The sequence below is a fragment of the Hyposmocoma kahamanoa genome, unplaced genomic scaffold (genome assembly GCF_003589595.1).
Source record: "Hyposmocoma kahamanoa isolate Upper Pololo Valley unplaced genomic scaffold, ASM358959v1 100021, whole genome shotgun sequence".
NCBI lineage: Eukaryota > Metazoa > Arthropoda > Insecta > Lepidoptera > Cosmopterigidae > Hyposmocoma > Hyposmocoma kahamanoa.
The window spans coordinates 1,548,802-1,620,890 of NW_020653200.1; the positions used below are offsets into that span (position 1 = coordinate 1,548,802).

At 35.0% G+C, this 72,089-nt stretch overlaps 4 protein-coding genes across 8 annotated transcripts in view; 3 read left to right on the forward strand and 1 right to left on the reverse strand.

Annotated features, from left to right (window-relative positions):
• Window positions 1-2,422: 2,422 nt before the first annotated feature.
• On the forward strand, window positions 2,423-14,857 carry LOC113240186 (protein ABHD16A). The gene is made up of 10 exons (XM_026477432.1): window positions 2,423-2,437; window positions 3,271-3,357; window positions 4,108-4,161; window positions 8,117-8,424; window positions 8,848-9,008; window positions 9,128-9,381; window positions 9,522-9,683; window positions 10,641-10,825; window positions 12,846-13,038; window positions 14,072-14,857. Exons 1-10 carry the CDS (start codon window positions 2,423-2,425, stop codon window positions 14,171-14,173), a joined length of 1,521 nt encoding a protein of 506 aa, XP_026333217.1. The 3' UTR covers window positions 14,174-14,857.
• Window positions 14,858-20,053: 5,196 nt separating this feature from the next.
• LOC113240033 (peptidyl-prolyl cis-trans isomerase-like 1) lies at window positions 20,054-21,382 on the reverse strand. The gene is made up of 2 exons (XM_026477238.1): window positions 21,018-21,382; window positions 20,054-20,934 (listed from the first exon to the last, which is right to left on the reverse strand). The coding sequence occupies exons 1-2, from the start codon at window positions 21,086-21,088 to the stop codon at window positions 20,490-20,492; spliced, it is 516 nt and encodes a 171-aa protein (XP_026333023.1). The 5' UTR covers window positions 21,089-21,382; the 3' UTR covers window positions 20,054-20,489.
• Window positions 21,383-25,925: 4,543 nt separating this feature from the next.
• Window positions 25,926-43,100, forward strand: LOC113240006 (rho GTPase-activating protein 1). Of its 4 annotated transcripts, none has more exons than XM_026477220.1 (11): window positions 25,926-26,175; window positions 28,456-28,557; window positions 30,112-30,228; window positions 32,857-32,978; window positions 33,698-33,852; window positions 34,917-35,234; window positions 35,951-36,189; window positions 36,699-36,899; window positions 38,374-38,480; window positions 39,382-39,530; window positions 41,878-43,100. In XM_026477220.1, the coding sequence occupies exons 1-11, from the start codon at window positions 26,082-26,084 to the stop codon at window positions 41,897-41,899; spliced, it is 1,626 nt and encodes a 541-aa protein (XP_026333005.1). In that variant the 5' UTR covers window positions 25,926-26,081; the 3' UTR covers window positions 41,900-43,100. The 4 variants fall into 4 exon arrangements, with proteins under 4 accessions (XP_026333005.1, XP_026332996.1, XP_026332988.1 ...); XM_026477211.1 differs by lacking the exon at window positions 41,878-43,100 and adding an exon at window positions 39,855-40,724 and having other exon boundaries at window positions 39,382-39,592; XM_026477203.1 differs by lacking the exon at window positions 41,878-43,100 and adding an exon at window positions 39,862-40,724 and having other exon boundaries at window positions 25,927-26,175; window positions 39,382-39,568.
• Window positions 43,101-52,980: 9,880 nt separating this feature from the next.
• LOC113240495 (PHD finger protein rhinoceros) overlaps window positions 52,981-72,089 on the forward strand; it is a 53,790-nt gene continuing 34,681 nt past the window's right edge. The window contains exons 1-4 of one of the 2 annotated variants that reach the window (XM_026477823.1): window positions 52,981-53,006; window positions 53,837-54,160; window positions 60,123-60,317; window positions 61,926-62,142. In XM_026477823.1, the coding sequence (XP_026333608.1) occupies window positions 53,985-54,160; window positions 60,123-60,317; window positions 61,926-62,142 (588 nt within the window). In that variant the 5' untranslated portion in view covers window positions 52,981-53,006; window positions 53,837-53,984. Of the gene's footprint in view, window positions 53,007-53,372; window positions 53,479-53,836; window positions 54,161-60,122; window positions 60,318-61,925; window positions 62,143-72,089 lie in introns of those variants that run through there. The other variant, XM_026477832.1, reaches the window with a different exon arrangement.

Here is a 72,089-nt window from a genome sequence, read left to right on the forward strand (position 1 = left end):
TCAACGACTGGGCAACAGTAGGTATTCATAAGAGTAGGTCTCGTTTGTATGAGCTATATGCTATGAAAACTTATAATACTAATTCCAATTTCATAGAATATGTTAGAATTTATTCGAAAATATTTAAAAAAGTTTGTGTAGCTGCTAAGGTTAAGTTTCACAGCGACAAAATTAGACAATCGATAAATAAATCTAAAACTACTTGGAGCATAATAAATAAAGAGTCAGGCAGGGTTAAACTACACGATAGAGATATAGTTTTAGAATTAGACAGCAAACTTATAAAATCTAAAGATAAAGTAGCCCAAGCTTTTGAATCGTTCTTTTCGGAAATTGCTGTGAACACTACAAAATCATTAAATTCCTCCCCTTCACTTGCTATTGATCTCCTAAAGGAAAATGTTAACGTTTGTGGCAGTTTATTTAATTTTCGTCATGTTAATCCACAAGACATCATAAAAGCTTTTAAGTCAATACATGTTAAAAAAACTGAAGATCTCTGGGGCATATCAACTAAAGTTATAGACTCAGTTATTAATCTCATTTCCCCACAGTTAGCTGTAGCTTTCAATAGGTGCGTTGACGAAGGTGTTTTTCCCGATTTAATGAAATACAGCAAGGTTATTCCCTTATTCAAAAGCGGTAGGAAAGTTGATCCTAGCAACTATAGGCCCATTTCAATTTTACCAGCTTTAAGTAAAATATTCGAAAAGGTTATGCTAACTCAATTACTGTCCTATTTCGGTAGGAATCATATTTTTCATAGTGAACAATACGGGTTTACTAGTGGTAGATCGACTAGCGATGCGGGGGTAGCGTTACTAAAACACATCTTTGATGCTTGGGAAAGGTCCCAGAACGCTATTGGTGTTTTCTGTGACCTCTCAAAGGCATTTGATTGCGTTGATCATAATACTCTTATTAGTAAGCTGGAACATTACAGTGTAAATGGCAAGGCGTCGAAACTTGTCTCGTCATATCTCAACGGTAGAATTCAGAAAGTAGGCATAAATGGAGCGACTTCTTTGGGTTCTCCAGTAAAAATGGGTGTTCCGCAGGGCTCAATACTTGGACCTTTCTTATTTCTGATTTATATTAATGATCTGCCATTCTTTGTTAAGGACCATTGCGAAATAGTGTTGTTTGCTGATGACACATCCTTGATTTTTAAAACAGACAGACATGACATTAACTATGACCGTATTAATGATACCCTCTCTAAAGTAGTTTATTGGTTTAATGCTAACAATTTATTGCTTAATGCCAAGAAGACAAAATGTGTTAAATTTGAATTACCTAACGTAAAATCGACTAGTCCAAGCATAGAAATAAACGGAGAAAAGTTAGACCTTGTTAATAAAGCAGTCTTCTTGGGAGTGACCTTAGATAGTAAACTTCAGTGGTTTCCACATATATCCCTGGCCAGCAGATTAAGCTCCGCTGCATACGCAGTCCGCAGAATACGTGAGCTTACCGATGTTAGTACTGCTAGACTAGTTTACTTTAGTTACTTCCATAGTATAATGTCCTACGGGATTCTCATGTGGGGTAAAGCGGCAGATATTCAAACCATATTTGTATTGCAAAAACGAGCGATTCGTTCTGTGTACCGTCTAGGCTCTCGGGTATCTCTCAGAGAAAAGTTTAAGGAGACTGGTATCATGACTGTGGCATCACAGTACATTTACTCAAATATTTTATATGCCCGTAAAAATATACATAATTTCAATAAGAAAGAAGATATCCATAATATTAACCTTAGAGCTAAGTCCAAACTCATGGTACCACGATTTCGTTTAACCAAGGTAAACAACTCTTTTATGGGGAACTGTATACGTTTTTACAATAAGATTCCGGAGCATATATTAAGTTTATCATTTCCTAAGTTTAAAAACTACATTAAAAATATTTTGATCGAAAAATCATATTACAAAATTGAAGACTACGTGTTAGATAAAGATGTATGGAAAGACGACATGGCTCCTGAATCCACACAAATTTGATTCAAAATGTATTCCATAGCATTTAAGTTTATTTGAAAAGAGCATTCCCTAGAGTTTCTTGCTCGTTCTTCTCAGGGAGGTCAGCGTAGTGAACGAGCAGTACCTTAAATGTGACGTTTTCAAGTGTAAATTTATTTTACCTATGGAATAAATCATCTTTGACTTTTGACTTTTGACTATTGTAGATATTTGCGTATTGTTAATTGCTGTTTCGCAATTAACAATTAATCAATTGTCAATCTTTAATTGCCAGAACAATTAAATTTTGCCCAACACTGGTCGTCTCATGTACCTTTCAATTTATTATGCGAATGTCTGCGCATCCGTACCAGGGTGCGCGACTTGCTCGTCCCGTCACTTGATATTATAAAACTTATAAATATATATAAACTGCGCTACTACGTTTGTACTGAGTTACCATGGCAAGGACTCGAGTATGATTTCTAGTGCTTTAAATCATACTCAAGTCCTGTGTTGAGTATGATTTCAAGCACTGGAAATACGACTCTAATGGCAAGGACTTAAGTATGATTTCTAGAGCTTTTAATCGTACTCAAGTCCTGACTTGAGCATTGAGTAGAGTTCTGGAATACAACCCTTAGCGGTTATAGCTTACATTGGGCGGGCACGCGAGGTATGTAGGTATAGTTGTGGCGTCCATTTAGATATAATGTCTGTGAAATTACACATTCTCTTTGAATTTTTGCTATTCTATTCTAGGAAATAATAATAAATCTGCTATTCTAGGAGATAATGCCTGCGTAAAATAATTTACTTCATAAACATCAGGCTAACATGATGTATTTTATCTTTTGTAAAGTAAAAGATTATGTGTCGTTTTCCAGAACTCTACTCAATGCTCAAGTCAGGACTTGAGTAGGATTTCAAGCACTGGAAATACGACCCTAATGGCAAGGACTTGAGTATGATTGAGTTGAGCCATAGTGTAAAGAGTTGTTGCAACTCACTGTTAGAGAGAGACAGGTACATAAAGAACGGTGACAGGACAACAGCAGAAAGTCATAACTTGTGATAAAATTGATTTTTATCCATTGTTTTGCCGAATGAATTCTGAAATTATCGAATCTATTAACACAACCATGTTTCTATGAGCTTATTTTCTAGTAACAAAGTTGGCTATTTGAAAATTTCCATAGGCGTTAATTGCTGAAATTTGGGTGGGTGATAAACACGGTCGTTGTATGATCCACTCTTAAGCAGACTTAAATAGATTTTGTTGCTCTTATGTGATTATATTTCGTTATAGTGGTTGAAGCTAAGTACGATGAAGTTAACTTGGCAGTGTTTGTTCTCGCCGCGTTTATACAAGATTTACAAGGATGGCCCTAGTGAGGTTAGTAGTTTGGTTTAAAAATCAATCCATATCCACCATTTAGACGAGAACGTAGACTTTTATCAAACCACACGTAATGGTGACTGTAGGTATAATAATGAACACAACACAAATATTGTGGATTCTTAGATTTTCACAATTGCTATTCATTAGAAAAGAAACTACTTTATCCAATCCATATCTGGTTTTCGACGACAAACCAACGTTTCGGGCCCTTTACAGGTCTCAAGGCCATGGCTGACGAACATTTCGGGTCCTTTACAGGTCCCATGGCCATCGCTGAACTCGAATGACTGTCCATGAGCCCTGTAAAATGCTATAGATTCTCCAGATTTTCACATCTTACAGGTCCCATGGCCATCGCTGAACTCGAATGACTGTCCATGAGCCCTGTAAAATGCTATAGATTCTCCAGATTTTCACATCTTACAAAATATTTTCTTTTCCTATTGTTTTATGGATAATGAGTATGGGAGCCTGGTAGATATCGTGTAAGTGTGTTGTGCACGTGAATCTCTCTATCTCACACACACAGCAAAAAGTGGAGCGTGAACACAGTCTACAAAGTTTCTAAATATTTCCTGTCACAACTTCAAAATCTGCTACACAATCTTATGTTGATAAATTAATGTTAAGGGCAGCTGTTGCTTGGCTCTACACTCTTATAGCTAACTTCCACAATGACAACAGCGTTGGAAGCTTGTAATTAATATCTTTAGGAATAAGGTAAATATTTCTTTGTAATTTCAGAGTATGTACCAGGCGAAGGGCTTCGAGAAATGGGGAGATAGAGTCATCTCTTCAGTAAGTAACAAAGCAAATTATTATTATTGTGTATTATGAATTAAGTAGGTAGTAGAACTTTTAAGGTGGTGCCATCATTAATGCCATCTTAACAGTTCTTTCAGCATGCAGGCAACAGCGGGCAATATCAGCCACACAGAGCAGGCATGTTCTTGTCAACTAATGATGTTTAAGGGTTATATCATATTGTATTATAATCAAAAGACATTAAAAAAACAGTCAACAAAATTTTGTACTGTACATTAAAACTATTTTGGACAGTGAGGGCTTCAACATTATAGATAGTACATCCCAACTAGCAAATTAACCTTATAATGTTAGGGCTTTATGGCTAGAAATTTTGTACTTGTTTTATAAAAGCATTCATTATCACAATGTACCTTATAATAGTTATTTATAAGAGGTTTTAGCTTACACAGCTTTTATTCTTGTAATTTGGCTGTATAAACGTTATTAAACCCAAATAATATGACTACAATACAGCCTCAGAATGTGTTCTTCTTATAAAGGTTAATGTTATTGCTTAATTGCCATATAATATTTGAAGCTATATATTAGGGGTTAAAGTATGAAATTGCCGTTTTATTGCAATAGGTTCTTTGAATTTTCATAGAATCTTCATGGTTTGAGGTTTTCGAATGAAACTTTTTTCAAATGGTTTCTGTGATTTTTTTTTTTTTTAATTTGAAACATTTGAATATCGACTTTCAATTGTTTTTGTTATTCAATTTAGACAAGAAAGATGGATACTGCGAAAATTCGAGTGATTTTTGAATACGAGTTCCGACGCGGAACTAACGCGGCAGAAACAGCCCGCAATATCAATGCTGCGTTTGGAGAGGGGTCTACTAATGAACGCACCGTGCGATTTTGGTTTAAACGCTTTCGTGATGGAAATTTCGACTTAAAGAACGAGCCACGAGGAAGACCGCCCACACAGGTGAATAACGATGAATTAAGAGAGATAGTGGAAGCCGATCCTAGTCAAACTACCCAGGAATTAGCGACATGGCTTAACGTTACCTTACCCACAATATTGACTCACTTGCGTCAAATCAATAAAATAAAAAAATACGAAAAATGGGTGCCTCATGATTTGACTGATCTGCAGAAAGAAACGCGTGTTGAAACTTGTGTTGCCTTGTTGAACCGGTACAGAAATGAAGGAATATTGGATCGAATTGTAACATGTGATGAAAAGTGGATTCTTTATGATAACCGGAAAAGAAAAATGCAATGGCTGACCCCAGGTCAAATGCCACAACAGTGTCCTAAAGCAAAACTTACCAATAAAAAGGTAATGGTAACTGTTTGGTGGTCTCAGCATGGTGGTCTCAGCATGGTGTTATTCACTATAGTTTTCTCCGATCTGGTCAAGCAATAACGGCAGATGTTTATTGTGCCGAACTCCGAACCATGTTGACAAAACTAGCAGTAAAACAGCCCCGACTCATGAATCGATCTTCACCATTATTGCTCCACGACAACGCGAGACCTCACACAGCACGAGAAACCATTTTGACCCTTCAGGAACTGCAGTTAGAAACCATTCGTCATCCTCCGTATTCACCAGACCTTGCTCCAACGGACTACCATTTTTTTCGTGATTTGGACAATTATCTACGTGACAAGAAGTTTTCTTCCCAGGAGGCAGTACAAAATGCTTTCACACAGTTTGTGCAGTCTAGATCGTCGGAGTTCTATCGCAAAGGCATTAATAACCTTCCCATTAGATGGCAGCAATGTATAGATAATAATGGCAACTATTTTGATTAAATAAATTTGTTAAAAATTTAAAAAATAAACAATTTAGATTTTCAGTACAAATCGGCAATTTCATACTTTAACCCCTATTAAAGGTCTTCGTGAAGAGTAATTATTCTTATAATAGAGATGGACAAGGTAAAAATAAGATTATAAATCTTTTAAGAAACATTTACATAGTAAATAAATACTTGTTAGCTATACATATATATATGTTTTATAAGAATTTAAGCGATTCATTATCCCTAATGCAGTAATAAGAAGAGTATAATTCTTAAGAGTGTTATATAACTGTAATTTACATATCTAAGTCAGCCCATTGCAGTGCAATGCGTGGTTGGGATATCTACGCCTTTTCCTGTAAAAAAAACGGATTTGCAAGAATGGAAGAGATTTAAGAGAAGTGGCAGTTTTTGGAGAAAGGTTTCCACTTCGCCATACGCCACTTCTTCTGTGACGTTATCCACTAACCATTACCAACCATCACTAGCGAAGGAGTTGGTGGTTCTATACAAAATTATTTAAGCACGGTGTGTGGGGAAGAGAAAATTTATAGCGATAGTGATATAGATGAGTGTATTAATGATGAGGTGAGAAAGTATGACTTTAGTGACAATATCAAGAATTGGGCTGTAAAGTTCAATATTCCACATTTAGCATTAAATGAATTACCAAAAGTAATAAACAATGCAATCCCACACACTTCACCATTGGATGCGCGTACATTGTTCAAAACCAACAAAGAAAAAATAAGCATATTGAAATGGGACCATACATTACTGGCAAAATGGATTAATTTTTCTCAATTACAGAAAACTTAATATACATTTGGTTTTACTTGATTATTAATAAGGAACCCAAAGGCCAAAATAATAATCAATATGGCGATAACATAGCAATAACAATAACCACACGCAAAATAGGCGCTTTGTCGTCGAGTTGCGGATACCAACCCGTTGCACCAAGTACCAAGTACCAACATAGCAACAAGTATTACTTTTATAAAGATATCACCCTTATAGACATTGTGTAATTTACTTTTGTTCTTGTAGGAGCAGTATTAAAAACATAAAATAATTAAACACTTTTTAGACACAAAACATGGTAAGGGGAAATTATATACTTAGGAACCAATAGGTCTTTTTGTCCCTAAAACAGTTACCCTATGTCGTTTTTGGTTTTGAATTTCCCCATACTATCCCAGTTACCCAGAAAGAAGTTAAAAAAAAAATCGCACAATTTTTAACGTTCCCAATTTTGTCTCATTCCTAAACAACACAATTTTATTGACTTCTCGTAGAAAAAGGCAGCTGAATTTCGTTTTTTTGGCGATATCATTTCATAGAATAATAATAATCAGTGATCGGAATAAATAAATACATACAAAGAGTGACATACAGTGGTAAAAACCACCAAATATTAATTAATTACTTTTTTTGAATTCCGGATTGCCGGAAATAATTTTACTGCATTGTAGGACAAAACTGTAGACCTAAAATAGGAAGCTGAACTTGGATTTTCAAGTAATTCTAGTGATAACATGTAAAAAATGCAATTGATAACTAACCTTTCACCAAAGTAAACATTTTCTTAATAAGCTACAAGCAATAGCTTGTTTTATCTAATATGGATATTGTAGATACTTTTATATCCATTCAACTGCCACCACAGCAAACAGTTACCATGCTGGACTGCTTTAGCAGAGGTCCGAGGTTCGATTCTCGGATCGGGAGAAGTATTTGTGTGGCTTACATTTATTTCTCTCGAGAGTTTGGGTGTAATTTGTATTTGTCTATGTGTGTGTTCATGGCACCCGCGATACAAAGTTTCCCTAGTATGAGTATAATAAATAGTTTGAAAACAAACATATTCATGTTGTGTCCCTTTGCACCAATATAGAAGAACTATTCAGTTCTTCTATATTGGTGCAAAGGGACAGATGGGACGTGATTAAACTATTTGTGCATTTGCGAAGATGAATACGTTTTGGCACCTGACAACATCCTAACATTAATAATAATAGAAAAATACATGCAACATTGCTTAGATGCCAGTGCAACAATTCATTGTAGTTTAATTGATTGAACTATACAGTAAAGCCCAAGGAATGATTATCTATGTCCTCTTACTCTAAAACTAATTTTGTGTCTTTATGTACTACATGCTATAATATCGTCATCTGTCACTCCAGGCAAGTACAATCCTGAACATCGGACTCTACACATCACCTTTCATATGCATGTACATATACAAACGAGGATTTTTTTCCATCGATGAGTGTAAAGGTTTAGCAAGATTCTTTGGAGGAGTTGGATGCATTTTGGCCATATCGTTTATAATGAGAGGCCTTGGGCGAGCGTCAAATCCTAAATATGTTGCATTTATGAAAGCATTGACAAATACAACAGCAGATCACACCACCTATTTATCTAATATAAGGAATTATGACTTCGAATTTAGAGCTTGGCCTGTCACTTACGCTGTTCCTCCTAAATTAAAGTAAGTTCGAGTATTATATTTAAGATATATTTGTTAACTATTTTAATTGCTTATTATTTAAATCTCCACTTTACTCCTCTTTACCGACTTCAAAAAAGGAGGAGGCTCTCAATTCGCCTTTTTTTTTGTATGTATGTAACGCGCTAACATCTGTGAACTGATTTTGATGATTCTTTTTGTTGGAATGAGGGTGCCTCAGTAATAGTCCCATTTAAATTAAATAAAATTTCACGTCTAAGGGTGGCAAACTAAGGGATGAATGACTTGAGGTCGGTTTCTTTAGTACTCTGTACAGAGATTATCTACAACAGTATTGTGACTATAAGTGTAATTATGCTGTATATTTAAAGTCCAAAATCTACTTGACACTACTGCAAAATTTTAATTTCAAAATTGTAAGTTTGAAGAACCAATGGTTTTCAGATCATCGTGGCTGCAAGGCCACCCTTTCAACAACTGCGCGAATGTCGAACTGCCAATGTACCAACGCACTTTTATTCAAGTGTTGGCATACGTCGCCACACACACCTTCGCTCTGCGACTCATTTACCCTGGATCGTTAGGACTCATCCACACCTTGTTTTGTACGTAACAATGTTTGCAATGTTCAACACTTCAGTAAAGTAGCAAATTTTTGTTTCTGTTAATAGGACGTTCATGTGGAATAATTTAAGCAATTTTATAATAAACCCATTGTGTCTAGGGGATGCATTGTTTCAAGGAAGAGCTCATCTGGTGGAATCATATGACGGGAAGCGTTCAAAACTGAAGACTGCCGAGGGCAACTTTTTAGATACCATGTTCATAGACAATAGAAAATTATCCACCAAGGGAAATACACTGGTGGTTTGTTGTGAGGGGAACTCCGGCTTTTATGAAATAGGAATAATGACTACACCAGTAAAAGCTGGCTATTCAGCTTTGGGTTGGAACCACCCCGGTTTTGCTGGAAGCACTGTAAGTATATCATTAATATATCAACAAAAATATTTGTAGCTGCCTTTTGTTTCATTCTTCCATCGTGTTTAGATTTTGTTTTTAAAGATTTTCTGACTTGTGGCTTTATACAAAGACGTGTCTGTATATGGTCTGTACAGGGTCTTCCATACCCGGAGCAAGAGAAAAACGCAATAGACGCGGTGATGCAGTTTGCTATTAACGAACTGAAGTTCGAGCCTGAGGACATCATCATGTTCGGCTGGAGCATCGGAGGGTACACCGCCGCATGGGCCGCTGTCAACTACCCTGTGAAAGCCCTGGTAAGCATTGTTACTACTTAATACCACGAGTCTAGAATATACAGGTCATGCCACGGCTATCGGACATGGAGAAAAAGTCCTTTAAACATTATAGATTTTTTGTTTGAATGTTATTTTATTTTTTTAAAGTAAGTGATATTGCATTGAAATACTTAAAAATCTGCTTACCTCATCTAGGAATCGGCAAAATGTGAAAAAAAATCCTGTATTTTATGATGCCGATCGAAAGGGTCAATTTTAAAGTTTAATTCCTCCTAAGTAACATAGTATATAGTACCTTAATTTGATGAAGCATTGTAGCCTACAATATTTAAAGTACTCTCCTTCCGTGACCCATATGACATGAGCCTGTAATATGAATTCTTCTGCTCTGACGAAATAGCTTTTCTTTTTCTGGTTATTGTTTTAAAATTTGTTATTTGTTTAAATAGTGTGTGAAGTTTAATGCGAATTATCAAATTTATTAGCAGCGTTTTTATTCTTTTTTATGACATCAAGTGAGAAACGAATAAGTCGTGCGTCTGGTGTTAAGCGTCACGCCTGTCCATAACAGTTGCAGTGCCACTCAGAGCTTTAAATCACAAAGATCTTAGGGGCTCAGCCACTACGCCCTTCACCCTGATACAAGTTGTCAAGTCCCATGTGCCTATAATTTCACCGGCACCATTACCTTTCAAAAGCACGGAACAGAACACATTAATGCTGACGTTTGTGGTTGGCGGCAGAAATAGTTGGCAATACACCTTCGACGAACTCTTTGACAAGGAGTTCTACTGCTACTAAAATATTATAAATATTGAATTTAAAGAAAAACGAAGAGAAAATCAAGTGTTAGATTAAAACAAAATAGGTAATGGCCCTTTTCACCTACTAAACTGCACTTTAGTGTTGAAATTGATGTCAAGTTTCAAAGTAAAATATTCCGCAAATATGAATATACCAATATTTTGACGACAGGTGTTGGACGCGACGTTCGACGATCTGCTACCGCTGGCGGAGAATCAGATGCCGTCTTCTTGGTCGCTGCTGGTTAAGGAGGTGGTGCGTTCGTACGTGGACCTGAACGTGGCGGAGCTTCTGTCGGAATATGAAGGACCCATACAACTCGTGCGTAGGACTGAGGATGAGATAATCTGTATCAGGTGAGAAACTGAAGACCGAATATCTTTTACTTAAAAGTATTTTTTATTACTGAAAACTACTGTAAATGTAAAATATATGCATTTAAAATGTTTTTTAACTTTATTTATTTATGGTAACTGATAGCTAGCTGAGTAACAAAATAGATTTCTCACAGATAGCACTACGACAAAAAAGTCGTTAAGAACCAAAAACAAAGATCTGCACGTCGACAAATTCGCAAGATTCGTTGTTTCTTTCTGTGGATTAGCTGGCATAGCGTCTAGCACGGTTTCCTAGAAGATGCTGGTTCGAATCCAACAAGATCGAAGAATTTTTTTCTAAGTGTTCGGTCTTTGTATACATAATCCTATTTTCGGATAATTTCTGGCAGCGCCGGCGCTAGCTAATTCCTTGAATCGCCGTCACTGCAAACTGGAAAAAGCTGTAGTTGTTTTTGAGTTATGAAATAATTTATATTATTTCAATAGCACCAAGTGCACTATTGTATAATAGAATACATACAACGCTGTGTAGTCGCATTTTCTCTGCTTTCATGCAGCAATAGTCTCGCGCGATTGACCTGTCTCGATGGCTAAACAACAGGAGGTCTACCACGATATAATAGATAAATACTATACTACGTGACTGCGTCCGCAACGAAGCTCATGCGTACTGCACAAATGTCAGTTTTACGATGAAAGTAAAGTCAAAATTTGATACGATAGCTGTTATTTGACGTTTCGGAGTAAGGTGTGGCATGTATTTAAATGATCATTTTAAATTTGCAAAAGCAGCGCAGCGGGCAAAAAAATCTAACGGCCATGTTTTTTAATGATTGATCCTCTTTCTCTGAGACATAAAATAAATTAAATCAGTCGATATTTTAATCTGTTCTGAGCCACGCAAAAAATGTTAGATTTGTATTATATTAACTTTGATAGTTCTATGTTGCGCCTCAAAACTAGGACAAATGAGCATTAAAAATAAAATTCAGGTACCTATTTTTAAAACTAAGTAAATGTTAAGGTATTATCACTAGTATCAGGTTTCTTACCACGGTATGACTTCTTTTTATTTTCCCGATATTTCGGAACGGTTGCAGGCTCCAGGGTCACGGGTTGACTCAACCCGTCGAACCTGATACTAGTGATAATCATTTAGTGAATAACCACGAAAGTGTTAAAACCTATATAAGTAAATGTTGATTACATTTGAATACTAATATTATATTAATTATAATAAAGTATTCGTGTACAACATGTTCGGAAACGCAAGCAAATTGGCTTCTGGCTACTTTTTCACATAATAACTTAACCTACTTAATGGAGGGCGCAACCAATTTCTATTAGGAGATCAATATTAAAAGATAGACTGGTAATAAATGTCAGTTATCATTATAAATGCATCAATCATTAAAAGAAATGGCCAATAATAAAAAAGGGGATCAAAGATTATTTTTGAATACCAAGTATTAATTTAATATGCTTAAATATAATGATAGTGTTACCTTGAATGTAGTACATTTATAATTTATCCGTAGATCGACTAATATAGACGGAACAATTAATAGACATATAATGCACTTTTTTATATAAACGATATTTTTTTATGTTTGATATGTAGACGTGCACGATAGGACCATCTTTTTTGTACTATTTTTATTACATAGTCTATTAAAATATTGAAGTATGATGTTCAACCGTCTTTTTTCTTCTGGAGAAAAAAAAACGGTTGAACAAAGACAATGTAATTTAAAATAATACAAAAAGAATGGTGCTGTCGCCCACATTTTCTATCAAACATAAAAAAAATCTAGTTTATTTTAAAAAGTGCACATTTACAATAGACATCTTTGAAGATCAAATAATATTATCCCGTAACGTATCCACAAATGCTTATGTCAAATCACTATCTTCGATCCTATTGCACGTTATACACACAATAATTTCGAATTTTATATTTACGTATTTACTTTCGTATTTTGAAACTTATGAATTGCTTTTTTATCCGTTATATATAATTATGATTAAAATATTCCAGACCGGGGTTGCTATCATCAAACCGCGGTAACCATTTGCTCCTGCGGCTTCTCGAAGTGCGGCATCCCGAAGCGTTAACCGCGTCCAACGATAGCGTAGTCGCTGTCAACAGATACATCGGGCTGCTGGAGTCGCAACGCGCTGCATTGGCTCGCAGCGATATTTCAAACACCGATCGGACCTCCTTGCTACTGGTAAATTGATCTATCTCCTTTTAGACCATAAGTTCCCAAACTTTTTGGATCACCGCGCACTTAGGTAAGATAAAAAAATTGCAACGTCCACCACCACAAAAAATTATTGAAAACATGTGTTTTTTTTTTTTAAATTAACACGTATGTGGTGTAGTTTATATAGATTTTTTTTTTTTTCAAATGCGGTAGTTTCCCAGGCCTCTACCGCCCCACTAGGGGGCGGTAAGGACGTTGAGAAACTATGTTTTAGACAGACTAAGGACAGGAGAAGATAGAAGGTCTACTACCAGAATTTCGCGACGAAAATCTCATCTAGTTTTATCATTACGATTATACAATACAATTGATATTAGAGCCTATGCATATGGCGCCGCGTGACTACGCGTCGTCTGCGCCAAAAAAACGCCATTTAAAAAAATAGTATCGCTTATGACTCGTGTCAGAAGTAGTCCCAACGGCATCCCGAACATGATTACAGGCAGGGTTGATTGTTCAATTCTAACTATGTGTCCTCCTGTTTTTATGTATATTAAATAAATAGTTTTTATAGTGCTATGATGTATAAATACTAGTCTACTTTAAGCGAAAATGTTTCTAGAATTTATGTGAGTCTATGCCTGAATAAAGAATTTCTTAGAATTCTATATAATAAAGAATTCATAGGCTTTTTGTATATTTTGCATCTTCAATAATAAAGTGACCAATTTCAAAAAGTAAATTTTGCGAAAATGAAAATGTAAATAAAGTGAAGAAAAATATTCATATTTATCATTCATATTTTTTAACTGACTTCAAAAAAAGGAGGAGGTTATCAATTAGACTGTTTTTTTTTATGAATGTTACGAGATAACTCCTGCGGCATTTGGGTACCGATTTTGATGATTTATTTTTTGTTGGAAAGAGGGTACCTCAGTATTGGTCCTATTTAAATTTCAATAAAATATTCCACCGCTAAGGGTAGCAAACTAGGGGATGAATGACCGTTGAGGTCGGTTTTTTAGTATTCTGTATTGGGATTTTTGTAACTTTTCAGATTTCAAAGTACATGCGGGACTACAAGTCGACGCACTGCACGCCACTGCCTGAAAATGTATTCGACTCGATCGTGCATAACATCACCAACAATAGAAATTAAAGTCGGTATACAAGGTTTTACTCCCAATGTGAATTGTAATGATTTTACAGAGTTAAAATTTGTATTAACCGCGTGAAATGTTAGTTTTACAAATTCTACAGCGCGCCAATGATCACAAGGAGACATAAACTTTCATTACTTTTTTGCTAAGTTAGCAAAAAAGCAATTGGAAGGCTCCATTACTCCGACACACATATTTGGGACTCCAACATAAGGTACTTAAACGATCAACTCAAGGTCGACTTTGACCTCGACTGAACTTTCTTGTGCAACAAAGACCCGTACACCGTATATAAACATACTTGATTTAAACTTAAGAAAGGTACTGGGTCAAGAGCGCGTCAAGCTTGACGCTTAAGTTTTAAATCCAACTCTGTGCCGCTTACAATAAGGACCGTTCAAAGTACAAAATGTCAAGCTTGACGGGCTCTTGGCTGTGCCTCGTTTTCTAAAACTTACCCAAATAATGTATGTCTGAGACCGTGATCAGGCCCTGTACTCTCGTTCGCCGTCCGACGCCGACGTCCGTCCGAAACAAATTACTATGAAATAAGTAACACTGGACGAAAAGACGATGTCAAATATGAAGCTTCATTTGCTTCATTGCATCTTTTTAACCGACTTTAAAAAGGAGGAAGTTCTCAATTCGTCTGTATGTTTTTTTTTGTACGTACGTTACGCGATAACTCCGCCTTTTGTAAACCGATATTGATGATTCTTTTTTGTTGGAAAGAGGGTACCTCAGAAGTGGTCCCATTTTAATTTGAAGAAAATATTCCACCTCTGATTGTGGTAAACTAGTGGATGAATGACTTTTGAGGTCGGTTTTTTTAGCCGGAAGTTAGGTTATAATTTGGTCAAGTATTATTTAAATTTTTATTGAATTGATATTCAATTTTTTTATGTGAAAATGCTTCACTAGTTTGTTATAATTATTAATACAAAGATCGAACACTTAGAAAGAATTCCTTCGACCCAGCCGTTAAAAAAAGTCGTTGAAAAACCAAATACAAAGATACGACAACAAGTACATGGAGAAATTCGTGAGGTCCGCTGGTTCGTTCGTTAGTAACACGATTTGCTAGAAGACGTCGGTTCGAGTCCGGCCGGATCGAAGGAATTTTTTCTAAGTGTACGATATTTGTATTAATAATTATAATAAACGAGTCTTACTTATTTGACAGTATTTGATGGACGGAGAACGAGAGTAGTAGTAGAGTAGAGAGTTCCATCAAATTTCAAAGTGTTGTCTGTGTGCAAACTTTCTTAAGACGAGGCTCCACAAGGGAAACCTCACACTGGAAGAACTTAACATACTAGTCAGACCTGAGTTATTCATGCGCTCTGTGCGATTGCAGCAGGCTGTACTTGTTTTAATCAAAGAAAACACACATTTCACTAAAACACATTTTGATTGTAATTTCGTGTATTGTATCGACTAGCTCACGTAATTCTACAGGTATAAAAACTGTTGCATTTTTGTAAAATACGATATTTATACGTGGTGAGAAGCGAAAGTAGTATTGGTGTTACTTAATAGTACGTTGTGTATTAAGGGCGCTAAATAAGAAATTACTAACGAGGGTTTGTTAGGAAGGCTGAGGGCTTTAATGAGTCGAGGATTGTAACGTTACATACAATGTATTTCATCACATTTGCGAGGAAATAGATACAACGATAATTTATTTCTTGTATGAATAGATATCGCTTCACAACGTAACATTTACGGATTTGCAAATGCTGAGCTTTTTGTTTCTTTTTTTAAAGATTGCCAGCTGTTCTTCCATAGATTATTATCTACTCGTAAAATGTTATAAAAGGCACAGACGCAAGCTGCCACAATGTATTAGATATAAAATCAATTATTTCCAAATTCTAAAAATACTGCAGAATTCACAAAATATTAGTAAAATATAGTTAAATTCCAAATGTTTAGTTTTTTTTTATACTTTAAGTTTATGCGAAATATACGTTTAGACTTTTCGAGCAAAAAACGTTTTGCTTAATTATGACGTAAAAAATCCATAGGGCGGCAATATAATCAAAAATACCGTGTGCATAATTTAAGGCTTTGCATATCATGACACTGTTTACGGGCAAGTGTGATGAAAAAAGTATTTAGGTATATTATGGTCGTATTATTGTCTATTATAATAATGGCTCCTGTACACCTAAGGCCTGGCGCCCATTGACGAGATGGCTGGCAGGGGAACCTTCGGCATTCCTACATGCAAGGGCACTCGTCGGAGTGCGTTTGCATTATACCGCAGTATCCCTAGGTATGGCACGGCATTCTTAAGCATGTCGAAGTATTCCGTCGCGAAATCGTGCTCGCGCCTGGGGCCTGATTCTCATATTTTTTTATTTATGTCTATTTTTACTTTTTTCGATTGACATGAAAGTCTAATGAAAAATATCGATTGATTTCAAAATATCAATTCTCGCACGCTGTCCGGAAATATCTATATGTTTTTTAGTGAATCATGTTGCAAGTGGTATAACGTCGCGATGTGTTCGCAGCACGAGCTCCTTCTTCCACTACTTGGCTTACAAAAGCCACTATTAACTCATCCATTATTCAGTAGGTACAGAACCCTCTACGTTATCTATACATATTATACACTTATTACACAATATAATCACAAACGTAATCTACTTACAACGCCTAATAATATTTTATTTTACTGTTCAATTTCAAATACTGGGTATCAACAAAATTAAATAAAATTTACGTAAATCATAAACGATGTAATTTGCACTGAACGCAAGAAACCACAAATGAATCTGTCAAAATAAAATTCTAGTGATAAGTCGAATGTGAAATTGCCGTGTAAAAAATGATAGACAAAAGTCTATCGAGAAGTCAAGAGAGCCCGTATTCTCTCTCATATGAACATATTGTCGATTTTTGGACATTGTCTACGTCGATTTTTATGTGTATCACGCGAGAATCAGGCACCTGGACTTCATTAAGACCAGTCTTACCGTGCGTGCCTTCCCTCGAAAATTCGGCGGCAGTGTGAACGATATAGGTAACAACGAGCAATAATGTTGAACAATTGGCCATCGCAAAGCTCTAACAAGAGGTCGACGTCGTCTACATTCATCGTTTTTGATAACAGTTATAGTCGACGAAATATTATTTGTGATATCAAATGTGAACGAAACCAAGGCTAAAAAAACAATATTATATAATACAAAAAAGCTATTAATATTGTTTTGGTAAAGATATTTGTAATCATAAATAGGGTTACCAGCTTGTTATATCCAGGCCATTTTGTTACACCCTACAAATTAAGTAATCTTACTATAGTATATAGTTATTACACGTAGACAGCTATTTAGCCACAATTACAAGATATGTTTTCAAGAGGATTCGTCCCAATCTGAGCAGCAGGCTATTAGGCTTTCCGTATTTAATTCATTGTCTTTTGTTTATGTATAAAAAATATATTATTTTTATAAAATTTGCAATGACGGAAAACTGACATACACCCACAGCAATAGCCTCTTGAGGACTGTTCAACAATGTATGACGTATGTATGTACGCCATCTTGTGTTTAGCTTTTCGAGTTACTCACAAACTTGGAGCCACTTCATGTATGTAATTGTATTATTATGTGTACACGTTATTATACAATTAAAGTCAGTACTTATTGATTATAGCGTATAAAATAATTATAACAATTTATACAATATTTATTAATGTATAACTAGATAGGTATCTAATAAACAAGGCACCAAAGAGGATGCTTGTTGTACTTGGAAGGAGCCCCATACACCGAAATAGCCACGACGCTATGCGGTATCAATGTCACCACGCGCGGTTGTCATTGTGCTTTGGTTTGGTTAATTTAGAATCGCACCGCGCTCTGTGTGTGGGGCTTGTTAAACTACTGTAAGTTAGTTTGAAATAATGTTCACATGCATCGGGGAAACAATGCTTTCATTAAGATACATTTATATATTATTCATTAAACAGCCGGCACAAGAATGTGATGCGACGTCGTTTCTGCGCTTCATAATCCGTCGTCGCGTCGTCAGCAAGTCGAGTCAATGCAGACGAACGTGTGGACGGCTGTGCCGTGATCTAGTGCCAAGAATGTGTGTACCGTGGCGTTTTCTAACTCCGAACTAATAATATATAATAATATCTCAATAACGCAAACTTCGGACAAAAGCACAAAACAACGTCGCTGATCAAAGCTTGTCCAATAAAAAGTGACTGTACATCAATGTATTATTGTAGCATTTAATATTTGTTAAATAATCAAATTATTGTGTACCTTAGGTATTTTTTTCTTACATATTTATGGTAAATAAGGGGATTTTGGTGTAATGTGTTTATTTTTTATTTTGATATTCCCATTCCTCTTCGTCTTGTCTATGATTTTTGCCCAGCAGAACTTACTAGACCTGTACTGTGAGTGCCCTTTAAGCTTTTACAGAACCAAATACAACCCTAACTCCGATACATGTAAATCGGATTAAGATAAAATTTTCTCACAGCAAATGTTGATATGTCAACGTCGGCAAAACAATGTTGTTTCTGTACACAGTCGCATGAAAATATACTTCATCATTAATTATGTTATATGGATCAGAAGGAAGCCTTGTTACATAACCCTATAAACGGATATAGAAAAAGGAGATTGGTCATGTCAGCGATACAGATTATATCGATAATATTTCAAAAAAAAACACAAAGATATGTTTAATAAAAATAATATAATCGCCCAATATTTAATAAAATCGCCCAGTAACTAATTTCGAGTTTATTAACCATAAAAGTTGTACTGGGAGCAGAATCTACTATAAAACATTGAAACAAGTAGTAGTTTCATAAATTACAATAACGTAAAAAAGTCCTGATTATCTTGGCTTAAGGATTCATAATTGCATTTTGTATGAATCAATCATTCAAATTAGAATAGTAACTGTATTACAAACACACAACAGTGGTTGTCGAGTGTTATAACTCCTTATTCTAATATACCAAAAATTTGTCCTATTACCAATGCCTATTACTGAACAACGGCAATTTATGCACTTTTATTAAATTCCAGACACTTCAAAAATATGATATATAAAAGGATCATTTACTATATTAATTTGCATGTATTAGTTTGTGAAATGGGTTTGTAAGCTTTTTTCTTCCTTCCGTATTCAAATTTCCAAAAATTGCTGGAGTCTGTTAATTAGCATGTTGCCTATCATTTCTTGCTACATACTTTCTATTGCTTCTTTTATGATTATCAAGTGATAGGACGCACAGTTGTACATCTGATGGTACGCATAGCACCTACCCATAACAGTTGCACCATGACTCAGAACTTTTTGTCATTCTTGGGACATAAAGTTGATTGGTGAACTTTAGATACAGGGTCAAGAGCACGTCAAGCTTGACACTTAAGATTTAAATTCAACTCTATGCCGCTGACGATAAGAACGGTCCAAAGTGTTAAGCTTGACGTGCTTTTGACTGTACCTATAAAACATCTGAATATCTGATTGATGCGTGTAGGATACCTATTAGCCTGCTAACAGATTGATCGCATCTGCGTGAATTCGTAATCAAATTCATGCAGTCGAGACCACGACTGGTTGAAGTTGACAACAACTCCATATAGTAACTGCATGCAGTTAATGCGTGACGTCGTTATCGGAGACCTCGACTGCATGAAATTGATGCGTGAAGTCGTTATCAACTTCATGCAGTCGTGGTCTTGGCGTGATCACGACTAAACACATTAACTGCAAACATGTAGTCTTATCTGTTAGCAGCCCAAGACAAACAATTTTTTTAAAGTAAATACATATTTTCATTATAATAAAAAATAATAACAATTTGTTTTATAAAGGTTTTTAATAACTCATGGTTACAGTACAGTAGCAACTTCAAAAATACCCGCCATACCATCAGTGGTGCTCTTAGTGGTATAATGGGTCCAGCCCGAAGTTGACTAGTCCCATGTTCCTTTGATTTCACCAGAACCCTTATCAAAACTGGAACGCAGTAATGATTACGTAACTACATGATGGCAGTATTTCCTTAGACAAACACACTTTATAAGGAGCTCTGCTACTACTAAAACTTCTGCTGATATTATTGCATGGTTGCAATGAAGTTTTTATTGAATTTTAAGGAGGTATAATCATACAAACAATACAAATGCGTTTAAATGGACTTATTTGTATTTTGCAACTTCATAGTCAAGTTTATTTTCAATTTCTGAGACATTATTACATGTGTACATATCAGACTTATTTCTTAACATTCAAAGAATTTATTCTAACTTTTTAAACTTTAAACATTTATTTCTGTATATACGCTCTGACAATTCGAACATCATCAACAGGTGTGTCATTCTTGTCACACTCAACAAGCCCTATTCGTTTGACAACAGCCATTCCAGTCTGTATGCGACCAAATATAGAGTGTTTCCCATCCAACCATTGCGTAGGTGCCAGAGTGATGAAGAATTGTGATCCATTTGTGTCGGGTCCAGCGTTAGCCATAGATAATACACCAGCACCAGTGTGTTTCAAGTCTGGTGATATCTCGTCTTCGAATGTAGGCCCATATATTGACTGGCCACCTTTCCCCGTGCCTGTGGGGTCGCCCCCTTGAATCATGAAGTCCCGAATGATCCTATGAAACTTTGTGTTGTTGTAGTATCCTCGCCGGACAAGCTCCATAAAGTTTCTGCAGGTGTTTGGAGCGTGCCTCCAATACATTTCAACCGTCACCGTGCCCATGCTGCGAACAAAGCGCAATAGTGTTATGCACATCGAGTAAATCTTGGTGTTTAAAAAAAATTCTAATGTGGTCTCATAACTTACGATGTTTCAAGCACCGCGATCGGTGGTTGCCAGGACTTATCAGGAATTCCGGCATTAGAATATCCAAGCATTTTATTAACTTTGTATACTATAAACAAACAATATAATTTATAACCTCAAAAAATCACCGCCAATTTCTTTGCTTTTTAAAGTTTACAGCCTGGTTGCAGACCTTTATGCCAATTTTGTAAATTTTTGGAGTTCGTGCTTAAAAAATCGCAGCCAATGTTTTATCCGCCGATAGAAAGCACAATTTACCAATGATCTTTTAATTAGATGTGGTTTGTGACTTATATCAAGCAATCAATATCGTTTACTCTCGTTGTGTAACAAGTCACCTTATATCAATATCAAAGTCCTCTTACTCTTTGGTAACAAGCTATCGCTCCCGCATTCCATAGAGTAAGTTGATAGTATAGTGTCTGTGATCTTGATCGCATTCGTTACAATGTTGTATGTACACTGGCAACTTTGAGACAATGGAATTGATATCCTTATTATAAGCAACACCATCTTTCTAATTTGTGACAGAGATTAGAATAACAATATTTCTTTTTTTCCATCCTCTAAGGTATTTCTTTGACTATGTATTTCCATTATCGAAGTCGCCGCGTCAAGTCCTCCATGAAATAATGTCGTCTTGCCTTAGACTACTTTTCCATCCTCTAAGCGTCTTGCGCCATACAAACTTGCAAAAAAACTTGCTATGTCCAGTCCAGGCAAGGATTAGGGACGGGCGTTACAGATCGTATATAGTTATTGAATCTATATCAATATATAGATTTTGCCACAGTTAATGAATCTATATCAATATATAGATTTTGCCACAATTGGCTACATCGAATATGCGATATCGTGTATTTTAGAAACTATGTATCGATATTGCTCCGCATCGCGTATTTTATAGCGATGCCGAATCAAACCGAGCGATTACCGAGTGCATACCAACACGAAATCGTACATTTACTAAACTACTTGATACTTGGTGCAACGGGCTGGTATCCGCAACTCGACGACAAAGCGCCTATTTTGCGTGTAGTGGGTGCAGGGTCCTACTCGTGTCACCCAAGCTCCTCCAGGAATCTCAGCAGCCTCCTTGGTTTGCTGAAGATTTCGGGGAGCGACCTTTGCACTCCAAGGTACTTTGCCCTGTAGTTGGCCACGCCGGAGCACTGGAGTAGGATGTGCGCAGCCGTTTCCTCCCCCTCCATGCACGCTCTGCATAGAGGGCTGTCTGTGATACCTTAATTGAAAAGGTGTTTATTGTATGGACCATGACCCGTTAGGGCGGCAGTTAGAGTGCGAAGCTCTTGCCTTTTAAGTTTAATTAGTATTCGAGATAGACTGGCATTGAGCGTTGGGAGTGCTTCACTCGCCTGTCTACAAACCGTAAGGGTGGTCCATGTATTATTATGTGAAGATTTTGTACCTTTGTGTATAGTTGTTCTGGACCATTGGCAGGAGAGGGACACTATCGGTTCTGGTCCTACAGCGTCCGTCTCCGACCCTTTCCTGGCTAGTTCATCTGCTGCATCATTGCCACGTGAGCCGCTGTGTCCTTTAATCCACTGAAGAGTTACGTGGTTTTGTATACACCTCCATGAGTGCTTGATGGAATTTGTAAATGAGCCTTGATTTACCAAATTATATACCGATATTGCTTCGTATATATTCGCTGAGTGGATATCAATGCGAAACTGTTTTTTGTGCATCTTCGGAACTGTATACTGTGTGAAGAGAAGTTAATTTTTTTTGATGGAAGTTAGTAAGTAAGTTATTCTGGCGTAATGCATTTACATCCAATGATTGACGATACGATTTAATCAAACGGCAAGGTATCAGGGCGCACGCGGGCTATATCCAATAATATATAGTTTCGAAATCTGATTCCGAATATCAGTAACGGCAATGTACCAACGCAGCGCGCACGCCGGCTGCATCCATGAATATATAGTTTCAGAAAATATATAGTTTCGAAATCGATTTCGAATATCGATATATAGTTTCGATACGATATTCAGAAAAAGCTGTATTACCCATACCCACCGAGGATGGAATTAAGTTCATAAGTACATTTTAATTAACCGACTTCAAAAAAGTAGGAGGTTCTTAATTTGACTCTTTTTTTGTATTTATGTTACGCGATAACTCCGGTGAACCGATTTTGATGTGTTTTTTGTTGGAAAGAGGTACATCGATAATGGTCCCTTAGGAAATATTCACCTCTAATTTATGGTAGCAAACTAGGGGATGAATCCGGTTTCGCAGTTTCGCATGAATCAATTCTATTTATCGATTACTTAGGAAATATTCGAAATATTTATGGAGCCTACATAAATATGATTATGTAATGAAGATTATTCTAGTTGATTTCTCCGTTGTATAGGTTTGGGTACCTGTATAATGTAGTAAATTACATTGAAATAAATTATAAATAATGAAAATAAGTCCTAATTGTTTGTTATAAACTCTACTGCCTCCATATCCAAATGGCTACTATGCTAAACTGCAACGCAGAGGTCCCGGGTTCGAATCCCGGGACGGATGAAATATTTCTGTGGTCTACACTTATTTTTCTCGTGAGTTTGGGTGTAATCATACTCCATAATAAATAATTTCATTTGACACACTCACCCATAGTAATCGCTTGTAGCCCTTTTTAGTGTATTTGATGTTAATAATTTTATTTATTATACATATATTTAACATATAGCATTCACTATCATTTGAGATTTCGATATCATTAGAGACTATACGTAAATTAGTTTTTCAATGTTTTATTATTTATTATCATCATCGACACTGAACGTCGATAGTGTTCCTTCACTAGCTAATCCAAAGGAATCGATTCCCACTAAAAGAGTACCCGGGTCGTTTTCAGATAACCTCCAAAAATGTGTGCCTTTCAATAAGTTTTATGTTATTACATGAATGCTAAACATTATTTATTTAATATGATTGCTTGCTTACTTAGTCTATGTTACACATAAAAAGACTAATTTGCTATGTCACAGTAATAAATAAATATTAAAAAACTGGGCAATTTCACATCGCCCTAATTTTATGAAAAGAAGAAAAAATTAAACACTCGTGGAAATCGAGGATAAACTCTAATAACTTACACGTTGAATGCATACCGTAACTTTCCAATTTATTATAAACAAACATGTTTTCTTGGGAATACAAAATGTGTTTCAATTTTCCTTATCATTAGTGTCAATTCAACTAAAAGTCTCCTAATAACAAAATTTCATACCGCATCACTTTCACCCTTCGCACACGTGAGAAGGGGCTCCTGTCGGATTGGAGTATACACAGTGAAGTAACCTGTGCATCTCCGTTTTAGCATTAAATCGACTTAATTCCAATTTCAACGCTAGTGACTAAATCGTTCTCATTCATGTAAAGCAATCTATCTAAATAAGTATTAAGTAATAGTTTTATAAACTTTGTTGTACATCAATTAGACAAAGGGAATTTTAAAATCCATGCACCTTTATAACGGTCCCGTATATTTTACACACCTGACAATTAAAAATGTATCCAAATATAATTATTTTAGCTGTCATTCTTATCTACTTTTAAATCAAATAGTTACTTCAAGCCAAACATTTACTATAACAATTAGATGGTGATTGATAGTGGTTGTGATGACGGTGGTGACGATGGTGGTGGTGGTGATGATGACTGTGAGTGTTGTAGTGATTATGACGATGATTGTGATGATGATGTGAATGATAATGATGCTGATGATAATGGTGTTGATGATGGTGATGATGATATATTGATGTACAACAAAGTTTATATGACATTAACAAAATACTTATTTAGATTTATTTATTAATTACGTATAGATAGAAAGATGGTCTTACACGGATGAGAAACATTTTGATACAAGTAGTTATATTAAAATATTCGTTGCATGTTAAATGTTTTTTGTGAACGATAAAATGTGTGTTTCAGTAATAATTTCTTTTAATAATTTCATTACTGTGCTGTCTTTCTCATTTACGTTTATGAGAAAATCATTCGTGTTACTGCTATCTCATTCGTGCATTAGCATTCGTGTGACCTAAAATATCGTTTTTTGTTGTATTTAACTTAAATGTTTCCGTGATTTTATAATTATTGACATTGCTTGAACTTATTTGTACGTTTAACACCTTAAAACTAAAAGAAAATAGGGTTTTACAAAAATCATTCAAAAAGTGCCATTGAAATTCGGAAAGTGAAATTCACCCATTCTTTGCATGGACATGCTATGAATGTCTGTTTTATCAATATATATTTGTAAAAGTAAACGAGCGCGTACTGTTGTCGAATTTTGTTTATGTGAGACCATAGTGACACAACTCGTTATTGCATATGAGTGCACTTGTTTGCTGGTAGTATAAGCTGGTATCTCGAACTAGAATACCCGTATCGGACTGTTTTAAGGAATCCCCAGTCAATCCAAACACGCCGCCTCAAATTGCCTATCCTCTTTGTGGCGGCCATATTTACAGAAACATAATTAAACTTCATGTTTAGTCTTATGGCTTGCCAAAGCCTTAATAAATAAAAAAAAAATAACGGTTTGACATATAGAGTATAGATGACAAAAAAGATTGCATTATTTTTTATACTTAGGTGTAAAAGAAACAAAAAGCCTGTTTTAAAGGACAAATTTTGAAATGTAAGCGAGATGTTTGATAAATTTATTAAAGATTATTAAAGTTATATTCCTCGCAGCTTCTGCGTTCGTCTCTCGCCTCTTACATACTTACTATATCTTTCTAATTTGTGTTACATACCTCATGCAATGATATTATATTATTTTATGCTCACTGCCTAAAGTGATATTTTATCTGTAAGGATTTGATCGTCTGTCTTATTTAAAATATTGGTCTGTGGTCAAATAATGCCACGTGATTTGGCAATTGTAACTTGTGGTATTCAAAGCATATTTTGTTTTTTTTTTTGCAACTGAGGAAGGAAATAACTCTTTTCTCTTTGACATTTTGTTGTAAGCCGACGACGACGAAGTGAAAAGAGGCTTTGAGTTGAAGCGTTGAAAACGGAGATATGGAGTCGGAACACCAAGGCAATGTAGAGGAAGTAGAGGAAGCTATGGAGTCGGAACATCAGCCTAAACTTAGCCCTATGAGAGCATTCCAAGGTAGGTCTGTAGTTGAAACGCTTGTTTTCGTACCCAGGTCACGAGGTCGACGTTATTTAAATTTGTGTTGTAAACAAAGCTGCTTAGATGGATAATTGCTCATGCATTCGTAACAGCGTAGAACTATTATAGGTAGCGCTTTTAGGGTCTCTAAGTAAGTTTTTTACCACACTTTCATGTTTTTCAATGATTTAAGTAGTTTTACATTTCTACCTACATTTTTTGCCCTGATTAAATTCAATATTCAGTCTCATAGATTGAAGTGGAATTTGAATGTCTTAGATTGAATATTTTGTATGAGTTATGAAGAAGTTTCCTAGCATATGAACAAATTGTAACTCTGTTTTAAAAACCAGGCTAAAATCGGAAAATAATAGCGCAAAAATTATTATAAAATTATCTAAGTAACATGCAAAAAGCATCTGGATATATTGCTCTTCTTGTTAGTCAGCAAGTAGATGTGAAATCTTACATCTAATTCAGAAAACCTAAAATAATGTTAGGGTGGATGTACCAGTCACGGACCAGGTACTAGTAGTACACTATTTCAAACATAAACAAGAAGGAAATTTGAAAATTTCCGTCACTTTTTTGCTTATGACTTTTACCAATCAGTCACTTCAAGTAGTCAGTTCCATCACAATTGACAACGAAAAAATAAATAACGCACTCAACATCTAATGCAATGCGAAACACAGCAATTATAATCATTTATGTGAAACCTTTTGAGGGTAGTTCAAATGAAACTGACCTAGTTGCCACCCGAGCTAGCAAATACACATAAAAATGTTTTCAACAGGTTTTGGTATGTTTTTTTGTATTGCAACTACATTCTACATATTATTATGTATATGGAGTCAGAACACCAAGGCAATGTAGAGTATCTTATATATTGTAAATTATATAATTATGACTAAAATAGCAAATTGATCAAATTCTGTGCATAATTATGATAAAATCACAAATTCTAATTGGTATATATTTTAATGAAAATAGTTACGAAAATTATAATGATACATATGTATATAAAATACCAGGAGTGCATATTTGTTTGTTTACTTTTCTATGAAATAAAAGTATCCCTTTTTTAAAATGGTGTCATGATTACATATTTTTAAGCAAAACACAAGGTACAATGTCTTAAAATTTTTAATATCTAATATGTACCCATGGGTAATTCTTACAAAATCTTGAAATTCTTGTCCTTTAGGTTTGTAAAAAAAGTATTTCATTCTTTTTGTATAATTCATATTTAATAGCAAATTATATTTCAATTGCTACTAATGCCTACTTAATATTGATTATTCTATTTATTCCCAAAATCTTTCTCTCACTATGTCCTAAGTTTCATAATCAAACACATACTGTGCTTTAAGTCAACACATTTAACAAAAATAACCTTTCAATTTTAAACATTAGATAACATGTTTTTTTTTTATATGTTTTTGTGAAATTAAAGTTATGCTAAGATAAAAACACGATAAATAAATTTTACTTAAAAATATATATTATTCATGTCCCAGACAAAGAAAAATACCCTCACACTTTTACCTTCACTCAATTTGTGAATGCTTTTTTAATCTTTGGTAACGCATTTATAACTTTTTGAAAGTTAGCAGCACTGTCAACATTTCAAAATGACAAAATTCATCTTGTGTGTGTAGAAAGTTTCTAGTAGGAAAAGATTTTATTTAAAATTCTGAAATAACATATTATAACAAAACAAGTCAAGCATTTGATTTTATTTATTAATTATACAATCAGACTAGTTATTGGTACCAGAAAGCTTACACGAAATATTAAGTTTAAAAGTAAGTTTATATCGCTATTTCTTCTTTGTTTATTTTGATTTCGTCATTCCCTCACCCTCAAATGTTCTGATTACCCTCATATTTTTCTTAAAAGTCATTTATTTTGGGGACCACTATCTTCAATTTCTGACAAATTTCGGAATTTCGTAAGAAATAGCCACATACTCCAAAATGTCTGAATGTTTACATTTCATTGTACGAGATTGTACAGTACATGCTGGTCAACTTAAGTACAACCTACATTGTGATGCTAGGTCTTTTGAATAATAAAATGCATTTTCTTTTAAGAAAATCTGTATGCATTATTTGATTGCACAGTATATAAGGAATAGTATGTAGCCTATTTTGCAAGAGTTGGCGCAATCAGCTAAGTACAGAGACAAATTTTGACTGAAAATTTATCTTATGCGGTTATTGGTACATCCACCCTAATTTATTTTAAAAATTGAGCTGAAATTCGCCATTGCAGCCCTAATGCATGGAAGACAAAATCCTAGCAAACAGGTTGGAGAGATTGTTGATGACCACACAGAGGATGGAATTATACCTGCGTCAAAATCGCTTCCAAAAGGTGGATATATTTTTAATATGCAGTAGAAGTCTTGAACCCCCACATTGGTGAACAACCACTTTGCACTACATACTACCTAAAAATATTACTTGCCTTATCTTTAGTCAGTCAAACTTAGCTTTTATCTTTTCCCACAGTAACATTAAGGAATGTGTTATTTTTGTAGTCGACGTAGTAATTAGTAGCAACTTAGCACAACGCTATACATTTTCATGTAGCTCTTAGCTGTATCCACACTTAGATAGATCACGCCCAACAAATTAGAATAGAATAGAAACCATTTATTACAATGCCACAACATAAAAATACACAGAAAGAAGGAATATTTGTGTATTTATTTATATTTTATTTATTTAATAAATAAGTAAATAATTAAAAGAATAAAAAAAATGCCACAGAAGTAAAACTAAAAATAAAATAAAACAAAAAACAATGAAGGAATCGTATAAAATTTTTAATAGTTAAATAAATGTCTTGTGTGTGGCTGTGGTATATGCAAAAGGATTCACTGAGCTAATGCTACATTGAGAAAAGGTTTTGAGGCTGGTTTTCAGTGGATCATAAAACCTTGTCACTGGTGTCATATATTTGTATTTACTGCCATTTATAACTAACGCATTTGGTTTTGATGGTGACTATATATTCTAAATCCTCATTTAATTTATCCACGGTTTCAAAGAGTGTCACAATGTTTACATTACACATATCTTAATTTTTATATCAGCAGCATAAATAGTTTATACTTACTTACGGATTTTAATTTCAATATATAATTTATATCATATATAACATCCGCGCTGTACATTATAAAGTCGACAGAGCCTACAATCTAACCTTGCACTTCGCGCGTGTCGTCACGTGTCTTCAATTGTAATTTAGAATCACTCTGATCAGAAATTTCGCCACACTGAGACTGATTTTTCAGAAAATTGTCGAACCATTTGATGGTAATAAGGATATAAGGGTCATTACTGAGTGCGATGAATTTCTGCGAGGGTTCGTTGTACCTACTCTGATCTGTTAATTGTATTTGGCGGTATTTCATGTTTTTTTTTTTGTTTTTATGGTGCCTTATGAATTTAGTAAATAATGAGTGTTACCAATATGATAAGTGCTTTTAATGTTGTATCTCACTTGAGCTTTTACACACCCGTATGATAATATCGACACCGAACCTGTCACGGTTCCTTATTTAAATATATATCTTTTTATTTTGAAAATAAGCGAGGGATACTCAAAAGAGCGAGTAGCCACACAGACGTCTATAAAGTCACTTTTATTTACAAAAACATAACAATTAGTAGAAGTTTTGAAAATCCACAAATGTTGGAAATCCACTTTCGAGTATGGAGTTCTGGCTTGATGCTGACATAGCGAGCCATTTATTATTTGAACCCTTTAATTGTGTTGTATGACAATCGTGTTGTATTTTTGTGTTTATTGCTTATGTAATAAAGTATTATGTTGGTGGATAGACAGGGAATGTTCGCTATTGCTTCACTCTATATTTCTTCTTTTATATTTCTCATACAATATGTGCTTTTTGGTTACCAGCTTTTTTACTTCATGGGATTGAGGACGATGCATACACAAGTCTCTCAGAATATCATGACTATGAACCATGTCTGGAATTTGATGACTCAGAGTTAGTTCAACAAAGCACTGGATTAGGTAAGTGCACTCAACACACTTCGCACTTGACATTGAAGTCCTGTTTTCGCCTTCGGTACTAGTGGATGGTATGGTGTAATTGAATGATTTTCGAAACTATGTCATACCGTATGTTGTGCGTTTGGTGGGTGTTGGGTCCTACTAGTGTCATCTGAGCTCCCCTAAGAATCTTGGGTTTGCTGAAGATTTCATGGAGTGACCTCGACTCTCCAAGGTTTTTCGCTCTGTAGTTAGGCACGCCGAAACACTAGTAGGATATTGCGCAACTATTTCCTACTCCATGCACGCTCTACATAGAGGGTTTGTGATACCTAATTCAATATATGTTTTTTATATGTGCCATATATGTTATATGCGACAAAATTGTGTTTAAAGAATGTGTTTCATTCTACCTAAATACCTAAAGTATTGAAATACATGAGAAGACTACATTAAGCAGTATCTTTTGAGAGGACTTCATTCATAGATGATATTATAAAGATATTTTGAGGTATCTAGGTACTTATCAAAGAGTAGTCCTTAATATTACAAAATAAAATTATCCAAGATTATAGTCATGAATCAGACCTGAACTTTGGTACATTTTAATGGTTTAGAACAACTTTCCAAATTTTACTTCCTGACCATTGACCCAGCAACCTGATGAACTATAACGTGCAAATCTGACCACGCGTTTTCGAATACGGAACACTCGAAAGAATGGATAGCGTATTTCTTTTTTAATTTTTTTAATATTAACTACCGTTTAATACACACTCGACTGAATGTATATCTTTATAATATCGAACATCGTGTCCGGGTGCACAGAGCATAATAGTAGAGTTAAGACCCTAACGTTAACAATTGACAGTAACATTCTTAAAGCGGCTCTATTTAGTGACAATTGACGATCACTCTCGAACAGGAAAACGTTGCGTGGAAATCTGCATGCATGCGAGGAGCTTATCAGAGTATACGCGTGATTTAGTGTACTTGTAATATTTTTGTATTTTATCAGCGCCCACATAAAAAAAAAGGTGAGTTGGGTTTAATACATAATTTAAGAGGATGCTGAGCCGTAGACATTTTTCATAACATTACAAATGCTATTTTTTTTTTTCTATTATTTTGTTATTTTCTATAATTGCTTGTGGTTTATTATTGTGTTATAGGATTTTGTAGTTACAGTTTCTACTCGAATTGAATTTTAGTTGAACTATATTACGTGTTGAACTTCTTAATATTAAAACTCAAAAAATAAATAAACAAATAAAGTTTAATTTAATATTTTATGGATATATACCCAATAAAACGTTCACATAATATTTTTGTGTGTATATTATTTTTGTTAATTTGTGATAAAAATGTATGTATGTATGTTGACATATAACTAGTTTCACAGACGAAACTAAATTCTTAATCGGGAAGTTAGTGATGGCTCTAGCGAAGTTTTCTTATCGCGAGGGAAGTGGGTTTTTATGAACGAATCCATGACAAAGACACAATTTTTTATCCTTGATTTTAATTTTCAGTAAAAAGTTACTACTTTGTAATAATAATAAATATTTATTTGCTTTCAACAAAAATGTACACACTGTATACAAAATAATAAATTATAAAATAAGGCTAAGAGAAATTGTACATTGCTATTTATGTAAGCCTCTGCAGCCAAACTAGGAATTAACCTGTATCTCAGCGTACAGTGCTTACCACACGGATAATACAAGCTTTAGCCAATTAAGGATGGTGGTCAATCCGTACTAGTCACTACACTAAACAGTTTAGAAAATTTGGAAGGTAAAAATTACATTAACATAATAAAACATTGCAGAATTGGCAATAAATGTACACTAATAAAAACTTTGTAGTACTTGGTACTTGGTGGTGGTGGTGGTGGTCAAAGCGGCTATTTTGCGTGTGTTACTTTTAATAATAATATTAATAAAAGAACAGAAGATTTCACACATTTTTTTATCGGGCTATAATGTTCTATTACATGTTACAAACCTCCAAAATTTTTTGTTCAAGCAAACTAATGATAATCTATTTTAATTTCATGAAAGTCATTTTTTTTTTCTACGGAGAACATTAGTATAATCACGCACTAATAAAATTTAATTTAATTTATTTTCACCGTTTTCGTCATACATTTTTTCGAAATAAATCCATTAGGCGCAGAATTATTGAAATTTAAACTTTTTTTTCCTGAAACGTTGATGTTTTGATAATCCGCGTTTGTTCGGTGGGGCCGTTGATTTAGACAACACTTACCAGACGTCGTCTGGACAAGAACAAATACTAATTGAAAACAGAGTTCACTACTACACCGATTGCAATTTGTGGAAGCCTTAATTATAATTCCTGATATGTTTATCTAGAAATCGATATGCAATAATCTAAACCGATAATGCGTCGCTACTCGTGTGCATTTACCCACGATGGATACACGAAACTCGCAGCCGCTATTTCGTAATAGAATAGGTAAAGAAATTATATCGCATTATACGAGAAGTACAAGGTCAAGAGCTTGTGAAACTTGATATTTAAGATTAAAATTGATGTGTTCTTGACTGTACTAATAAAAAGCTATTATCTATTAACTTTTGAATCGATTTTCGAAGGAGTTTTTTTTTGTTGTTACGCCTGTAGCACCACTACCACCAGAGCTGCTGAACTTGAATGAGGAGCTGCTGGAGAGACCGGCCAGTGACGGCACCATCGAGGAAAACTTCGAGGAAGAGCTCGCGAAAGCACCCGAAGTATACACTGAAGTGAGAATATTCAAATCTTTATAAATCTTCCAGAAAAGAGCTCGAACATCCCTTTTCTGTAAGAATCCATATCTTATAAAGCACCCGAACGAATAAAATAACATCGTCCAAAATACACCCACTAAAAGTGTGTCACTACACTACACTAGGGATCAAGAAATTTTTGTCAATTACAAAAATTAGGATTTTTTTTAACATCAATGGTTTTATTTGGTAGTTTCATAATTATAGAGAAAATAAATTTATATAGATGTTTCTATTTAATTTTAATAGGGTAATCTAATATTTAAAAAAATACATTGATCCCTAGACACTTTTGAAGTGTGTAGTTAGCATATTAAGTCTTTAAACTAAAAAAATATAACCCACATCCTGCCAATTCTTGTAACTCTATCGACTAATATTGTCGACAAGTTACAAGAATTGTCTTATTTTTTTTTTTTCTGTATTTAATGGAGCAAAAGACGGTTTTGCCGTAACTTCAATTATGCCTTTTTTCCATGAGAGGTGACGTATTTTCCAAGAGCATATAAGCGTCTAGACACGCAGTGTCCCAAACGATGTTGATAAAAAAATTATACATTTTTTATTATTAATGAACACACAGCTGCGTGTTAGAGACACCGTGTGACTCTTAGATGCTACAGTACTAATTAAATCGTTAGGTCCCGTGACGTGTTAAGTGAGGCATGTTGGAACACCAACCAATTTTTCCACAGATCTCGGGGTCATTAGATGAAGAGAGCTTTTCAGACTTGACTGGAACGGGGCTGGTTGAGGTGGTGGGGGATGATGAGGTGGGGCGACGTATCATCGTCGTGTCTGCCTGTCGCTTGCCGCCCAACAAGGAATTACATCAAGACAAATTGCTAAGGTAACACACGTCTGTCAGAACTGTCAAAACTGAATTTTAGGGCTTATTTCCAGTTGTCACCACCGGCTTTGTGGGAAATGGGAAAAAACATCCCATATGTTACCAGGTGTTGACAAACGGGATTAAAAATCTCAGTTGTTGCCTGTGGTGAATTCCACTGGCGGCAAATGGGAACAAAACTCACATGTTACCTGGTGGTGACAAATGGGATAAAAAGATCTGTTGTTGCCACTGGCGACAAATGGAATTTAAAATATCCCCGTAATTGCCAGTGGCAAAAAAGAAATGGAATAAGAAATCCCAATTAATGTTTGTTTATTAATTAATATTTGGTGGTTTCAACCTCTCCAAGCCGCTTCTTGTAGATACAATATGCTATATACCTATATGTAGACGTTTATTTACTCATTTGGAACACCCTATTTTGACCATTGGTAAAAACCAAGACTATGTCGTACGCACTGTCTACACCGGTGAAAGTAAATACTTATTTGAATCGCACGTTTTGTTCCACCCTTATGAAATACTACGGTGATACGAACTAGGGTTGTTGCGAATATCAGCATCCGCGGATAATCTGCATAAATTATAATATCCGCACCAGCATCCGCATTCGTCGATGCTGATATTTATTGCAATTATTCCAGGGTGCCTTTTAGGTCTTGTCACGACTCGATCCTCCGAGCCGTAACAAGACCTAAAACGCACACTGGAATAATTTATAAACCTTCCAGAAACAGACTGTAAGCCGAAAAAGCAGTTCAGTTATTGTTTTTAGAATATAATTTTGATAAAAGTCCACATCGATGAAGCTAGGCAGATTGATTGTTTTCATGCAGAATGATTCTTATGTTAATAAATGTCACAGAATAAAAAAAAAATGACAATACCAAATGAAAGCTTTAGCGTGTAGATAAATTCGTAAGGATGCACGATTTCGCTTTTTTTAATATAAAATTCAGCATCCGCTGATGTTCGGGTCAAAAATCAGCGTCCGCATCAGTATCCGCTGATGTGTAAAAAACTCGCATCAGCAACAACCCTGATAAAATATAGGTTTGCAGGTACCTGATTTTCACGCTAGACAAATACGTAGAACAAGATTACAGTCTTGTTTATTTCCACCATGGACTGTCGAGCAAGAACAAGCCAGCAATAACCTGGTTATGGAAGGCATACAAGGCGTTCGATAGGAAATACAAGAAGAATCTAAAGGCGTTGTACCTGGTCCATCCGACAAATTTCATAAGAATCGTATGGCAAATGCTGAAACCCGCTATCAGCGTTAAGTTCGGCAGAAAAATGATGTACGTCAACTACTTACATGAACTTCAACAACATTTGAACTTGGAGAAACTTTGCATACCTGAACAGGTTCTCGAGTAAGTGTTTTGAGCATCTAACTTTCTGATTATGGTAATAAATAGTATATGGATTAACATCGTTTGAAAATACACTGTTACTAAATACATCATTATCCTTTTCATTTATCCAATCACGTCTCTCTGCTGAGGCACATGTTTTTGAAGGATATACCTTTTTTAACTGACTTAAAAAAAAGGAGATGGTTCTCAATTCGACTGTTTTTTTCGTATGTATGTTACGCGATAACTCCGGTATTTGTGAACCGAATTTGATGATTATTTTTTTGTTGGAAAGAGGTTACCTCCATAGTGGTCCCATTCAATTTTGAAGAAAATCAATCACCTCAGGATGACTACTCACCTAAGGATGACTGTTCACGCATGAGGATTCATTTTTATAAATAGCGCCTTTATTTTTTATTATAAGGAGCAATTATTTTAATTATTGATTTTGCTATTCTCCATTATTATATACTTTGAGTAGTGAGAACCGATTTTTATTATCTCTTGTGTCAAGTCCCGTATAGTGGCGAACTAGGGGATGAGTCCGGGTTTGCGCACTTTTTGTTACACACGTTTAATTACTGTTTTAATTAAGTTATGATTTATAAACTCTCGTATGGGAATTGATCGTGAAACTTCCTACTCAAGAAGAAAGCGTTCTCTCAACTGAGCTACCGCTGCTCTTAAATTACAATAATCCAATTTGCTTAACATAAATTGTTATGACACAGGAACGACAAAATGTTGCTGTCAAAAAATCCCAGAGCAGCAGAGATTGCGAGAGTAAGCGCAGAGAAGATAGATAAAGTCGTGGCGCCAGAAGTGGACGCGACGAGGAAAGAACTATCGCCGCCGCCGACGCAGCAGTTCGGAGTGTCGCTGCAGTTCATCAAGGAGAAAAACCCTGACATGATCGGATCTATACCGCCCCTTGTGAGGCAATGCGTCGAGTTTCTTTCACAGCCTGATGGTCAGTAGAACAACTATTTCCGAAGTGTACATTGCAGTTTTTTTATTCTTTATTTATTTAAGGGCTTTCATCGTTATTGAACATGTCAGCCCCATTAGAAAAACAATGCCTCAAGAAAATACTTAATAAGAATCCAGACAGGTAAATCAAAATACTACCTAACCAAACACGTTTAACAACGCGGTTATTTACACGTTTACACGTGCAAATAACCGTGCCCTGATGGGTTCCGTCCAACACACTCCATTAGCAATTGATGGACATCTCTGGAACCCCACACACTTTGCTATTCGGTGTATTTGTTTAACGGATCGAAGCCTATGCGCGTTGACAATTTGACTGAACACGAGGAGACTCACTCTGCATGGTCTTGTACCAGATTCCTTTTTCCTGTGACCTCATATCGAAGTATAGGATCCAACGCGAATAGAATTTGCTCTTATAGTATGCAACCACTTCAGAGAAGTCAGACACAATGTCAACCCCAGGTCGTAATTTACGTCTTACAGCTTTGGAGACAGAGGGTATATTCCGACGTTCTGCGAACAAGTCAGTGATAATGGAGCTACAGCGCGCGTGCAACCGCGGCGAGCCGATCTCATTCCGCGACGATCCGCATATCGCGGCTGTTTTACTCAAGACCTTCCTGAAGGATCTCGAAGAACCGCTCATGACCTTCGACTTATACGAGGAGATACTCCAGTTTCAGAGTAAGCACTACACTGTATAATGGATTTTATAAACGACTTTAAAAAAGGAGGAGGTTCTCAATTCCACTGAATTTTCATTTTTTTTTTGTGTATGTGTTACGCGATTACTCCTGGCATTCATGAACCGATTTTGATGATTTTTTTGTTGGAAAGGGCGCGGGTACCTCAGTATTGGTTCCAATTATATTTGAAGAAAATATTCTACCTGTAAGGGTGGCAAACTAGGGGTGAATCCGATTTCGCGCACTTTCCAGTAACCGATTTCAATAAAACTTGGTAAATAGATATAATTCCACGAACTTCTGTGGTTGATATTTTTTTGTAACAATTGCGGTCGGGTTTTTTTAAATATAAAAGTTATAATTTTTAAAGAAGTAAAAATTAACTGGAAGTCCATACTTTATCGCAGAAGACGTACACGGCAATTATAAAATAAAATTAGTGCGCATTTGACCTCCATGCATCGAGTATATAACCAGAAATGGAGACGAAATAAGAGCCATCCATCCCTGACAACTCATCAGTCAATTGGTACTGGTATCACTTTTAAAAATCAACTCTCGTTTGCGCTGAAATCACAAATTTGAAAGCTGAAATAGTACAGCGCCAACAACTGACCTGTGTGTACCAATTGACGACACCCGTCAATTGTTTCGAATTCGGGCTGACCAATCAGAGCGCAGTTGTCACCGTAATGATATGTGTGATTGATATAAACGAATGGCAGTATAGTTTCAAACAAATTAAATGACATTTCGTCTCTATTTGTGGTTATATACTCGATGCCTCAATGTCATCTGATGGAAAGACACAATGAGGTCGGCGATGGAGCATTCACACCTATATAATGCCTATACACTCGTCTTGAAAAGATCCAAGTTGTAGCGTCCAGGGAACAAACCAGCGGTCAGGCAATTCCACCCCAAAGCCGTAAGCCATATAAATGTGGAAGCGTGATGTATCGTGCGAATCATAGGTATTATGCACAACATAAGTTTGCGTAAGTCTGAAGCCGCGATGATGGAAAGGTGATGGCGGAAATATATCATACAATTCCATCACGCACCATCGTGATATATCTATTGTACGTTTTATATTTTTATTTATTTAACCATTTATTGCACAGGAAAACACCAAAACACATTTAGTTACAAGGAAAACATAAACAGAAGGTACTCCTTATTTCTAACAGGAAATTTCTTCCTGCAGACCTAAATACAGGTGACAATAATTACAGTAACGGTTTACGTGCACAACAAAACAAAAATTATGTAATAAAAAAAAAACAATATCAAAAACATTAAATTATTAAAACTATTATAAATACTTAGATAAATACATATTTCGTACTATAATAAAATGGATGGAACAGTCGGTAAATAGTGTGCCTTAACTCTCATTTTGAAAATGACTTAGGATTTACCATAGTGAACAATAGTAGGTAGTACGTTCCAAAGTCTTTTATTATCGGCAGCGTGGACAAACAAGGCGAAACCTCGTCAGGTGAAGATACTGATCCTGGAGAGGCTTCCACTCGACAACTACAAGCTGCTCAAGTACATCATACAGTTTCTGTGGAAGGTGAGTTTGGGTTCAACAGCGAAAGAAGTATCCGATATCTCTTTCACTGTGATTTCAAACTAGTATTGTGTATCCACTCGCACTTACCGAAACTTAGTACAGTACAACTATTTTCTTAATATCTGTTGGCGATCTCTGTGGATTTGTATCAGTTTCCCTTTGCACTTTGTTTTTTATTACCAAGTGACGGGACGAACAAGTCGTGCGCCAGATGGTAAACGACACGTCTGTCCATAACAGTTGCAGTGCCACTCAGAGCTTTAAATCGCAAAGATCTGAGGTGCACTGCCTCTGCGCCCATTACCCTGGGACATAAGTAGAAAAGTCCTATGTGCTTGTACTTTCACCAGCACCCTTACCTTTCAAAACGGGATCGCAGTAATGGTCACATTGCTGCTTGGCGGCAGAAGTAGGTAATAATAGAAATAGGTAATGGTGGCAGTACTTCACTGGACGAACTCTTTCACAAGGAGCTTTACTGCTACTAAACGATGGTCCAACACACGATCTGCTAAGAAATTTTAATACAGTATGTGTTGTAATGACAAAACCATACCTCCAATGAACACTACGCCATCTTTATTTTTTGGTCGTCTTCTGTTATTTTTGTAAACAGCCATATTTATTTGCCTTAGTAAATAAATATGGCGGTTTAATATAAGTATAATCTTATCCCTCCCCGAATTCTGTGAAAAAAAGAAACAAGAACAAAAAAACGAATTTTGTAAAAAAAAAGAAAAAACCAAATAAAAACAGAACAGGTCCAAAAATTAAGTTGGCTTAGTGTTCATTGGAGGTATCGAATACTTTGCTTTCTATACAAACGGTTTGGATGATTTAGACAGGATTTTAATAAGGAGGCTAGATTTATTATTACAATGCAGTCATCGCCCCGTTCCAGGTGCAAGATAGAAGCTGTCTAAACAAAATGACGAGTAGCAATCTGGCGGTGGTATTCGGACCGAACCTTGCGTGGCCGCCCAACGGGCAGATGTCGCTCCAAGCCATCGCACCCATCAACGCTTTCACAGATTTCCTACTGGAGAATCAGGAATCGATCTTCATCATATAAAAGGCAACATCGCAAAGTCTAGGGACCATAGACTTAGAATATATAATTCCGGACAATATTCTGTTATGATTATCACTAATTACAGGTTCTCTACTACGTTATGATCTCCTTTTAGTTTCATAATGTAGGGTGTAACCGTTCACGAATAACGGGAAAATGAAAAGAAATCATACTGTGTTAAGAAACCTGTAATTAATGAATTACCACGAAAGTGTTAAAATCTATATATTCTACTATTCAATAAACTATTCAGAGAATTTGATTTTGGTACACTTTTATCATACTGTTCTAGTGTCTGGAATATTCTAAGTCTATGCCACGGACAAATCAAACGGAGACCATCTAATAATTGTTTTTCATGAATGGACAGTGTTCCTATGATCTGACGTCCAGAATACGCTTCAATATTAAAACATAGTAATGTCTTTTAACATTTTTGAAAGGTAACAGCTATCTTCCCACTTAAATTCTTAACATTTTTGAAAAGAAACAGTTATCTTCCCTCTTAAATTCTTCCGTGTAATGGGAATGAAACAATTTTTTTTTCGAATCTTAGTCAACCGTGACTAAGGATGAAGATAAAAAAAATTGTTTTCATTTACAATGTGTAGCAATTGCGAAAGTCTTGGGGAGCTTCAAATTAGACAGTTGCACAGTGTTTTATAATCCCCAATTTTATGACATGCCCTTTTTTCCAGATTCCTATAGTTTGAACCATTGAGTAGAACTAATATAAATGCGAGAGTAGAACACCGCCACTGGTGTGACAAATATGTATAGTCTCAGTGAAAAAATTTTTTGAAAATGTGCTAATTTTTGTCCGGATAAACATAAAAAATATCCCTAATCCCTAATCCCTGTCGTTCGATAAAACCATAAATGACGCACATTTTAAAGTAATCGACAACGACTTAGTTAATTCGTTACGAAGTCATTAAATTTAATTTCTTTTCCGTTTTTAACTTTATATTTAAATCATTATTCATTCGAGATTTTTATACCAGTGGTTGCTTTAGCTGTCTTCTACATACCCTAAAATTATCATGAACTAATTCCGTCGATTATTGTAATGGCAACGGTGGTGCTGAAGCTGCGCCTCTACTAAGTTTCATGCAATATTTATCGCAGCTGCAGAGCTACAAGTCTAATTTGAGGACACCCTATAAAGGCTCGATATTACTTCCATATAGTTATATAGTGTAAATTGTTTACAAATCTAGACTCCATAAAAAATTTGAAAATAATTATTTTAAATCTACTTTACCAACGAATTGGGATTTTGCTCCTATACAGGAGATCCCAAGTTCAACTCCATATTATTAATTAAATTTTAAATTAGATGCTTTTAGAAGCGCTACAGTGGAACCACAGTGGCGCTGCAGTCGCGCCGCCATTATTTTTCATACAATGTTAAGGCGAATCACTGGAGGAGAAGCGGGATAAACTATTTTACTTGATTAAATGGTTTAGGCATTCACTATTGAATAACGGTCTTAAAAAAAATACACGATACACCTAAGGATATTGTCTACAGAATGTGCTAATTTGTTACACGATAGGGTGCACTTTACTTGATCATATAAAATCCTGAAAACAGGCTAGAATGAAAGCTTAAAACGAATTGTTCAAGAACAAAATATCAAACTGCACATAATTTTTATATGGAAAAATCCCAAAGTTGGAAATTGTTCAGCGGTTTATCGACACGCCGCGCCGCCCGCTGCCCCTTCAGTTGACGACTCGTCTGTGTTAAATTTTCCCCGCTCATTTCATTCAAACTAAATGTCAGTGCACGGGCTGCGGGACGCAAGGGGCGGTCATCCACACGCTACCTCCTAAAATATAGAAATCGCGTTGAAATACATCGCCTTCAGAAGCGCAGTTGCAGCGCCACTATCGTAACGTGACAAGTGTACGTGCACTATTTTTGCAGTCACAATAAGTGAACTAAAAATTACTAAAGAGCTACAGTAGCGCAGCTGCCGCGTTACAGACGTTCAGCTGCCGCATCACTGCAGCGTTTCTACTAGCGTGTAATTTGAGGCGCCTTAAACCCTCTCATTAGAGAAATGCCGTGACTTACAGAGCGGCGAAAAATAATTGTTGATGATAAGTATTAGTGAATTTATGAGATATGTAACTACGTTGTGGCTGTCTGTGTCGCCTATACTAAATCAAACCCTTGTTATAAAATAAAGAGATCAATGAACTGAATACGAAAACTATTCGGGAGCCAAAATTTTTAAGAATCAATCAAACGTACTGGATGTTCTTATGCATGAATGGTCCAAGGACTCGTGTCATTTTTCAGATTAAAATATTAAGGGAATGCCATATTTTCATATAGCACAAATTTAAGAATTTTGATGTTATCGTCGATTGGATCACCTCTGCATTACAATTCTCTGTTTTTTTTGCACATGTACAGGGTCAAGAGCACGTCAAGCTTCACACTTAAGACTTAAATCTAACTATACCGCTTACGACAATAACGGTCCAAACTACAAAGTGTCAAGCTTGATGTGCTCTTGACTGTACCAGGAGTCACTCAGTCAGAGCGACCTTAATTTGTCATACAAAGTAAAGTTGTTAAACATTTTAGGCGGTCACACCTGTCATTCATGCTCGGTCTCCTGGTCTTGGTCCTTTCTCGCCTTCTCTCCTGGAGTTGATCCAAGTCAGTTTTCTAATTTACTTTGAGGACTTCATTTTAAATAGCGATTGTTATTGTATTGTGAAATGAAGTACAACTCCTATACTGTCGAATTTTTTACCGAATACATTCTATTCTAGTATTACTAATGTCGATTCGTGTTCAGAACGCTGTTGACCAATGTCGCATCACCACTGCAATGAAGCTAAGTGATTGGTCCGCTTTCATTCTCAACTGCATATCACGTGATATTAAACCATGCGATTGGTCAGTTTCCTTTCAGCATTTTTAACGCAAATGAACTAAAATTAAAGTTTATATACCAAAAATAACAAAGAGTAGTATAAGGTTTTTTATATGTTAATTATAAGTTGTACTAACTCAGCAGTAAGCGAAGCTAGTTCTTTTTTAAAGGCATTAGAACATAATTTTAAGGATATTTCAAGCTTTAAAAAGAAATTATTTTAAACATTAAGAATCTGATGTGACCGGATGTTACAGACGGCTTTACAAGTGCTCGCTTCAACGGATAAGCTGCGGACACAAACTTTACGCATTAGTTTGTTCCGGCATCTACTACACCACTAAACTGGGCCCTAAATGTGATTATTGTTGGATCTGAGTAGTGTAATTAACATTCAGTTTCAATATAATGTTATTACGATAAAATCGAGTGTGACATAGTTACGCTCGTTTGGTCTCGCTCTTAGCCTAGCAACACGCGTAATTTTGGCGTCTTCTAGTTTCTTCCCACAATGAATAACTTCGTCCTGTATAGCGTTAAGGTAAAGAAAAACAGACGACAGTATCTACGTTCATAAACAGTGTTGCTTCATATTAAAAAACGTTTTATAATTCCATAATGTTTCTCTAATTTATATAAAAAATAGATAAATAGTGTTTTTAAATGGGACAGTATGAGGAAATCCGAAATCAGTAATGATACAAGGAAACTATCTTAGGTACCATTACGTCTTTTTTTGTGAGAACAATTTTGGCATAGTCAATTTTTTGGTCAAGCGTGAAATATTCATAAAAATTAACAAAAAACAAGACTCAGTTTCAGGAAGGGACAATTTCATTATATGGGACGATAAAAATCCGAGCACCAGAAGTTGGTAAAATTTAATTAAATAATTTTTCATACAAAATTCTTTTATAATGTTGGACTCAGTCTCTTAAAATAATGATTTTATTGTATTGGAAGCTTGACCAAACAATTTACTATGCCAAAATTGTTCTCACAAAAAAGTCTTAATGGTTCCTGAGACAGTTTCCTTCTATCTTTTGGTTTCGGATTTACCCATACCGTCCCATTAAAAAAAACCACTGTATATTATTATGATTTCGATCATGTTCTTTCCTTGGAACCTCCGCAGTCTTTACGTTACTTCCGCATCGTCCTCTTTATCACGATTGGATGTAATTTAAATTTTGACGAAAAAAAAATTACTTCGTAATGTAAATAATTCCATTTCGTTATAATTGTAAGTACGTACATACAATTGATTTTGTAAGGGGCCACATGAGCCATCTTTTTACTCGTCTTCCACTTATACGGGTAATGTAAAGACTCATTGTTAAGTCTTATGGCCAAATACAGGAAATTCCCACTATAAGCACGACTGAATTAACGCGTTATACATAATTGACTTAACGTTCACATTTTGTTTGTCAGTTAAGCTCGGTACAGATTATTCGTAACGTAACATGTAATGTCACGTGAACATCTATGGACGGTACTGCATGCAATCAAAAAAGCCGACAATCGGCGGAATGCGCGCGCTGCGAATGCGCGTAGAGAGCGCGCAGTGTGTTCGCAAACACATTAAAATGTATGGGAAAAATTTGCATTGCGTGTAGTGTTGCAAATAACCTGTATGCCTCGTTTTATACAGGGTGGCCCATTTACAGTGGTCCAAAAACAATGAAAGTTCTCTGTGCGTCAATAGGGCTAACATTATAGCTGTTACGTACATTATGTCTATTAAAGATTGGCTTGATAATAATTAAGGTAAATCTGAGTTGAACACGTGTTTTCTTCTGAAAAATTGAGTTAAAATTGTTAATTTATGAAGATCTTACAACACTACAATTTTATGTGTAAAGAATCCCTACATCTTAAGGCAGTTTTTAAGGCCATTAGCAAATTCTGTTTGTACATTTTTTCACACAGGAATTTTTAGAAAATTTAACATTTTGTACGTGAACAAATAAAAAATCTCCTAATTGTCTAAAATAACGGCTCCATCTAAGAACAAACACAAAAAATGGCCTATTACATGAACACTACTTCCATACCAAATTTCAATTAATTTAGTGGAATAGTTTTCGAAGTGAATGGTTTTAGTGACTAGAGTAGAAAGATTTCAAAAAAGTACATAAAAAAAATCATAACTTCTAAACTATTGAATTTCGCGGAACTAACGTTTATTTTAAATGGGTCGTTATAATGTATTCTACCCAAAAAATAATAATTGTGCCATTGAAAATAGGCCACCCTGTATAAACATAATATATAATTTAAAATAACATTCCTCGTTATTGCTTTACAATTTGTAGGAATTGCAGTGCCATTCCAAATACCCACTTCCCTTATTGTTACGGCGTGCTCAGTTGGCGCAAGGTAAAAAATTTAATGAACCGAATGAAATACAGATGATAGAATTTCTTTTTAGCTTTGTATTTTAGATGTGTGCCATTGACTTACAATTATATGGACGTCGGGTCCGCGCTAAAATGTGTCCGAACTTATAGGGCGTTAAAATCATATACAGAGCGTCATTCACGCTTTAGTCTTTGTTTGTTCGACTGACAGCGAAGCAAGCAAAATTAGACAGTACTGCGATGACATTACATTTTAAATTCAACGTTTTAGCTTTTTCATATTCCTTTACATGTCACTACGTTTAAATAGGTTGACTTGGGACATTTTTTTCGTGGTTTTTGTATTAGACCCGTCGTCCATTTATTTGTAAGTCAATGATGTGTGCTAACTTCTATACTTTTTTGAGCCCATGGAGCCAAACCAAGTTCTTTTATCATAGTTGTATTATAAATAGTATGCTGATAACCAATAACATGTCAGATAATAGGATGATCATCATCAACCCTTTTGTACTTTCCACTGCTGGGCACGGGTTCCTTTCAGACGAGGGTTTAGACCATAGTCCGCCACGCTGGCCAATGCGGGTTGGGGACTTCACATGTTTTTCGAGAGTTGTGAACCTTCGATTTACAGGTTTCATCACGATGTTTTCCTTCACCGAATATGATCATCGTTTTGAGAAAATGGCGTCTAAAGATTGTTTTCGTATCTCAATCTCAATTTACAAGATTTTGTGAGTTGACACGTTATTGCTTATCAGCGTCTTAAATATATATTATTTTCAAAATATATTTACAATGCAATGTTATTAAAATATGTTGGTTATTCGTAAATAAGATATTTTAATAACATCTGATGCGCCTTTTACTAAATCTAATTTACTGGTCAGATTATACAAATCTTATTTGGTAATCTTATATGTAAACAAATAAAAATCCGTCATTTAAAATTGATACGCGATTATTAATTAATATTTCTAACACGCATTTTATTAATTTTAGTACGTGTTGAGTGAATGAAGCTTGATTTTACGTTTGTAATATATTCCATAAAATGTTTCGTCATTCCTAAAATAATTGAATTTTGTAAAGATATTTATGTCAATGCGGGATATTAATGAGTCGTAGTAAAAAGTTTTATAATCGTTATTAATGTGTAAGTAGAAGAGCCTCGAATTTTGACGGCGATGCGCTAAGTGGCCCAATGGTTTGCACTATGGACCAATTTGGAAAATTTTCCTAAATTTCTTCCGGTCTAGGTATTCTGGGCAGTGCTCCTGAGTGCATTCCGTTGCTCTGGTACTTATAGTATAAGAAATTCCCTAGTATGAGACCAGGTAATTATCAATGGAAGTTTTGTATTTCTTTGAGGTATATGTTGTTAATAAAGCAAGGTAAGGACTGTGGGGACTTTTTAATTAATCATTATATATTATTTATACAACGAACTACGGTTAATTTCTTTATTTTTGTAATTGCGGTGGCTGGTTTCATTTAGAGGAATAATTTTCTACAAATTCCATTCGCCTTTACGACGACTTATGTAATTACGGTCAACAGAGGGCGCTTTGTACGGCATAAGAAATTGTCAATGAGATGGTAACAACCCACAAGGGTTCGTCTGATCACTTTTATGTAACCTGTAATGAATTTCTACTGGATGAAACCCATGGCCACCGGCGCCGACCTCCTTGTTTACGTTCTTTATAAACATTTCTTCGATTAATGAAATTTAAAAAGTAGTTCTTATTCCCGGAAGCGTAGCCTAACGAGGATTCCAGTTAACTTCTGTGAATTTGTATAGGGTCAACAAAGGCACGTCAAGCTTGAAATTTAATATTTAAATTCAATTCTGTGCCGGTTACGACCAGAACAGTCAAAGTATCAAACTTTATGTGCTCTTGACTGTATAACTAGCAGGATTGAAATCTCCGACTTCCACTTGTACCTATTTAATATGGGAAGGGTATGTTAGATGTAAGTTTGTAATAATATTAGTTTTACAAGGTGTGATATGACATACTGTTATTACGTGGTAAGCATTCCGCGTAAATGAGATTATTTTTCTTTGCAAAACTTCCGAATAGATATTAGCTGCATTTGAACTACCAGCTTGTTACAGAACTGTGGTTTCTGTTCGCAGAAGTACGATAGGCATAATGTTTTCGCTATGTATTCGTAACACTTTTTTGTGAGCAAATGCAGTCCGTCTGTGTGCAGTGAAGGACTCTTTCTCCCTCTACAATCAATTCTTATGCTATAAACAAAACTACTCTGGAGACACTGCGTGCAATTTTGCTCCAACATGGCAAGTAAAAGTATACCGTTTTTCGCACTCAAATATGTTGATAGGTACTTGGTCCCGATACGAGGTTAAATGCGCGCGCGTAAATTCAGCTTGACTAAAATTTTCACCGCTACGTGCATGTATAGCAGTCCCAACACATGTCACATCACACCATTGTAAATTAGTGTAACAATAACAAAATAGTAGTCATACAAGAGTGCGCTTTAAAAGCCAGAGATTGATAAATGTGGTTTTGTACTAGTTTTTGTAATATAGTAATAAAATAATATAAAATACTTTACATCTAATATATTGAACTGTTAACTGAAATATAACTGAGATATAGATCAATAAAAATTTATTAGAAAACGTGTTTTTTTTATAGTTTTATAACATTGTCAATTTATGATGCCGGTGGCTGCATAAGGATCATTCTCGCTTTGGACTGATTGACCTTAAGTTTAAAAATAGATGAACCAAATAACCGAAAACGAAAAAAGAATGTGAGTGTACTGAGTGTCCACATAGAAAAAAGGGCACGTACAACACGAGACGGTACAGTATTCTATAGGGCCGGTTGAAATGACAATCGTTAGGCTCAATTTATATGTATTGCGGCGGAAAAGGAATGGAAGCGAATTTTTGTAACGATGTTGTACATAGCATAATGAACTTTCTGGAAGAATTGTGTAACGTACAAACTAAATACCAGCCCAAATCTTCCGCGGAATGCGCGAGCATTCTCTAACATGCGCGAGAATTCCGCGGAAGTTTTTGCCTTGCACCTAGTTTGTACGTTACACTATTGAACATAAGGTTCATTATGCTATGTATAATACCTATCCTTACAAAAATTCGCTTCCATTCCCTTCCACCGCAATATATTTAAGCCTTAGGCTCAATTTACACTGCCGCAGAACGAAATGGAAGCGAATTTTTGTAACCATAGATAGGAATGTCGTTTCTGTCAATTGTGTGCTGTACAAACAGATATGATAAATCCCGAGCTCGATAATTTTTTGGTTTCCTTTTTTAGTTTGAGTTACAAAATTGATATACAAGTTAAGCAAAGGTAACCAAAGATCGGTTCCATTCTGTTCCGCGGCAACGTCAATTGAGCCATAGGCGCGCGTCTCGTTTCGATGAAAGCGTTAAAACGTATAACGCTTTTCGTCTGAACCGGGCCTTATTCATAACATGATTTACGCGCCTGTCTCCCAGTAGGATATCTTTAATTGAAATAATTTATATGTTACATACATATAATGGATAAATGGATGTATCTAACATTATAGATCATTACAAACAACATAAACCTAGGTCGGAATTTATTAACGGAGACGTAAACAGAATCCTATATTGTAGCCACCAGCTTCAGTTGTACAAACTTCGAAATTATTTGTTGAAAATTGTACAATTACCTACGTTATTTACCTACCTATGTAAATAATTACTAATTTTATGAAAGTGTTAGTTTGTATGTACCAATAGCTGGCCTATAGCTTGGTGTGTTTATTGCTGATATACATCGAACCTATATTTCTTGGAGTTCAATAGAATCATCTGCGTGAAATAAGTAAGTATTTAGTACGGAATGAAAGATATAAATCTAATTTACATTATTCGGTTTAATGTACATCGAGCGGTGGAATCGAGGTCAAAGAAAGTGTCTTAACATTTAGCACAACGCGTGTGTCGCTAAAGGAAGTGTTTGGTTTTCATTTTGCTAATTTTCTCCAATTCTTTGTCAAAATATATCTGTTCACCATCCTTAAAACTAACAGTATGAATCACATAAATCATTCCCATTCGATTCGAATTTTGAATTACTCATTCAGCTGCGTCGATCGGTGCCGTTGAATTGGGACGATTTTTTCAAGTGAACGTGAGGTAAAACTATCTTTCTCTTTCGTACTTTGGCTCTATAGCATTCTTTATCTCTTTGAGAATATTGCAGATACGTAGTCAGTCTAGTATATAATTAATATTTACTTTAACATGATAAGTATACAACTTTACCTATTAATTACGTACTTTGTTGCTGTTACGAATTGTAATAATAAATAAACTTTTGAGAATATAATATGAATCATATTACCTATACAACAGACAACTTCAGGAAAACAGAATTATAGCACTTACGTTGATTGGATAAAGTTGCCATTTGTAATCATTTAAAAAAAGGTATCTAACTATATTTGAGGTTATTATGGTGCTGATTATTTGCTACAATAAATAGTATCTCTAATAGGTAAACTATATTAAACAATTTTTTAATACAATATCTTTGTCTTACTTGACAAATTGCAGCAATATTAAATTCAGTGTGTACAAAACAGTGTCTTGGATTGTTTGACATTTTTATCGCTGCTTACTTGTTTTTATTCAATTTTTTCTTTTGTGTATCACATCAATTTATGTTATTTATTACATTATGAAATACAACTACTGCATTGTTACCATCAACTGTTTCTTGACGTTAGTACAGGGTCAAAAGCACATCATGCTTGACACTTAAGACTTAAATCCAACTCTTGCCGCTTCCGATAAGACAGTGCTCTTGACTGCACTTGTGTATTATCTGTATACATACAAAATATGTTTTCGTGTCGTGTGTTGGTGAGACATGTGATGGCGTGAATTTGGAGGCGCAAAGATTTTGCGCATTGCATTTTATGCATTTTATATGGAGATGATTTACATACACGAGTGCATATTAAAGCTTGAGTCAATTCGGTGATGACGATATCAAATACGCATAAGTAGTTTGTCTGTTGCCAACATAAACAGTATTGTTGTCATTGTAACAATAAAAACTCATTTATCAATTAGTAATAAAATAAGCTTTGTTCCATGAATAAATAATTTATTATCTATTCTACACCGTTATCAAATTCTAATACTGACTACGTCTCTGGGCTGAAAACTTAATATCACATGGCAACATATTTTCTCGTTCAGTAAATAAAGCTATCCACGCACAGCTCAATTAGTTGGACAACTCAGCCCAAAAAGCATCGTTGTTACTTTAACTTCAATTATTATGTTTTGCATTTATTGTATGAATTAATGTACGATTTGATTTTTTATTTACAATAAGTTAACATGGCGTCACGCGTTGTGGTCATAGGAGGAATTGTCAAAAAAACAAGTGGCATGGTCTTAGTTACATTAAACTCCCTGCATCATTTGTGATTTTACTTTTAGAAATAAGTTCCTATTTTGATTAAAAACAGATTTATGAGTACCTAGTTGATGTGCGACTCTGGTGGCTATTTGGTAAGATCCTCTGCTTTCTAAATGACCAAAAAAGACACATTATTTATAAAGACTTGTTTATTGAAATATATTACTTAGTTAAAATATATTACGTAGTAAAAAAACTAACAGTTTTTTTTTAATGCAGGTTTGTTTATACATTTATTATGTTACATTACAAAAGGATACAATAATACCAGCAAATAAGAATATATTAATTCCAATGTGACTCCTGTAAATTTATTATTGTTATAAAAATAAAACACACGTTTACGTATTTATGATGGTTATGAAATATTTAAGAAATGTTTACTTTTCTTGTTCAATGGACTGCAACAGACTATAAGTTTTGTTATTTTAACAAACTTAATTATTAATATTATTAATTATTATATTAATTGGTATTATAATTACTGTGCCATGAAAGGACAAGAGCACGTCAAGTTTGACACTTAAGATTTAAATTCAACTTTACGTTGTTTAAGATAAGGACGGTCCAAAATCCAATGTGCCCTTGGTTGTGCACAAGCAGACTTCTTTTCGAGTTTGGAATGGTAGAAGTGGGTGGAGTGGGGTGTGTGGTTGAAAGCATTCAAGTTAAAAAATTAAGCTACGCTTCGCGACTTATTCACCGTATTAAGTTGTGAGAACTCGTGTAAAACTAGTCTTGTGTTTTTTTAATGCGCCTTTAAGTATTTCATAAGTCTCAAATTTAATCTATACTTATAACAATAAGTTCGATATGAATGTGACAAACAAATTATTAAATGAGTAATAAAATAAGGTACCTTAATTTAAAGTAATCGCACCGCATCAACGTTAGTTAATTCCGTACCGTAAAGATTATTTAGATTTCTGTGTTGTGTAGGTACAGCTCTGTCTTTCAATTTAAATTATTTCCCATCCTTAACGGATGTTGAATATTGATTTTATAAAAATTCACTACTTAGCTGTCACTTAACTGTATACTGTATATTTAGCGGTCATACTAACTAAAAAATGAAAAAGGAAATGAAACTATTTTTCCGGATTTAAATCGCGTATATTTGTTTTTTCAAACAAACCGACGTTTCGGGCCCTTTACAGGTCCCATCAGTCAGTTAACCGTGACCATGGGACCTGTAAAGGGCCCGAAACGTCGGTTTCTTTGAAAATGACAAATCGTGTAACAATCGCGAAAACCTAAGAACTCGATAAAAAATGAAATGTTTAAGAATAATGAGTACAGTATGTAGTATAATTGGACTTATTGAACAGCATTTTTTATTGTGAAATGTTGTGTCTTTTCAATAATATATTTCTTGTTGTTTTAAGTACAGGGTCACGTCAAGGTGGATTTTAGATTTTTACTTAACTTTATGCCACTTGCGTAATGAGCGGCCCAAAATTACTAAGGGTCAATCTTAATGTGTCATTGCTTCAAGCAATGACGCTGGTTACGGCTACGCACTACGCAATTGTCTAAATACTTCTAACCTTACGTGAAGGAGTATTTAACAAGCATGTATACGTTTGTGTGAGTTGAAGAATCTTTAAACACAATGCAGCGGCAACGTCATTACGAAGTGTGACTGAGAAAAGCTTCCGGTCTTGCTTGTACACATTAGTTGGATTATGGGGAAACAGGACAGCTTGTTTTAATAATTTTCACAATTACAAATTGTTTTTCGCACCGTGCTTGGTACATGGCGCTCATTAAATTTCGAAAACTGACTTTCCCATATAAAAATTTATTAAAATATTTTTGAGCGTCAATTGTTAGCATATTTTTATTCGATCAATATGATCAATTAATTATTATTCATCTACGTAGTGACGATATGTCATTAATTTTTCTAACAAAAGTATATTAGGGCAGCCTGTATTAATTATAATATAACTATACTTATTTTTTATGTTGTGTTTCATTTTTATACCCATACAATAATATATTTATGAAAGTTCTAGTTTGTTGTCGTCAAGGCCGTAATGTTTTCTTAAAACTAGAATAAACTTTGCAAATCAGTTGAAACCAGTGTTGAAAACTGTGACGGGCTACAACAATATAGCCTATAATTTTATATTGATAAAATGTGAAACAGGTACAGACACCATTGCTCAAAAATGTATATTACAGTCATATATCAATTTATCATCATTAGGTATTTCTTCAAAGCTTTAGAATCCATCTATATATATTTGAAAGTACGTACTCAATGATCTTTTATAGTGCGTACTACATCCCTGGATCGATATTTTATTTATTCCTCGAAAATTCCGTGGGTGGTGTCTTTTCATTACAATATTTATATGGCAACATTATATTTTTTTTTCCAAAGCGCCTACTAGCGGTGGATATCCGTAACTTCTTATTGATATATCTCGCTCTAAATTCATGTTGTAATATTTCTCAATAATTTGTGAAATTTGCTGACAAACCCGATGTTAATTGGAAATGTGTTTGTGCGGGGTTTGTTTTCGGCTGTAACACCTTAAAAATCTTGTCTCAATGTATGTGTTATGCGGCAAGTTCCTCTCGAAACCAATGACATTAGATGAACTCGATGTGCGTTTTGGCCATTTTACTTGGCTTGCGTTGGTGATTCGTATATAGTCACGTGACCTAAAGGATTATCCGATCAATGGCGCCAAACGACTGCTACAGAAAATGTATGTGAAATATGAGGTATTTTAGCATGATTTCGCATTAAATAGAGATATAGAATCAAGTAATAACTATACATCAATAGTGTTAAACAGAAAAGACGAAGGTATGATGCGTAGGACTCATGTCAATCTGGCAACAAAACAGTGCTGCTATCTATGTTGTCAATTTTGTTATGTAGTAATGGAGACTACCCCTTGAGATAAATATTTACGGTTAAAGCTAGTACCTTATGGGATGGAATTAATAAAGGCTCTTTAGAGATAAGTGAGTGTTGAATGTGCATGGCGAGGGTTGTACGACAGGCGCCGCGCGGATCAGCCGCCGCTGTTTATAGGCTGCGCTGTCGACCTCGGACCCGCCATACATTTTTGCCCGTGCATTATGTGAAACGTCAAACTGAATTGATGCTCAATTTCACCAATTTGATCAAAAAGACCCTATTCCTAATTATGTTACGTACGCGTCTCGGTTATAGTGAGTTAAAATTACCTTTGACTGAAATTAATGCTCATCTGTACATGAATCTGTATTCTAAATTGCCAGTAATGTTCGTTGCGCCAAATGTGGATTTTGAATGAAAATTTCCTTCACAAATCCGTATTTTGGATGTTAAAACGTAACTATGTTTATGTTGTGTGTTTATTTCTGTATTTGAGCAGTGTTGTGTTGTCTTGTGCATTGATTTATTGTGCAATTTGTGCACTACTACACTTTTAACTGTCACCTGTCAGTGTTTTGAAAACTATGCCTTATTTCAGGGGCATTGCATTCAAAAATAAGATATGCTGAGGAGTTAAGAGGAGATGAATTAATGGTATGTTTGTTGTTGCAGGCTGCACCAACCACAGTCATGTTGTTGCAAATTGAAGTGCCATCATGTAGTGAACGATGTGACATTCTACACAATGTTGTTACCACGTTCCAAGTGTAAAGCAGTAGGGGGCTGGTGAACATGTAGGTTGTGATATATATAACTCAAGATGTCATTGAAAGGCACCAAGAGGGGAGCCGCAGTGCGTGGGGAGGAGGCAGGCGCTTCCAAGCGCCGCAGGACGGAGCCCGAGGACGCACTGTGGCAGCTCCGCCCAGTCAGTGACCTCAAGATGTCATCTATTTATAATAGAAGTGCCTCAGAGGCACCAGCAGAACTATTCAGGTTTGTGTGTTCCATTTTTAGTCTGCGTTAATTTAATTTACTTATTTATAAACTTTTATTATATTATGAGTTTTGTATTGATGAATATTGTCATAAGGCTAGTGAAAGTTGCAGTTGTTGTTATTACTGGCTACTAAGCCTTGCATATACTCTTGTACATACTTGTAAACGACTGCTGATGCGAATGTATTTGTAAGATTAAGTTGTAGTTACTAAGGTGGGATGGTATGTGTGAAAATGTTTATAATATTTGGAAAATAAGCCTTCTTAATCCAATTGTAATAAAGACTAGAAGCAATTTCAAAACTAGTAATGAAATGCGCTGCTTATGATTTCAGATATATGAAAAATAGTTTTTTTTTGTTGCACCAAAATTTTAATGTTACACCAAAATATTAAGTCACTAAAAGATGGTTTGATAATTTCTCATGAAAATTTATTGGACTTAAGTACTACACTGGAAGGACTAGATAAATGTCAAAGTGGTTAAAAAAGTCACCGATGCTTAAGCGAATTGTGCACAAAGCAACTGCGTACATTTATTTGCTAAGTGTGATTTTTATTAATATAGAATTGTGGTAACTACAAGACTGTTTCTAGAATTAACATGCTTATTATTGATTTTAATAGAAATGTCTTGAATTTAACAGTAGTTTAATCTATGAATAAACTAATAATGACAAAATATAACTAATTAAAATAAAACACTCCATTACAGTGTTTAATGAAATGTTTTGTAGAACCACAGGTATTGTTTGTATATGAACTCAATTCATGTACAGGCAGTGCCCTAAAAATTTAAAACATTGTTAAAGCATCACTGTATGAGTCTTGAAATTGAACTTTATTGCGTTAATTTAGTTTTACTTTTGTAATGAAGTTTACATTTGTGGAGAAAGACATTTTTTTTTATTTGAAACAAACTTTAAAATAATCTATGTTTGTAAGTTTGACAATAAATTAATTTATGAGAATAATTATGTTCAAATACAGATTAATAATGTACTTCAGTTGGAAATTGTTATCAGCTGTGCTACAAGTTATTCTGGTTTATATTATCTGGGTAATTTTCAGGTAAGATTTCTCTACCTAATTTTGGTGGCATATTTTATTATTTAAGTATTTGAGTATACTATAGTGAATTATTAATTATATTTCCTGAAATATGATTAATTTTTCACTACAATATACTCGAATACTAGTATCCTGATACTACACTCAAAAATTAGTAATATTTCGTGATAGTCTAGAATATTTAAATAATAAAAAATTGCACCAAAATTAGGTAAACTAATCTGAAAATTACCCAGCTAGTACTAATGCGTTGTAGTATCTTCAGCAACATTCTTTATAATTGTTGCTACTTTAGTTCTGTACCTTTAATTAAGAGATCAAGATTAAATGTAACATACAAAATGAATTCTTATCTGCACATCTGTACTTTCTTGGGTACTATTTGGAGCCCTATTGGTGGGCTTTGTATACAATTTTTGTTGTATACACATTGACAAACAAATAGATTATATTATGTGATTACTAGTTTTCACTTTAAGCATTACTCAATAAATAGTAAAAAGTTTAAATTAGTGAGAAAAATTAATGAGTTAAACTTTCTACCAATGCTGTGCATTTGTATTTATTTTTAGTTAATTTATTATCATGTTATTGTTGGTTATTTTTATATTAAGTCATTACAGTAATTTGTAACTATTTGGCTAGACCCAACTGCCATTATCACTCACTACTACTACATGAATATTTTCTAGTGACATTGTTTGATGGAATAATGGAAATGAGTGCTCTAATTGAGGTATTTTGCCAATATTGTCCTGAAATTTTCTATGTAATACAAGTGTATATTCATATTTGCCCTTAATTACAGTTTTTAGCAATGAGGATGTTTAAAGAATGATTCTTAACATTTTTCTTGATTCATTACAATGTTGCCAATGCGAGAGTGATTGTTATATTGTATTATTTTGTATTATTTAGATATATACAGTCATCATCAGGTTACTGTATGACATCTGTCTTAGACTAAGAACTTACATACATACATACACACCATTACGCATATCTTACACGGGGGTAGGCAGAGATTACGGACCATCACCCGCTACGCTCCTAACATATCTCTTTGCTTTCTCTGCTCATATCACTAGTTTCACTCTAATCTATTATTCTTGGTGCTCTGTACCTGGTCTAATCTAAGGAAATTTTCATTCTGGTTGCAATATGTAGCTCGAGGTCGAACTTTCACCATGTTTCCCTTCACGATTGCTCTACAAATTTGTGTCATTATTCTACTAATATCCATCCTTTCTATGTGATCATACCTCCCTTATTACACTGTTCCTTATTCTGTCCCTAAAAGATTTATATACCATATACTTTGCGCAACACTCTCATTTTCTACAGCACTCATTCTACATTATTATAAACTGCCTCAGTGGCCGAACGGTTACCATGCCAGACTGCCACGCAGAGGTCCCAGGTCCGATTCCCGGGCCGGGAGAAATATTTGTATGGTCTACAATTATTTCTCTCGTGAGTTTGTGGTTGTCTATGTGTGTGTCCATGGCCCCCGCGACACAGGGTTTCCCTAGTGCGGGGATATGTTGAGTGTGTGCGTTATTATTATTATTCATGCTTCTCTTGCTTATATACCCCAGGGTGTACAATCCAGACGCGGTTTGACCCTTAACCATTTACCTGATTTCACCTGATTTGACAGTCCAGACATTAAAATTCTTTCATTTGTTATAGCTTCTCGTCACCAATCGTAGGTCCCATTTTATAACCTGTATTAACGAAAATATGAAAACTTATTAGAAAAAATAATTAATGTACATGGAAAACAAAAAGAAAATGTTTTGAATGATGTAGATATGAAGTGTGTAATGCAAATAAAAAGTGAATTACTGTTGCAGACTATAGACCAATCAGAGAATTTGTAATTGACATAGGCTTCCTATCAGGATGTTTTTAAATGACTGTCTAAAGTAGCCACAACAACTACTTAAGGATTTAAGCAATTTATTGACAGTTTTAGCAGGTATTGTAAATTTCATTATGGCGCATTTTTTCCACCAATCGGACATTTGTATTTGTTAACAATGTTAAATAAATTACAATAGTAACTATCAAATGTGTCTACATACACAGTTACATTAACTACGTCCAGACATAGACCACTGGCGTCAATGAAAGTTTGCCACTTTGATAGTCCCTTGGACCAATTTCTTATTGTAATGTGTAACACTATGTAATGTGTAACGCTATGTAATATGTATAGCACTTGGCGTCTTATGGTGGCATTAACGTAATAGTGTAACTGATTGACCTGTAAAATATGTTTTAAGTTGTTTAAAAATATGCAAGTACGAAAATATTTTAGGTCTCTGATCTCTTTTTACCATAGCAACCTATTTCACTCCAAAACGTAGTAATTATTGAAAAAAGCAGTATAATCCTAATCTAATAGTTGTAGCTAGCCAAAATTAACACAATCTTTTGTATTGTGTCCTTTTATAATAAGAAAAAAAGAAAATTGTTAGTGTTTATATGTGTGTATGCATGTATGTATCCAAATCTTATAGGTTAAAGTTTATAGAGTAATGTTTATTATTTAAGTTGTGATACAGGTTACAAATCACTCTCTTTAATTTTTTTTAAGTTTCACTATTTTGTACTTCATTTAGCACTGCACAAGATTCAATTTTCCATATAAATCTAAGAAACAAATGGACTAGAAATAATTTTAATGTCACATCCTGGTGTCGTACGACCCAAATTGTTGATGTACATGCTAAAAAGCGCCTTTATGGGTGCCTTACCATGAACTCTTATTACGATTCAGTTTAGGACCTAAAATGAATCATTGTGAGACAGTGCTACATGAAATGTATATCACCATCCCGCTTTTTTGTCGTTACGAACCTATATTGAACTGTAATAAGAGTTCATGGTAAGACTCCTGTACTCATAATTCAGTTAGTTAAACTTTGTGTATTTTGACGTTTATCTTTGGTAATGTCAAAAATGAAGCCATGGTTACATGTCATTAGGATATGTTATTTGCGTTGGTTCTCTTATGCTTTTATTTGTTATCGTCTAGGGCAGAAACGGGCCAATAGCGTATGTTTTTAATATCAGAAGAAATGTGCCTTTACTGGGAAGCTGGGTGATATTGAGCTCCTCACTTCTGTAGTAAATGATAAAATAGAAGTAAACGCATCTGTGTCTCTTTTAAAATTAATATGTCACTACTGACCGAGAAAAATATTTTTAGTTCTTCTTGCCATTGTTAGAGATGTGTTTCTAGTTCTTTTTGCCACTGCTAGGGATGCTATACAATTTGCCGTAACAATTTTATTATTCGCCACAGAAGAGATGATTTATTATATTATTATTATAAAACGATATCTACTCACACCGTGTCTCCCATCTTTACATGAGCCTCTTGATGCTAGGTCAAGTAGAAGAAACCGTTTTTTTTTGCATAAAAACGTCATACTGCTCACGTACTATATGTATACTTTATTAGTTGTATAATATAAAGAAGTACCAAGGGATGTTGTAAAATAGTTCATTATCAGTGTTAAATTATGTAGAAATATTTAATTAACTTAATTGGTGTATGGACAAAATAGCGTTTGGTAAAATAATTTCGTCGTATTCAAAAATACTTGTGTTCTTTGTTGTGTTGGCACTTATTATTGAAAAAACAATCGAATATCGCCGTCACGGCTGTCTTTGTACAGGTTTATTGCGAAAAGAAAACACGATACAATAATGAAAAAAATATTGGTCATAATAAACAACAAATTAGATGTCTTTAAAAGACTTACTCGAGTTTAAAGAATATAAAAGGCGCATTTACAACATTAGAGAAATGATAATTAAAAACCGGAGATATTACAAAAAAGACAACCAAAATAATAACTATACGATCCGACAACTACGACGTTATTATGATAAAATCAAAGTTGACGTGAGCCTCCAACGAGAACATAGTTGACATACTTTATAGAGTATGTACATAAATGTCACTTGTGTTGCCAATTAATTCGTACTAATTTTTCAAACAGTTATAATGTCTAATCATGAAAATCTAAATGGAGAAATTTAAAAAAATCTAATGTAATATAATATCCTATCAAATATATTAAAAAAAAACATTCATTTGTTTACAGACAGTGAAAAAGACAGAACGGATATGTACATGTTTCATTTACATCATTCGTTTTCTACAATGCCATTGAATTTAATAAAATCAATAGTTACAATTTTTAAAATTGCAGCCATATATCTAAAAAAGTATTGGTTTATTGGCTTCTAAATTAGAGCGTTTAAAACAAACGCAGCCTGTCATTTCCCATTCATAAATATATATTTTATAAAATCAGATAACACGTCGAATCTTAAAAAAGACCTAAAATTTCTACCCAAAATGAACCAACATCTTTAAAAAGCAAAAATACCAAAACTAATCTAACTAATTCATATCTATGCAATCGACAACCCTTTACAATTCTCGTTTCCCGAACTGAAACCTTTTATATCGCGGAAAACATCGGAAATTGTGAAACATTTTTCATCGTAATATTACTTAGTTTTGAATTTCAGTCTGCTCTCTGACACGGCGCAGGATGCACCGTGCAGGGCGCCGCTTTTCTTTTAACTGGTCTTTGAGGACGCCTTGGGGAGGGATTTCCGCACGCGAATGTAGTAGGGATAGGTCACTAGCATTTCTAATAATTTTTCTCGGTATATTGAAAATAGTGACGGCGAAACTCGAAATAAATTTTTGTACGTTTCGTAAATTTATTCACGGCGCGAAATTATTTTTCTTTGCAAATAACTACTAGTGTGGTACTATAATGAATTGTGTTAGGTGTAGAAAGTTGATTTGTGATTTTTCGGGATCGAGTGTTAACAGTTTTCCGCGATTTGCTTGCAGGAAAGATCTAATCAGTGCTATGAAGCTACCGGATTCCGAGCCGCTGGCTTCAGGCGACTATTGGATCATTACGGACACATGGAAGCAGGATTGGGAGCGGGGAGTCCAGGTGCCCGTGAATCCAGACTCTCTGCCCGCTCCTAAAGTCAAGATCATTGACAATCCGCTACCGCCTGACTTTCAATCATTCAAATTGTAAGTACTTATGTCTATTGTACATATTATAAGTTTTATATTTATTGTAATCATTGTAAATTTTGTAATTTCTGGCAGTGTTTCAATTTTAACGTGCGGAATTTTTCTTTACAATATTTTTTAAATTTGTTCACTTTTGGTAACCGACTTATATACGTTTATCGTGTTTGGTTGTACTACGCTATATGTACGTGTGCCGCTGCTGAGTACGGTCACCTATTGTACGACTGTAAATCTAAAAGTTAAACGGAAACAGGATATATGTACCCCTCTTACGTGGAATTTACCAAGCAAAAGCAAAGCGTATTTTGCTTTGATTGGAGCATACATGTGAATAATAGCAATCTCCTGCGAAAACAGGAGATTTGTTTTCAACGGGATGCACACACAACAAGCTTTTCAATATTAGCATTTCTTCTTTGTATTCTATTCTGTATTAGTACTTTTTATTGTGTGTATTGTAATAAAATTTCATTTCGTTCACCATTTATATTTGTTGCTGCTAATTTTTGCAAAGCTTTTTCCTTTGCTTTAGTCCAGTCTCTGGACTGCGACGAAATTTCACCCGTTTTTAAATGAATTTTCTGAGTATTTTTTCTTATTTTGTTCGTGTGCACTGTAAAAATTCTGCGTGGGGCAATGGCATGCGAAGCCTTTGAAATAAATTTCAAGTTTCCTCGTTGCTTTTGCAATAGTTTCTTTTTTCTTTTGAAAGTAACTTATAAGGCTTTTCAGTTCAACGAAATGTTTTGAATTAGAAATAAATGCACAGCGCTCTGTTGTGCTAGCCCTGTCACTCTTATTAAAATGTAGAAGATGACGGGTAAAGAAGTTCTATATTACATTACTGGTTAACACAATTTAGCAAACGTGTTCTTTATTCTACAAACAGAATGTAGTGGATATTTTTTGGGTGTACTTTGTTTTAGTTTCGTTACTCTAATCTTTGTAGTATAGGAAAGTCCTTTTACTATGGGAATATTTTTATAGTACAGCTAAGTCGTTTTAGTGTAGTAAAGTTTTTATAGTACAGGTAAGCCCTTTTAATATAGGACAGTTCTTATAGTACAGGAAAGTCCTTCTAGTATAGGAAAATTCTTATAGTACTGGAAAGTTCTTACAGCATAGGAAAGTTCCTTACAGTACAGAAAAGTTCTAGTTCAAGAAAATCTTAACGGCACAAAATTGTCTTATTATTATAGAAAGGTACTTTTAGAATAAAATTAGAATTTAGTATTACTTTTAATAGTGGAAAGTCCTGTAATATAGAGACTCTTTCAATGTTGTACTAGCCCATTTATTTTCGGTTGCCATCGTCACCTTGTCGATAGTCGTACGTCAGTTGAGATATTGATCGGTCACATTCGCCATTTTATGACAGTTCTCATACCACATCTTACAAGATGTATACATGTTTGTGATACCCGTGGTCCAACTTACCAACACCGGTTAATGTCCTATTAGAGCTTAGCAAATTTTTTTTTTGTTTCGTTTTTTTTCTTTCAACCGTGACATTGGCAAAATCATCATTTCTCATAATGATGGAGCCATAAAAATAAAAAGTGATAGTGATGTTTGTGATATGTGACCTTTACATTTCTTTCACAGGCCAAGGGACAAATATATACACTTGGCCCGCGATGCGCATTACCAACCGGACAAACATGTGGTCAGCTCGACCCCGGCACGCGCCGAGGCCTCGTGCAGCTACGACATGGACGCCACAGACACGGCCTGGCTGCGTCTGCTCAACGCCGAACGTGCGCGCGCCGGCGCGTCGCCTGTCACAGAAGATCAGTTCGAGAAGGTCATCGAAGAACTCGAGGTAAGATTGTTGATGACTAGTATATCTACGCCTTAAGGTTGCGGGAAGAACATGGGATGCTAGTATTTCGGAAACAAGTGTGATATTTAAGTAATATTGTTTTTAAAATTATAACAAGTAATTATTAAGTTCCATTTCTCAAAATTGACAAATTTTTGCTATGCCTTTTAACTGGACTGTGCTACTGGAACGCTATCTAGTGGGAATTCTTACATGACATAATACTCTAATGGCGTAATCGAGCGAATTCATATTATACTATGAACATTTATTTTTGCTTTAATATGCGCTTTATAAATGACTGCTCATTTTTCGTTTTTCCCGCAAATATACTAACGAACGCTCGTTAGTATATTTTGTAACGGAAGTATGAGATGAAAATCAAGAGACTAGTATACTTTCAAATATTAAAATTAAAATGTTATAAAAATATCAATAGAAATGTTTAGGAGTTCATACTTTACACGAATTCAACTTTAGGAAATGTATTACATATAATTTTTTATTTATTAGGAAATTGTCATTAGTTGATTCAGAAAAGAAATAAAATATACGCACATTTTCTAAAGTCGTATAATGAAAGCTGTTGGTAAGTAGCATGTAAGTAGAATAAACTTTTTGTGTAAGATTAATTAATACACCCCCGGACACAACAGTATTTAATGAAATACTGTTATCATCAAAGAAAATGATTTCTCCTGTTTTACGAATTCAAATATTGAACAAGGACTTATGGGAACGACGTAATGTCGTTTATAGTCTATCCTCTCTATCTTTTTTGAAGACGGAATAAATTGACATTTGCAGGGATACCAGTTTTAATAAAATTTTAAAGAGTCGTGCAGTTGTTGTCCGACAGTTTTATCGATAGATTGTGAAAGAAGGCAAAAGTTTGCTACGGCATTATAATGATCTTTCTTCATTCACATTATGACAGTTGGCCTTCTAGTATCGAAATCGGATTTTTTATTCATATACATTTCAATAAGAACAGTAAAATGTCTCCTCTTTGTATTTTTAATAGACGTAGTTCTAAATGCAGTCTATGTATGTATGCACTTACAAAAATTGACAAGTCAAATGAATCTGTGCCCAGCAGTTGACGAATAATGGACCGATGATGACAGAGAGATGACACTCCAATGAGTTTGGCTATTTATTTCATTTGCGTGGCCAACATTCTGTCGATAGTCGACAGAATATTTATCGAATGCAATCGCTAACTGCGTGCAAGCGGGTAACACTTTTGCATTGCAATGTCATTTTATTCCATCTTCGAAAAAGACTATACTAGTTTCAAATTTGTATAATAGTATTTGATGAATCAAATATTGTTAGCTGATTTGGTACTGAAAATGCAAGGTGGGTCGAATTGCGTATACTGTGTATAAATAATAAACTATAGGTTGGCTCATTTTTAAATTCTCCATGGTTGCCTAGAGTTGTCCAGTTGTCCTGGTATCTTTGTCCAGTAGAATATTATTAAAGCATTTTCGATGTGCGATAGCTGGAACTACGTATAAAAATGACAATGAGTTTTTAATTGAGTTTTTAGTATGCTAAACTTGAGAATCAAAAACTTCTATTGCTTAGTGCAGTCGGATGAACAATTGTTATGTCATGTGTCTACGTCTGTTGTTATGTTTTATATATTTTGCAATATTCCTTCCAATTTTCTGTATTCTTTATTAGGTACACAAATCTTGAAACAATTTTCATCAATATTGTGTTTATTTGAAACAATTTTCTGAGTTTTAACTTGTTCTCGTTTAACTATTAGGTATACGAAATAGCTCTCGAAGCTACAGTTCGTTTGCAATTAGTCAAAGTTCAAGTCACGGAGTGCTTAAAGGTTTATTATGCGAGTTAATTTAAAGTTATTATAATATATCACGCGCGATGTCCGTATCTATTTATATATATGTTTATATTATTATAAGAAAAATAAGATTTTCTTGGTACGTAGGAGTTGAGATTCTACGCGGGTGTATTGGAAACGTCTTTAGTGTAACCCAGTACCATTGACACACAGTGCACCGAAGATTGACGTGTGTGGAGCAAATCCGTGACAGGAAAACACCTCTTAATGCAAGTCGTTTGAGAGGAGAGCCGCGCCAGTGGCTTGATTTATTTTAATAATAAAATTACTCATGATTGTTAGATGCGTCTACATAGATTCTTCGAGAACTTCATACAGTGACTTATATTATCGACTCGAGTGTTACAACGTATCGGCTAAATTCGTAAACCTCGTACCTCCATGAAAATTTCTTAACATGTTATTGAAGATAGTTTCGTTTGGTGTAACTCTGGTGTCCATGCTAGAATTAATCTGTGTTATAGAGCACCTGGCTTTCTCTCTCCTACCTCTATGCAGACGTAACAACGATCGGTATAAGACAAAAATATACTAACAAATACAAATAAAGCAAAATAAACTAATTAAATTAACCATTTTATCCATTTATGTGAACTTTTGAGTAGACATAATATATACTCGTATAATAATTACTTGTAGTAACAGAATGACTAGAAGTAATTATAAGACAATCTTTTATTATGCCTTTATTTTCTAACTTGGAATTCGTCCAAAAACGGAGTTCCGTGGATTTCAAATTGAGCCGACGAACGTTATGTTTAAAGGAAGCGATTCCCAATTTAGAAAAAAGAGAAAGAAAAGAAGTATTGCAATAATAATAATAATAAAATTATTTTTGTTATACTTCTTTACACTACTTGAGTTATTCATTCGGTTAAACACTTTAAAATACTACACAAATTTTAGAAGAGATTGCGATTTGACATGTAGCCGACTGTTTATAATCTTTTGTTAGTGACCTTCATCAGTAAATCTTTATGAGCCGCATTATAGAAAAGTGCTGTTTTAGTATAGAGTTATTCTTGTCCTATTTTCGATCACGTTAATAACTGACTTACATTGATGCACATAATGGACTTAAGGAACAGGACTTTCGCACAGTATCCAGGGCCATTAAATCGAAAATCACATTTCGTTATTTATTTTCGTTAATATACCAACTTTCAAGTTTGCATATGTAAGGAGTACGATTTTCTATAGAAAAGGTGTTTTCAAAATACTTCCAAACCCTGACTTACCCCTTTTTGGGGTTTGTTTTGAAAAACCCTAAAACTCGTGTGTAATTATTTTATATTTAAAGTATCCAAACTAAGTTTGAAGCAAATTCCGCCATGCGTTAAAAAGTACCCATATAAATTTTAATACCCATTTGGGAGTAGTTTTGAAAAAAACGTCATGTAAATTTTATGCAGTTTCATCTTTGTATATTCAAGGAATATGATTTCATACAAACAATTTTAGTTTCACCCTCGTAGGGGTTGGATTTCGAAAAATCCGTTCGTAGTACGCCTATACTAAAAAACAGTAACATGTCAAGTTTTCATGTTTCTAAGACCCTACTTTTTTCTGTCCGCCATTTACCAGTGAATTGCTCCGGACCCTACTCCTTTATTTATAAATATTTTGGGCCGTTTGCAAACTACTTCGTAAATTCAATAAATCACTTTTTTCTCAAAAGTTACGAAATACGTTAGAAATGAAATGTTACGGGTTTTCAGGGTTAATTTTTTATACATAATTAATACGCGCTTCATTATTTTCTTGAAAGTATTGGGACCAATTTTTGGGTTGTCAGAACCAGGGAACATGATTATTCTATTTCGTGGATGCTCTTCGTAATGGGTTGCGATGTTAATTTATTAGTTCCATAATAACTTTGACGACATCGGCGAACTCGCGGGCCGGAGATGAGTGCGACTAGCGCAGGATCGTGGTGGATGACACAAACTAAGGGAGAAGAAATTGAGCTGTATGTTATGATGATGGGTATATTCAATTTTTGTTTTAAAATGCATACATACCAAGTTTCAGACTTATACTTGAGTGCAAAAAAATTCCATCGAAACTTAAAATCGTGTTGCGTCATATGTTGTGGTGTAGTTTTGAAAATCGAAAATATTGCATTTTGTTGTTTACTTTGATAAGTATTCATTCCAAATTTCAGGTTAACTATGTACTCGTTATCGAAATTATCGAATTTCGCAGTGAACCTTCGGCAGCCTCTTTTAAAGCAAAATTCTGTCTAGATCTTGGTCAGTACACCTGGTCTTGGTCTCGGTCTTCCTGCAAGAGTCTCGCAAGTCTTGCAATTATATAATAATATTATTATTATGTTCTATATACATACGTATATATATATACGTAACGAAAAGTGACAATGAGAGTTGGTTCAGATTTCAAAACAACATAGTAATACATTTTGAGTGCATATCGTCATAGGCATAGTAACCACCAACCAATTTGACAACATTATTACGATAACCATTTATTTTCACAAACGCTTATATAAGATAGTCTAAAATATAGGGTTCGAAGTGATCGTTACTTCGATAATTAAGACCTGAATCAATTAAGAAAAGTTCATAACCCCAATTTATCCTACCGAAAATCGGAACCGGGACTGCCTCATCTAGCGCCAACCGTGCAAATCGTTGAGTTGCCGAGGTCGTCAATATTATTGTTTTCTTCCATGCGAAAATTCCATGTAATTTTTTATGTACTGCTTTTGACGCTCTATTGTGAACTATAAAACCTAACACCATAGTGTATCAATTTCTTTGACATTTTATTTAACACCTCTTTTTAAAAACTGCTGAAACCAATTGTCAAAACAGTTAGTAAACTCTCGGCTTTTGTAACTATAATATTAGTTACGATTTTCAATTTTCGAAAATATAAATTGAAAAATTAAAAATGTCATGTCCACGTGAATACAAAAATGTTAGTTACAGAATTACTTCAAACTTTTAACAAGCTTCCCGCTATAGCGGCCACATCTCGCTCTCTAAAAGTTTTCATTTGTTTTGTTGTTTACGTTTACGTTACGTTTTGTGTACGTTTGACTTGTAATTTGTAGACAGTGTAAAGGGTTTATTATCTCTTGTTCGTTTAATTTAAAGTTAAGGTGCGTGTGTAATAAATATTAAATAATAGATAAAGTAAATTAGACAAATGCCTTTGCTATTGAAGCTTAAATCACAACATGCAACTGTCAACAATGACAAGTTACTTATGTAATTATTCATACATTTAATTATATGAATATATGTAAGAAAATCGTGAAGAAGTTTAGTCTTTAATATTTTAAGTAATCATCTGTGCTACCTCTTGAAGACACTACTAGAAGTTTTGGTTCGTTATCTGTGCGTTTGTGCACGCTAATTTCCACAATTGCTGAACCAATTTGGATGTGGTTTCAGTGATGTAGTGAGATAACCCAAGATTAATATTTAGTGTTTGTTTGATTTAAATCGGTTGACAAATAAAAAAGATACGTTTGTTTTAAAGTGTGTTTAGCGCTCGCTCGACGCGTGCACTAGTAGGAACGAAGTACGTGTGCTGTTCAAATGATTGGATATACGTGATAGTAATAATAACGCAGACACTCAACATTGCCCCGCACTAGGGAAACCCTGTGTCGTAAGTGCCATGGATACACACGTAGACAACCACAAATTAACCAAATCAACCATAAATTGGCCAATGTTCTGAAGAATTGTTTGACATGACACCAACGGCAATATTTTATCATCGCACTGCTCGCCACCGGCAGGGAGTCCATCCTCACACTCTGGAATCGAGTCGATCTCGTACTGTGTGGTTTCAAAGGAGCCTTCTCCCACGTACAATTAGGTTGTGGAATCAACTCCCTGTCGGGGTTTTCCCGTAGGAATACTGGAGGCCTTCAAAAGGGGTTTGAGAGGGGTCGTAAAGGGATGGCAACGCGCTCGTGACGCCACTGGTATTACAGGCGTTCATAGGCGACGGTGACCGCTTTCCATTAGGCGGGCCGTATGCTGTTTGCAGCCTACATAAAAAAAAAATTACATTCAAACTCACGACAGAAATAAATGTAGGCCATATACATATTTCTCCCGGCCCGGGAATCGAACCTGGGACCTCTGCGTGCCAGTCAGGCATGGTAGCCGTTCGGCCACAGAAGCAGTTAGCCGTAAAAAAATTTATACGCAACCTACCTTCCTTTTCATGTAGTACTAGAATACGTAAGTGATACTTGTTGGCGTCTATGAAATCTCGGGCAGAACTAGTGTAGAATATATATAAAATAACGTTAAGGCGCGGTATTTGAGCGAGCCTACCCTTTAGGAAGGGAGGTGCGGAGACCACCCGCGCATCCAGTAGTCCGCGCTCAGAAAACTAGTAACATGATTAACATAAGAACAGGCGGAGAAAATTTTACACCGATCAAAGAAGGCGGCGCGGCGCGTCGTTGAACCGCTGGGCAAGTTTCAAGTTTTGGGACAAATGTGAATTTAATAACTATATTCAAATGAATTCAAATGAAAATCAGAAAAATGTTGCAGGTTCTCTGTAGTACTTAAGAGCGTTATTTACAATAAATATGTAAAACATATGATCTAGCAAAATAGTTCCTCAGCTTCTTCTCCGGTTACTCGCCTTGAGTACACATAGAACACAATATTCATAGAAAACAGTGTATTGATAATGTTACACTTATAATGGCATAGAGACGTTGTACTGTAACAGATACAGTCTCGACACACGATAAATAATATAATAATAACAACGCACCTACACAACAACATCCCTCACTAGGGAAACCCTGTGTCGCGGGTGCCTTGGACACACACATAGACAACCACAAATTACACCCAAACTCACGAGAGAAATAAATGTAGGCCATACAAACATTTCTCCCGGTCCGGGAATCGAATCTGGAACCTCTGCGTGACAGTCCGGCATGGTAACCGTTCGGTCACAGAGGCAGTTAAAGCAGATAAATAATCCCAACTTATGTAATAGAAGATGTATATAATACGTCGGGGTCGTATGATATAGACGTCCTTAGTATCATCGTACCCTAATGAGAGATAAGGAATCACCATATTTATCGACACGGAATCGCATTAATCCGGTTAGAAAAAGCAGAAAAAGCTCTTTTGTAATAAGTATAATAAAAAAAAGTGAAAAAGATCCGAGCGACGAGCGAGATAGTAGCACTAGAGTTTGTTTTGAAGGAGGTCGCCAGGGAAGTACTGTCACCTTACATATTTCTGCCGCCAAGCTGTAATGAGAGCATTACTCCGTTCCTATAGGGGTGCTGGTTAAATTACAGGCACATGGGACTTGTCAACTTACGTCTCAGGGAGATGGGCGCAGTGGCAGTGCCCCGCCGATCTTTGCGTTTTAAAGCTCCCAAAGGCACTGAACTGTTTTGGACAGGCGTGTCACTTACCAGGCCCAGGTCTTGTTCGTCCCGTCACTTCGTAATATATATAAAAAAAAAAGTGTGATCATAGACTCTATAACATGTACGTTGGGTACTTTAATTTTATTAGTCTTTTAAATACTGAGTTGGGAATCTTTTAAATATACGTAACATAAATACATCGTTTCCGATTTTGTAGGTCGTATGAAATAAACGAAATGTATGTCACAGCATCTGTATTGATTAATGCAGTTTCCAGGCATTCAAATAAGGATCATACCGTGGGGAATGTGGCGCTATGGGGCAACAAAGGGTTATACTGTTAAGTGCAAATCCGACGAGCCATACAATGAACGGATCAGCGTGCCTTCTGCTTTTGTATTGGTGAGCTTGTTAGTGCTTTTGTGCTATTGCAGAATATTGTCTATATTAAATGACAAAATATTTGAATCGAAACAAAGACTAATTGTCATATTTAATAGAATAGTAAATATACCAAAAACTCACTTTAAACTTTAATAATTATAATATAATAATTTTATTAATAAGAATAATTTAATAAAAAAATTAATACTTTAGTAGTACGTTACCAACTGGCCATCGGCACATTACATCAAGGAAAGATTTGCCACTATAACACTTGTACTTTATACATTTTCTTTGGAAGTCTTTCTCTGTGTATGACCACTACAACACATGTATGAAACAAGGTGGCCCATACTTATGCCTTTTTAAGAAAATAAAATATTTTCATCGTACATTTATTTGCTTCTACGGGCAACATAGTTGTTAAATTTAATATAATATTTTAATAAAGTGTAGGTTAAAGTACGGCACGTAGCTAAAGTAGGCCGCCGCGAGCGCAGATTATACCGAAAAATGTATGAAACCATACAGCATAGAGACCAAATTTTTCTTTTAATCTAACTTTGCATTGTCTGTATTTTTCAGCAATTCTTGGCTCCATTTTGTTCTGTTACAAAAAAAGCATGCGAGAGTGTGTTAACAAGTAATTACATTTAGAAAAAAATACTCAGATTAACATGACAAAATTTAACTTGCCTACGTTGTCTTCATCAAAACTTTACGCAGTTAGTCCATCTACACTCCAAAGCAGTTATGCCCTTAAAATGATTTTTCTCAATGTTTACAAAATACCACTCCACAGCTACCGTAACATCGTCCTTTCTCTCAAATTTCAACACTCAATCAAGTTTTCAGCCTGAGAAACAAGCGGAGGTGTAAGCGCCCAGTTACAACGACGCGAAAGTTTTCGCGCGGCCGCCGCGCGGTGACCACCCAGTTACCACGCTTTGACGTACATTAATGGCGAATCTGAATTCTATTTACTAGACAACAACATTTAAATTCCTTTGAATAATACAACCGCGCGGTTGTAGACCATGCCAGGCCGTGTAGACCACAGACAAGCCAGACTCGCCTCGCTGTGTTGGGCTTATTAAATTAAGGTCACGACGAGTTGTTAGCTTACAAATTGTGATTTTATTGATATTTTGAAGTTCACCGGTTTGTATCGGCTTTTTTTATTTCAACTAAAAAGTGACAGCCAGCTAGAGAACATTTACTCCATCGTATTAAAATGTAGTATACAGATAATAAAGAAAACATCATTTTTAGAACGAGTTAATTTTTGTTAAATTCGATCTTGTTAAATAGTGTAGATAGGCGTACTTATTCAATATCAATCCGGGCTCATAAGAAAAAAAATCCAACAAACCCTTCTAAGCCGTCACATCAGTGACTAATCTGTATTGAGACAACTTGACAGGTATAGAATCATCGATTGTGATGTTTCCAGTCCCTTGTTATGTACATGTCTAAGGGAAATTTAAATTACTACTTGAATCAAAGCACAAGACTGTCCACGTCATATACTAATTACGCGCCAAGTAAACTAAAAATAGAGTTTGAAAACAAAGGGCTTTTGATGCTAACTTCAAGTCGTTCTTTTCTATTTAAGGGCAATTGATTTTCAAGCGTATTGAACTTATTTGCATCATTTACGTTTAAAATTTAATGTTCATATTTTTAAAACATTAGAATTGAAAAACGTGACTTCTTAAGTTGCGTGGGCAATTCGCGAGGGTCGTAAACAAGGGGCTATTTATAATGACGGAAATAAAATTCAGGGCATAGCGAACACGTAACACGTCCACTCATTATGGCAGTCCACCCTGAACTCCCAGTAGGAAAAATAAAACAAACAAAGCAGTCTCAAGTATATGGATATCAAATGAAAAATGAAGTTACAATTTCTTCGAAATAAATACCTATGATAAGGAATCCGCCTGTTTAACATTAACTGTTTCTATACTTGCTTATGTTCTATGACTTCACTGTAATATTATGTACAATAAAGAGTATTTCATTCATTCATTCAAAGAATCGATAACAACTGGTTCGTCATAATATTATCGCGTAGCTGCCTACGCGATTTCGCTGCAATCTAGAATTTTTACTAAAACTTCACAGCGAGATAGTCCTCTTTGAGACTTGACTGCAGACTGAACTAATTAGTTAGTGCATTCATTCGTATAACTTCTGTAGTGCCGGTAGAGCGTACACATTTTTAGTGGGGGTGGGGGTGTATTGGGGGCGCAGGTAACCGTCGGACCTGTATCCGAATACGCAGGGAAT

Bases quoted from the DNA above. Each gene is read 5' to 3' on its own strand.
- LOC113240006 (XM_026477220.1), top strand. From the start codon at position 26,082: ATGGAGTCGGAACACCAAGGCAATGTAGAGGAAGTAGAGGAAGCTATG. The intron at 26,176-28,455 runs GTAGGTCTGTAG...TCGCCATTGCAG, and splicing joins CCCTATGAGAGCATTCCAAG to CCCTAATGCATGGAAGACAA. The intron at 36,900-38,373 runs GTAAGCACTACA...TATTATCGGCAG, and splicing joins GGAGATACTCCAGTTTCAGA to CGTGGACAAACAAGGCGAAA.
- LOC113240033 (XM_026477238.1), bottom strand. From the start codon at position 21,088: ATGCTTGGATATTCTAATGCCGGAATTCCTGATAAGTCCTGGCAACCA. The intron at 20,935-21,017 runs GTAAGTTATGAG...CTTTGTTCGCAG, and splicing joins ATCGCGGTGCTTGAAACATC to CATGGGCACGGTGACGGTTG.
- LOC113240186 (XM_026477432.1), top strand. The intron at 3,358-4,107 runs GTTAGTAGTTTG...TTGTAATTTCAG, and splicing joins ACAAGGATGGCCCTAGTGAG to AGTATGTACCAGGCGAAGGG. The intron at 13,039-14,071 runs GTAAATTGATCT...GTAACTTTTCAG, and splicing joins ATCGGACCTCCTTGCTACTG to ATTTCAAAGTACATGCGGGA.